The sequence below is a fragment of the Melospiza georgiana genome, chromosome W (assembly GCF_028018845.1).
Source record: "Melospiza georgiana isolate bMelGeo1 chromosome W, bMelGeo1.pri, whole genome shotgun sequence".
NCBI lineage: Eukaryota > Metazoa > Chordata > Aves > Passeriformes > Passerellidae > Melospiza > Melospiza georgiana.
In genome coordinates, this window is record NC_080464.1 from 1005361 (window position 1) to 1077449 (window position 72089).

The following is a 72089-nucleotide window of genomic DNA, read 5'->3' on the forward strand; positions in this document are numbered from 1 at the left end:
CATTTATGATTGCTTTTCCTTGCAATTCATGTGCCTGTGTTCTAGGGTCCAGGTAGAATTTCCATCCCACTTCCTCATGTCCTCTTCATGGTTCTGCAGGTAAAACCACAAGGTACCCTGTGGTGCATACCTTCTATATCCTCCCTCTTGAGCAGAAGTGCACTTACTGTTAATAGCTGAGATGTGGCTGTGGGATCTCAGCACCTCAGGACTGATGTGCAGAGTGACCGAGACCACCCTTGGGGGGCTCGGGAGTCCTGGAATGTTGCCAGAAGTGTCTGGTGGCTAGACTTTGATCCTACACGAGAGGCGACACCTGTATGAGGATGGGAGGATTTCACTGGGGTGAATGGTGAAGGGATAAGTTAGAGTGAAACACAGGGTTTAAGATTTCTGTACAGGGGGGTCTAAAGAAGTAAGACGGAGGAATTGGGGCATGTCCTGTCCTTCTTCTTCTTCTTCTTCTTGGCCTCCATCTTCCGTGGTGATGTTGGCACTTTGGGATTGGTTATTACTAAAAGTGCACTGGTTAATAAGGGTAAAAGGTATTGGGGAAAAATGATAAATATTGTATATGTAATTTCAAGTATAAAGATAGGTGACCGCCCTGGGGGTTCTCAGTGTGCTCATGGCTGGCTGCTGTGCAGACCTCTGTCGGGCCAAGAGAAAATCTTTTAGATAAACAATTAATAAACACCGAGACCGAGAAAAGATCTGAAGCCTCTTCTCGTCCTTTGAAGCGCGGGCTGTCCAAGGCCACCCCGGGCCTTTCCAGGTCACCTAAACAGCCGAGAAACCAGCAAGTGGCGTTCGCTGCGTGGGCTACCCCCCCACCAACCTTTCGGGGGGGGATCAGCCCTGAAGAGCTGAAGAGCTGAAGAGCCGAGAGGGCAGCTCCGATCTGGGACGAGTTCCCAGGAGAGCACTGATAGCTCCTGAGGAGAGAAGCCTGAAGAAAAAAGGAAAAAAAACAAAACGGCCAGAAGAGTCTGCAAAAAACAGCAGTCACTGAGAATTACATCTCTCAGCTTCTGCCGAAGAAAGTTCGTAGCAGAGCATCCCGGACCAGAACCAGAAAGGCGCCTCTGGATCCTTCTCTCATGACCTGCTGGACGGAGACCGGGAGCCTTCGGACTACTCTGACGACAGATTCGGTGAGAAGGTCAAAAATAAGAACATGGGGGGCACACTCTCCCACGAACAGCGGGAAATTTTGTCCACCTTACAAGGCGTGGATCAAGCATACACGGAAGGGATCCCAAAGAAGGAATTAAAACAGTTATTGTTGTGGGCAAGGCTCAATTATCCACTTGCAGAAACATGCCTGCTATTCGAAGTGGGGTTTTGGCAAGAAATTAACAGACATTTATATCTCTTAGCAACAAAAAAAGATGAGACAGCGTTAAAGCTGCTCTCGCCGGCAAGAACGATGCTAGAAGGCATTTCGGTGGAGTCGAAAAGACTGGAAAAGCAACGAAAAGTTGTGGCACCCTCAGAAGGAGGTGGGGAGCAAAGCTCTGAGAAAAAATTAGTTCTGGCCTCAAGAAGCCAGGGGGAAAGGGCTCTCGAGGAAAGAGAGCAGGAAATAGTATCAAAGCCCCCGGTCCCAAAACCCAGAAACCCCAGGAAACTCCTAAAGCGTCCTGAAACCCCAGAGAGTACAGGGGAGGCAGGATCGGAAGGGGGGAAGCAGGGAGGAGAGAACGGATCGGGGGGGGGGGCGCTTACTCGCGGCGGCGCGGCGGCGGAGCAGGGCGGCCAGGCTGCGGCGGTGCCAGCAGGGGACGCGAGTGAAGAGATAAGGGGAGACACGAGTTCCGGGGCGGCTTTTGTCAGCGCAGCGCCAGGGGTGGGGGCCGCCCCAGCCGGCAGGGTAGCAGAGACGCGCGCGGTGGGCAAAACTCGCAAAAACCCGGGGGGGGGAGTCACAAACCAGCGCGAGGGCGTTAGGCACGGGCGGCGAATTGGGGGAAACTGCGCAGCCCCAAAGGGCCTTCGTAGTGAGATGCAGGAGGCGCGCGGTGGTGACGTCAGACCCGGTGCGGAGGTCGGCCCGAATCGCGGAGCGGACCCGGGGGCCGGCGGGAGGCGGGCTGTACACACCGGTGGGAGGAATGGACACAGCGTCATAGGAGGAGGAGACAGAGTCAGGGACAGACCGAAGGGAGGAGACTTCGGAGGTGGAACAAGGGGGAGAGAGTGACGTCAGCTCGGGAGAGACAGGGAGCGGATCAGAGAGCACGCATGTGCAGAGAGCAGAACGCGGGTGGGGGCGGGCCAGGTCCCCTGTGACGTCTCGGGCGAGGAGGGGCCGTGCTCGGGATTCTATGTCCCGGGGCTCCACACCTTCTTCAGACTTGGTACCTTTAGTTGAAACCCTCGGGGTCCAAGGCTCATCCCTTCAAGGGAGACGTTCTGGTGTTCGAACTCCATTTTCAGCTGAATTAAAAGCCAGGCAGAGCGGTCGAGCTCATTCCGTCATCCGAGCTGGGGAGGCCGGTGACAGCGCCACCTAGTGGGGGGCAAGGGTTTCGCTTGTATTTCCACAGATCAAGGTCTGAAGTGGGTGTCAGCGCGGCACGTGAAGCCATTCCGAACGCGAGAACACGAGAACGCTGATCCAAGAAACAAAGAGAAGAGTACTCAGACAGAAGTCGAGACTCAGACTGCTAAGAGCGATTCAGAAGAGAAATAAAAGGAAACTAAGGACTTTGGGGAATTTTCCGCTAGGGTCTTAAATGAAAAGCAAAACAATGATTTCACGTGAAAGCGAAGTAATGAGCTGCATGATGCTTATGTGCATCATTCTTTCATTCACTGCAGTAAGCAATGGAGGAAATTTACCTGTTGGTCAACCAAAGCAAAATGTATGGGAGAATTTAGCTCAGGCAGCGAATTTAGATAGTATTTGCCTGACACATTCGAGGCCAGGGAAACCATTTTCAGCATGGATGGTTGGATTGCCAGTGGACGAATGGCCAGTTCCAGGGCACTCCGCAGTTAACATTTCGCAGGTCATTAAAGATCCTGTGAAAGAGTGGTGTGCTTGGACACATCTACTTCCTGTGGCTTCTACAGAACCTCAGGAATTGGAGATTTTTGGGTCCATGACAATGGAACTCTGCATGCAGTTTGAAACTCCGAAGGTCACAAAGGCAAAAACTATCGACTTGACTCCCAATCATGAATTCTATAAGAATGCATCAGCATGGTGTAAATATACAGAGAAAACTGCCAGAGGATCGGTCCAAGTCCCAGTGCAATTGCCACGGGGTTTGTTCTTAATTTGCGGGGACAGAATTTGGCACGGCATTCCTGCTAATGCCACGGGAGGTCCATGCAGCATTGGGGAAATTTCAATGTTTTCGCCTGATTTGAACATGTTAAGGGAGAGAAAATGCAAAGAGAAAAGATCAATACAACATTATGCGGCAGATTGCAATGACGAAATATTTTCTTGGGACAAGGCAGCAAGAATTGCTACAGCAATCTTCTCACCTCAAACAGCATGAGGGGTAGCCTTGACTCAAGTCGACCGCATGGGTTGTTGGTTGAGCAAACATGCGCGGTCTGTGTCTGTCGCATTGGATGACATGTTAAAAGACATCAGTGGTGTAAGACAGGCTACTCTTCAAAACAGAGCGGCAATCGATTATCTATTGCTCGCTCATGGACATGGGTGTGAAGAGTTTGAAGGGATGTGCTGCATGAATCTCTCAGATCATTCAAGGTCAATTCATGAAAGTATTTAAAATATAAAGGACAGCATAAATAAGCTTGGCGAGATCACAGGATCATGGATTGATCAGCTGGTAGAATTCTTTGACATCTCTCCCATTTGGAGAGGAATTTTAGGGGTAGGGTTCTATGTCTTAATAGTTCTCCTAGTCCTCATACTTGTTATCCCATGCATATTTGCATGTTTAAAACGTGCCATGAATCGGATAGCAAAAGAGGTCTTCTTGGTGCAAACAGAAGGGGGAGATGTGGGATCTCAGCACCTCAGGACTGAGTGACCGAGACCACCCTTGGGGGGCTCGGGAGTCCTGGAATGTTGCCAGAAGTGTCTGGTGGCTGGACTTTGATCCTACACAGGAGACGACACCTGTATGAGGATGGGAGGATTTCACTGGGGTGAATGGTGAAGGGATAAGTTAGAGTGAAGCACAGGGTTTAAGATTTCTGTACAGGGGGGTCTAAAGAAGTAAGACGGAGGAATTGGGGCGTGTCCTGTCCTTCTTCTTCTTCTTCTTCTTGGCCTCCGTCTTCCGTGGTGATGTTGGCACTTTGGGATTGGTTATTACTAAAAGTGCACTGGTTAATAAGGGTAAAAGGTATTGGGGGAAAATGATAAATATTGTATACGTAATTTCGAGTATAAAGATAGGTGACCACCCTGGGGGCTCTCAGTGTGCTCATGGCTGGCTGCTGTGCAGACCTCTGTCGGGCCAAGAGAAAATCTTTTAGATAAACAATTAATAAACACCGAGACCGAGAAAAGATCTGAAGCCTCTTCTCGTCCTTTGAAGCGCGGGCTGTCCAAGGCCACCCCGGGCCTTTCCAGGTCACCTAAACAGCCGAGAAACCGACATGTGGCTTCATACAGGCAGGGAGAAGGATGTACCCTTCTTGAATTGCTGGAACTACCAGGACAGTTTTTCCAAGACTGAGATGGGGAAGAGAGATTGTATTCCCTGACTTGGTGAGCCACTTCATCCTCTGTTGGTGGTGTATTGTCTTTTCAGATTATTGTTGCCAATGGGTTAGTCTGCAATGATGTGACGCTGTGTACAAACATGGGTCATGTGCATTGGACTTTGGATCTGTGGGCAACTACATGTTGTTCAGGTCAAAATAAATAATCTCTAGCATGGCTAATTGTCGAGGTTTGACACTGACACAAGGCCAAATGCCCCCATGAAAATACACCTTCTCTGGTGTCTGCTGTGAGATTTTGACCAGAAATAAACAAAGCAGGCTCTCACTTGAAAAAAAGAAAAGTTTATTAACTAAACTACAAAAACAATTACTAAGCTACACACAAAAGAAAAAAAGAAAACACAAGGAAAATGAAAACCTCACAAAAACACTCTCCTCCTCCTCCCCGTCCCTAAATTCCCAATACAATACGTCTTCCAAAATCACCAGTTCTGGGTCCAGCACCACCCTTTAGAATGCTCAACTTTCAATTCCTCAAGAGGAGAGGGAGTCCTTCCATGTGTCGTGGTGGCCTTTTCCGTCCTTGTTCTGGTGCTCTCACCACCGAACCAGAATCAGGGCTGCTTCCAGGGTTGTCTTTTTAAGGATGCTTTGTCCAGTTCCAGAAAAGCACAGTATCCCACCTTTGGGACATCTGTCCCCCCCATATTTTATATACGCCCTGGGGCCGAGGGGTACCCACACTGAATCTTCTTTGGCTCTGGGACATTTCTCCCCCTGGACTCAGTCTCTGTATCACACGGAAACATGGCTCTGTCCATGGCTACACAAAAGAGTCCAGCATGAAATGCCACTCCCTCTTCTCCATCTTTCCAACATCTCTCACTCTCTCTCTCTCTGGTCCAGACCTTCATCACTCGTCTAGGAAGGGTTAATGTTCTGTAAGGTTTTCATTGTCCAAGAAGGGTTAAAACTCCTCCGAGCGGCTGGACTCCTGGCTGCACCCCCCCCATCTCCTCAGCCGGGCTGCCTGCTGCCAGCACATGTTTACTAAATTTCCAGATAACGACCACAAACACAGGCTGCACTCTCTCTCTCTGTCTGTCTCCAAGGGGGGGGGGGAACAGGCTGCCCATTGCTTCCCGTCATTTCTTTACTTCTTCCTTCCACCCTTGGGGGGGGGCAGGCCTACCTCTCCCGGGCCGGGCCGCATGGCTTTTCCCCTCCCCCCGCCCAGCCAGCAACTGGGCCGGGGGAGAGACCCAACTCCTTCCCGCCGGAAATCCAAAGAGAGACTGCCAGGGGGAGAGCCCTGCTTTTACCCTGTGTTCTCGGAGGTGGATTCAATGCCCAGTGGTTGGGCCAGATGGCAATATTCAAATCTGAGCACTCATTGGCCCCATCCACAGCATCCCAGAAATCCTGTTTCCGGGTCAAACCATGACACTAATTCTCTCAGGTACAGGATACTTCTCTGTACTGCAATTCATTTACCTGGGTGACATATAGCATCTTCCTTGAAGTGTTAGCTTTCCTTCATACTTGACAAGAGTTGCCTCCAGAGGCCTGGGACTTGTGTCCCTCTTCCAATTGCCTTGTCAATGCCTACTTCCCTAGAAAGCCATCCCAGGTGCCTGGCTTCCCTACCTTCTAATTCCCCAACTGCTAGCCCCATTATACCAACATTAGCGCAGCCAGGTGATAATGTGCTCAACTAGATGATGGCTGAAATCTTTCCATATCTCCCACAGCTCATTCAGGGATAGGGATTGAGTGATTATCTCTTGGTTTTGTTGTGACTCTTGCTCCTGTTCTTTATTAAATGAGCTGATTTGCATGTTCATTTTTTCTTGTGTGTGAGTGATTGATACTGGCACAGATTGGTTGTCTTGTTCTGCTGCTGTGCCTGTCACCAGCATTGGAGTGGACACAGTGCCTGTTGCTGGGGTTGGAGTAGCCACAGTGTCTTGTTGTAAAGGTTGATATATTGATAGCACCTGTCATTTTGTCATCAGATCTAGAGACCTTCTTCCTGAGAGACCTGAGAAATTGTGGTAGAGTATTGTAGAGAAGATTCTTGGTCAGGCATGAGAAGTATGACCCTGATTATGTGTATGATTAGATTTATTGCTAATACAGTATCTAAATATTGTCAATGCAGTATATAAGCAAGCCTAAAGGGTTATAATATAAGCAGGCATGTTTTCAAACATACAGGTTTACAGTCTTTGGCCTTTCAGAATGCACAATTACAAAGCAAAAAAGTACCTGTTAAAAATAGGTTAGAAACTGTTGTAAAATAGTTGATAATTGTTAAGCATGTACTGTTAGTTTGGTTATTGTAAAAGGGGTTAAAAGGGTAGCTATAAGAAATATGGTACCATAATACACCTAAGTAAAGTGCACCACCTCACCAAGCGAAACGAGCCAACCTGGACAGAACTGTAATGAGCCAATCAAGCGCCTTAAACCTTCATGCAAATGAAGGATCCAAAAAGAAACCAATTCAGAAGGACAAAATACAGGATAAAAAGGGGCTTCTGACCCACTGAATCTGTGCCGCTCCACCTGGAACATTGGGGACATCGCTGCTGATGAAGACCCAGCACCGGCACTGCAACATCCTTGATGGGAACACTCCTGCTTGGCCCACATGCCCCCATGCTTTAGGTCTTTGCTTTTTATTATAATAAATGATGAAATCACTTTAGTACCGTGAGTGAGGTCCCATTTCTAACAGCTTGGGTAATCATCTGGGATATGACCTCGCCCAATCGGTCCTCCACGGAGGGACCTTGTGTCGGTATCCGGGTAAAAAGGCCTGAGGCACATGTGAGACACAGCAGAGCTGGTAAGTATCACCCATCCACGGGCAGAGGGAGGGCTCGAGGGGACAAGGGGGGGCGAGTGTGTGTGTGCAGAGTGTTTGAGAGGGGGCTGTCACAGACATCTTTTGTGAAAAATCCTTTCTTTAGGATTTGTCCCTCTTCTGGGAAGCTGAGGCCGCAGAGAAAGAATGTAAACAATGGTTATCTGCTGCAGTGGAATGCAACAGGTGCACCTGTGATTGGCCCATGTTGCATGTTTACAATTAAGGGCCAATCAAAGACCAAGCTCTCTCTGAGAGAATCAGAGAGAGCTCCTTTGTTGATCCATTCCTTTTCTATTCTTAGCATAGCAAGCTTCTGAACTTCTCTCTCTATTCCTATTAGCATAGTCATAATGTAACATGTATATCATAAAATAATAAAACCAGCCTTCTGATCATGAAGTCAAGATTCTCGTCTATCTCTTCACCCCTGAGGAACCCTTGCAAGCCCAGCAACAGGGGGCCAGCAGCTCAAGCGGCTCAGAGCCCTGAAGTGAGAGTGGGCCTTCTAGTAGCACAGTTCTGGCTTTCTGCGAGGAGACCGTCTGGGAACGGAGGGAAGCGAAAGAGGGAAGACTGCGTGAGGCACCCATCCAATCCTCCTTCTTCCGGCACCCAGGGGTAGGCCCCGTTAAAGCCTGATAAGCCATTGCTCTCTGGGTGTGTGGAGAGCTGTGGTGAAAGAGCGTGAGTGACACACAAATCAGCCTCAGCTTCTCGGGCATGTGGGGAGCTGTGGCAAAGGTTTGAGTGACATGCAGACAGCCTCAGATGTGAACTGACACTAGAGGTGACCAGATTTAGGGTGCTTCCCAGAGACTCGGTGGTACTGAAGCCCAGAGGCCGACCTCAAGGTGAGGGGGGCTACAGTATCATAGGACTTTTATGGCACAGTGGCTGCGAGGTGTGATGGTGTTCACAGGGGTTTTCAGATGAGGGAAGAGACGAGGATTTGACTCCATGTTTCAGAAGGCTTGATTTATTATTTTATTATATATATATTACATTAAAAGGATACTAAAATAATAGAAGAAAAGGCTTCATCTCAGAAGGCTAGCTAAGCTAAGAATAGAAAGGAATGAATAACAAAGGTTTGTGGCTCGGACCCTGTGTGCAAGCCAGCTGACTGTGATTGGCCATTAATTCCAAACATCCACATGAGACCAATCACAGATGCACCTGTTGCATTTCACAGCAACAGACAATCATTGTTTACATTTTGTCCCTGAGGCCTCTCAGTTTCTCAAGAGGAAAAATTCTAAGGGAAGGATTTTTCATTAAAAGATGTCTGCGACAGTGAGGGGTAGTCATGTGGCCCATCCTTCAGGGTATGGGGGGTGGGAAGTCCAGCTTGGGCAAGGTGTGGAGGTCCAAACCCCTGACTCTGAGGCTACCTCTAGGGAAGAAGGATAGCCAAGCCTCGAAGGAGGTGGAATGGCCTGCTGGGCCGTTTGCTGCCCCCTCACCCCCCTGTGGGCTGGCTGCTCCCCCCTCACTCTTCCGTCGATCAGCTGCTCCTCCCCCGCCCTCCCGTGGTTCAGTTGCTCCCCCCATCCCTGCTTCCCCTTGAGCTGTGTGCCCCTCCTTTGTCCCCCTTCGAGCCGTCTGCCTCCACTCCAGGGCCTGCTGAGCCGTCTGCCCCTCCCCCCCTCCTGAACTGGCTAAACAAATGCAATCTTTAACACTGGGTCCTTCTTTGCCTAGTGATAGTTCTGACGATGAACTGCCAGTGATAAGCACATCTAAAATGATGCAGGGATCTATTTCTGTTAGACCTCATAGCAGATCCCCAGGCCTGCTGTTTCTTGGACTTTGCCTCCCTGTCAGGTGGCTGTGACTCCTCAACACCCTTTGCAATTTTTGGAGCATGTGAGAAATAAAGCAGCTGAAGTGAGGGATTTGAATTTATTAGACAAAATAGGTCCACTTAAAAGGAGGGAGATGGCTACTGCTGCTTCTGGTGGACCTGTAGCTTTTCCTGTTTTCAAAGCTGCTCCTAATTCAGGACAACAAGATAGCCATCAGGTTTTTGCATGGAGGGTTGTACAGGATCTCCAGTCAAAAGTAGATCAGTATGGTGTTAACTCTTTGCAGGTGATGCAAGTGATTCGTGTCCTAAATGCTGATGTACTTGCACCTTATGATATTGTTCACCTTGCTACGATTCTGTTTCAACCAGTGCAGTATGGTGTGTTTCAAGCTACCTGGAAACAAATGGTTGAAAGAGTAGCGTTGGACAATATGCAGTTACCTCAGCACGATCCACGTCATGCTGTGGGAGTTGATGCCTTGCTGGACAATGGACCATTCTCTAACCCGGATATGCAGGCAAGATGGGACCCCCTGGTTCTGGCATAGGCCCAGCAGCTGGGTATGAGTGCTTTACTTAAAACAATGGAAATGGCAGCTCCTAAACCAAGGAGCAAGGGGTGAAGGAACCTGGTTACCATCCAGCAAGGGGTGAAGGAACCTTTTCTGTAGTTTGTGGAGAGGGTTGCTGCAGCCCTTGAGAAGCAAGTAGAAGATGATAAGTTGAGGCAAATTTTATGCAGACAGTTAGCCCAGGACAATGCCAATGAAGATTGCAGGGGAATTATTGGTTCTTTCTGGGGAGATCCCCTGCTGTCTGATATTGTAGTTGCTTGCTCAAAAGTTGGTTCAGTTGAGCATAAAATGGCTGCTCTGGCAACAGTCATGAAGTCTTCACACAGATGTTCTGCTTGTGAAGAATCAGGACATGTGAAAACACAATGCCCTCAAACTGCTGGACGATGTGTACACTCCAGGGTAATTTAGACCAATTAAGTGCCTTGTTATTGCTTGTTATTGTTGTAACTTTGGCCAAATTGCTGAATTTTGTAAGTTAAGATCTTTTTCAGGTGGTTGACAAGTGCAGGGTAACTGGAAGAGGAATGTGAAGGGGTGCATGTAGACACAAGTACCCTGACGACAATCATGAGCCCTGCCAGAACTCCAGAGCTCTCCATTTGTGAATGATACACAGGGGCCATGAGAGGCTTTTCAGGGACTGATAGCTGACACAGTAGCTATTTTGACAAGAGGTATATGTAAAGTGCCTCTTTATGCTCATGGTCCCATAGGCCAAGGTTTGAGTGCTTTTCTAATGGGAAGATCTAGCAGCACTATTCAAGGTAATAATGTCCATTTAGGCCTTATTGATTCTGATTATGTGAGACAAATTCATGCTATGATGTCTGTTAGTGAACCTCCTGTTGTTACTCAAAAAGGCACTTGTATTGATCAACTTGTTCCTTTTATGAGTTCTGTTCCAACTGTAGTGGACTGGAGTTGTGGCACTAGAGGTTTTGGATCTACAGGACCACCTCAGGTTTTTTGGACTCAAAAGGTAACAGATTAGCATGTGGAAATACAATGTTTGGTAACTGCTAAGGGATGTCACCCAGAAACTACAACAATATCAGGTTTACTTGACATAGGCACAGATGGAACTATAATTTCACAGTTTGTTTGGCCTCCAACATGGCCCCTCACTCAATGAACCTTTGGAGTTTTTGGGTTAGGTGGGTCAACTGCTGGTGCTTTATCTGCTATTGCGATCACTGTGATACATCCTGAAGGCCAACAAGCTAACATCAGACCATATGTTACTAATACTCAGCCTAATTTATGGGGACATGATTGCTTAACCCAGTGAGGTGTTAAAATTACAATGGATTTTTAGTAGGGGCCACTGGGATGCAGGGCCTTAAACATGCAGTTGTATCTTTGACATGGCTAACAGATAACCCTGTCTGGATTGATCAGTGGCCCCTGTCTATTGAAAAGCTTCTTGCCCTGCGAGGCTTAGTGGCAGAACAATTGAGAGCTGGACATATTGAAAAATCATTTAGCCCTTGGAATACTCCTGTGTTTGTAACAAAAAAGAAATCTGGTAAATGGAGACTTTTGCACGATTTGCGGCAGATAAATGCTGTGATGGCCGCAGTGGGTGCTTTACAATCAGGTCTCCCAACACCTACAATGATTACACAAGGATGGGAAATAATTATCATTGATCTGAAAGATTGCTTTTTTACAATTCCATTGGCTGATCAGGATAAGGAAAAATTTGCCTTTACTGTGCCTCCTTTAAATCACAAGGAACTGGACCAAAGATTTCAGTGGACCATTTTGCCTCAAGGAATGAGAAATTCTCCAAGTATTTGTCAGTGGTTTGTGGCACAGGCTTTATCTAAGGCCTGAGAGCAATTTAGAAACTGTTATTGCTATCATTATATGGATGAGATCTTGTTGGCATCTGAAAATAACCAACAATTATTAGCTCTTGAACAATGTGCTGTGACAAATTTAGAAGCCTTTGGTTTGGTTATCACTGCAAAGAAAGTTCCAAGACAGATGCCTTGGAAATATTTGGGGTTGATAAGCACCAATATGCAAATTGTGCCTCAACCTGTAAAATTGGACATTGAAATTAAAACTGTTGCTGATGTACAGAAATTGGTTGGTGCAATAGGTTGGCTTAGGCCATACTTGGGGATAACTAATCATCAACTGCAACCTTTGCATGACCTATTGTCGGGGATTACTTTCTCTACCGATGAGAGACATTTCACCACTGCAGCAAAAAAGGCTGTAGAAGAAGTTGAATTGGCCTTGATATCTAAATTTGTTACCAGGATAGATGTTTCTGTTGGTGTCAATTATTTATTTTGAGAGATGCTGAAATACCATGCAGATTGTTGTGTAAATGGAATGATAAATGGGAAGATAAATTGCATATTTTGGACTAGGTATTTCTATCTTTCAGGTCCTGAAAAACAGCTCCAGGTCTTTATACGCTTTTTGAAGACATCATTATCAAAGGTTGCAGACACTGCCATGAAATCTTAGGCCGTGATCCTGTAACTATTGTCATACTGGTACAACAATGGTATTTTGAGTGGTGTTTTCAAAAAAGTCATGAGCTGCAATCTGCCTTATCTTCTTTTACAGGTCAAATAGCATATAATTTACCTTCTCATCCTATTTTGAATTTCACTAAGAAGATTCCCTTTCAGGGGAAACAACTTTGTTCTTCAGTACCAGTGGAAGGCACAACAGTTTTTACAGATGGATCAGGAAGAACTGGAAAAGGTGCTGTAGCCTGGAAGAAGGATGATCACTGGGAATATGAAGTAATGGTTCATCAAGGGTCTCCTCAGTGAATTGAACTTTGTGCCATACTTTTGGCCTTTACCTTATTTCCTAGTTCCGTAAATATAGTTACCGATTCTGTTTATGTTGCTAATTTAGTGAAACAGTTGGATCAAGCTGTGTTGTATAATGTAAAGGAGAAAACATTATTTGTTCTGTTGTTGAAATTGTGGACTGTTATTCGTAATTGAAAGCATTCTTATTTTATTATGCATATTTGTAGCCATACATCGCTACCTGGATATTTTGTTGAAGGTAACACCTATGTGGATTCCCTTGTGGCTGCCTCAGCAGTAAAAACTGTGCCTAATGTGTTACAGCAAGCTGTTCTATCTCATCAATTTTTTCATCAAGGTGCTCAGGCACTATGGCAGCAATTTAAATTATCACACAGTGAAGCAAAGTCAAGTATTTCTTCTTGCCCTGATTGTCATATGGCTCATGTTTTGCAATATTACGGCACTAATCCTAGAGGCTTACTCCCTTTGCAAGAATACCAAACAGATGTTACGAAAATGCCCAAATTTGGCTGTTTAAAGTATGTTCATGTTACGATTGACACCTTTTCTCATGTCATGGTTGCCTCAGAGTTGGCAGGTAAAACAGCTCGGGATGTTATTTGTCACTTTTGCCACGCCTTCTCCATCTTAGGTGTTCCATCACTTGTAAAGACGGATAGCAACCTGGTGTATGTTTCAAAGAAATTGCAAGTGTTTTTTCATGCCTGGGGGTTCCTTCGCCCATTCAGGGAGACACAGCGAAGGCTGTGTGGTTGTGTAATTTAACTTTGTAGTTCCTTGTTGTGGTTTTGTTTTTGTTTTTTTTTACAAAATGACTGAAGACCTTAGTGCAAAGGTTACAGATGAATTTTATGCTCTGCTCACTAAATATGATGCTAAACCTTCTCCAGGGGGAGAAATTTGGGCAGAAAATAACTGGTTTGATTTGGAAAATGTTATTGGGAGAATATGTTCTTTACAACATGAAACAAAATTTAAACTGGGCAAAAATAAAACCATTCTCTGCTCAGTTTTGGGAGCTTGTCTCACAGCAGCCATAGAAATTCGCTTTAAGCGAAGAAGTGAGGAAAAAACAATATTAGACTCCCTTCAAAATTTAGTTGAAATTTTGCAAAAACAATTAAATGAAGAATGGAATGAGGACCATTTGTTACGGAATGCACTTAGAGAGGAACATGTTAGAAATTCAAAGCATATTGACACACCAAAAGAAACAGAGGAAAAGGAAATACCCCACATTAATCAAATTTACCCCCACAAAGAATTAGCTTTGGTGAAAAATTGTGGGGAACACTGTTGTCCCAATTTAAGACCTTTAATTAAAACAGAATATAACTATATTAATGATGAGGATTTTGACCCACACATAACTACTAAAGAAATCCCATACACAGCTACTGAATTAGCTAAATTGAAAAAGAGTATGGGCATCTCCCTCATGAAATTGAGACAGAATATGTATTTTGAGTGTCTCTTACTGGGGGAGATCAAATTCATTTGTCAAAACAGGAAGCCAGTGAGTACCGGGGACATGGGGTGTTTCTAACAATGAGGGATAGGCGTAGCCCTTGGTCCCTAACTCAACGTGCAGCTTACTGGGCAGGGGGGCTTAACCCCTTAAAGAGGGGGAACCCCTTGGCAATTGTTGGCAGCCCCGATCAACTCCTGGAAAATATTCACAAAGCTGCCTGCTTACAAATGATACATGACAGAAAATTAACTACAGACTATGTCACCTATGCAACTGCCTGTAAAGCCTGAAATTATGATCCCTTTAATTTGAGGCCTCCCAGAATCACTTAAACCCACAGCAATTTTTCTCCAAAAAACTGTAGCAACTATATCTCCTATAGAAAGATTGGATAGATTTCTTAACCAGAACGACCCCTCTGTTTCTATTGATCCTGAGTTTACTCCCCCTGCTACCCCTTCTCAGCCACCAAGTTCACAATCACATTCTTCTGCCAGTAACTGTAAAATTTGGACATGGAGTGAATTGGCAGAGGAGCTGCTTAATTACAGTAGAAAATATGGACCTGTAAAGCTCCCAGAAGAGAAATCAGAAAAAACAAAGGATGTTAGATACATTGCTTCTCGTAACGTAAAACCAGAAAGGGATAAGCAAATTTCTAACCGCCAGTTTTGGTGGTCATTGGGGATAAAAAAGGGTGTCCCTAGAGATGTTATGGATGGCTTACCTCTTGAAAAATTGAGTAAAATAGTTTCTAATTGGCACTGTCCCAAATCCATCACACCAAATTCCCCCACTGCACAACCCAGCACACCCCTTCTTCCACAGGTTCTGGGCAGTGAGCCAAAACATTCACCCGCACAAGTGCTTGACATTGAACCAAAACCCTCTCCAGCACAGGTTTTGGGCATTGAGCCAAAACAGTCCCTTTCCCCAATTTCAGGAATTGCACCAAAACAGCTTCCGCGTCAGGGAAACTGAAAACTCTGTCTCTCAAGGGTGAGCAGAGAGGTGGGGACTGGTTATTTTTAAGAATGCTCACTAGAAATCACAAAACCGGAGATATATTAATTGCAGCAATAGTTGGTCCTAAAAGGGCACTTATTACTTTTGTGGCAGATACCGGAGCCCAAACTTCAGCATTAACATATACAGCTGCTCAGAAATGTGGAGTTTTTCCAATTAAAAACCAGTATTTTGTTCTTAATGCTTTAGGAACCACAGAAACTATGAATGTAGCTTTAGTAAAACTTATGCTTCCAGGAGAAGAGAATCAATTAGTTGTCAAAATGGTAATTGGGGACATTCCAAACAATTTATTAGGGATGGATGTTCTTGTTGGAAGACAGTGGGAAGATTCTGAGGGATTTTTGTGGTCTTTTGGCACACCACACCTTGACATTAGACTGCCTCAAACCGCACCTTCCTTACCATTCAGTAAAACTACTAATGTAAAACAACACCCTCTTCCTTCTGGTGCCATAGAGGGTATCAAACCAGTTATACAGGACTTGCGAGACCAAGGAGTAATAGTTAATACTTGTCGCAGACATTTTTTCATAGAAATCCTTTCTTTGGGATTTGTTCATCTTCTGGGAAGCTGAGGCCCCAGAAGAAGAATGTAAACAATTGTTATCGGCTGGTGTGGAATGTAACAGGTGCAGCGGTGATTTGGCTTCTGTGAGTGTTTGGATTTGCTGACCACTTACAGGAGAGTTTGTCCTTGTTTTCTGCTGGACACAGAACTTTGTTATTCATTCTTTTCTATGCTATTCTTAGGTTAGCAGCCTCCGCAACTTCTCTCCTTATTCTTTTTAGTATAGTTATAATGTATTATATATCACATATCAATAAATCCAGCCTTCTGATCATCAAACAAGATTCTCGTCCTTCTCTCACCCTGGAGACCTTCATCAGGTCACTGTAATAACCAGTATTACTGGAGAAGTGCACACTGACCTTCCCTCACATATTTTTCTTGCAGCAAAAAACAAATATAGGGAATTAAATTTTGTGGGGATATTTTATTTTATATATTTGTACAGGTGATTATTTTTAATAAAATATTGCCAAACAATACAGTGGTTAGAGGTCATATTTTAGATTTCTTGGTGCTGCTGTGGAGACTGAGATAAGGGGTGTATGTTCATTTAGTAATAATCAAAGCACATTTTTAAAAGGGGAAGAGGACTGCAGGAATTTCAATCACAATTCCGTCAGACTGCTTGAATGTCCCTTCAGAACTCCTCGGATCCATCTCTCCATGTATTTCTCCTGTAAGAACCTGATACAGGCCAACGCAGTGTCTTCGACTGAGCTTGATGTGTCAGTAACCTTATCTGCAGTTAGGTAGGGCGTAATTCCTGATGGTAACCGAAGGAAGTAACAGACCTGTTTGTACAAAAGTAAATGAAACAAAAAAGCCTATGGATTGCAAGCTAGCCATTTTTTTGCAGAGCCTGGATGAGTACCATAGCTTTCATGGATGTGAATAGAAGCACACAGTGCTTGTGAACCTGAAGGCAATAATTTGCAAAAAGCATGCCTTTTTACAGCACCCCAGTGATCTCGTTTCCTCTCTGCTCCCAGACCCTCCAGCATCTGCAGGTAAATGTACAGAGCAGTGCAGCAAGAAACACTTGTGTATAACATACCAAATATGTGTGCTTTGTGAGCAAACTTGTTGCCCCAAAAAAGGAACTGCAGCCACCAAGCGCTGCTGAAAGTTTTCAGAAATGTGTTTTCTTAAATGGAAAAGTTTTAGCCTTCACATGGCAAAGAAGATTGGCCATGGGTCCAGAGATGGGAATCAGATTGTGTGATTCCTGGCATATGAAAGTTCAAGCGATGAATTTAATTTGAACTAATTCCTTGGCCTCTGTAGTCAGTGGAAAGACAGACACACCGCCAGAGACCAGTGCAATGCACATCCTCTAGGGATGTGTTTTAGAAGCCTGGAGGGGTAGGGGTTCAGGGCTCATTTCTAACAGTCAGATTGGCCAAAGCTGGGCAAGACAGACTCCACACACACCCAGACTGAACTTTTTTGGAGGTATTTGGCTGCTCCCTCTGCAGTCTCAGCTCAGGCGAGGTGACAGCCCCAGGGCAGGGGGACAGGGCAGGGGGCACAGCTGGGCCCTTCAGGGTTACTCACAGTGCAGGAGCTGGTGCTGGTGCTGTGAATCTGGAATCCAGAACAGAGGACTTGAGTCCTGGAGTACTCTGGGCGTGGGGGCATCGCCCTGTGGATCACTGACCTCACCACCACCGTGTAGGGCTCCCTGCAGGGCGGGGACAAGCATCACTGTCACCGTGATATTTTCTGAAAAATCCCTTCACCAGGATTTCTTCTCCTGGGAAGATGAGAAGCCTGAGTTTCTCCATGTTTTGCTCCTCTGGAATGTAGCTGGAGATTGTTTATCCAAACATGTGAATTGTTTTTAATTAATGACCAGTCACCATCAGCTGTGTCAGACTCTCTGAGTCAATCATGAGCTTTCATTATCATTCTTGTCTAGCCTTCTGATGTATCCTTTCTCTTTTTTAGTATAGTTTTAGTATAGCATTTCCTTTAATATTATATTAATATTATATTAATAATAATATTAATTATTATTATATTAATAATATAATATAATATAATAATAAATCAGCCTTCTGAGAACATGGAGTCAATTCTCATCTCTCACCTCATCCTGGGGAGACCTCACAACACCACACATCACACCCTTCCTCTTGTTGAAAACGTTCATGGGAGTGACAACAACACATCTTTTTCACAGGAGGGCAGAGGAGCTCGGGTGTTTTGCACAATCCTGGTTCCAAGCTGGGCCCCTGCTGAGCCTCAGTGAGGCTTCACACAGAGCCCAGTGCAGGAGACCTCTGTGGCAGCCAGAGAACAATTCCCCACCTTTTCTTTTTAATTTACCCTGCTCTCCTCAGCTCGTGTTTACTGCATCAGGGAACAACCCTTACCCAGAGGCTTCACAGTGTGGCCACAGTAAAGGTATCCCAACTCATTCAATCCCCTCATGGAGGGGGAAGGCAAGCACAATACAGAGTGCTGCCTTTTAGGGCTAACTGGAAGAATCACTGAATGTGAAAAAGAAACAGAATAGAGAAAGGTAAGATAGACCAAAACGTTCCATTTGCCCATGTTTCACTATGTAAGAACAAAAGGAGATCTAATAAAAATAATAAAACTTTAAAAAGCAGGATATGTTAAACTGAGCAAGGGACTTGGCAGAATTTACAGACACAATAAATGTGTGAGGTTTCAAGAAGTTCCTTGACTAAATAAAAACTCTGTAATTACGTGGAATGGGAGTACAAAGTCACTTCAAACAAAGAACAAATAAACTCCCAGCTAGGTGCTTCAGCATACTGACATGCTCTCTGGGACATGAGTTTTTTTCTCCATTTGCCCTTTGAAATTCTGGCCTATTTGCCCTCCTGGTAGACCACTCCCAAAGAGTCACTGTCAGGGAATCAATACTGGACTATGCTAAAAATTTGTGATGATCTGTATTTATTTCATTGCACTTTAACATTGCAAAGCAAATCTGGCTGTACAAACTCAGGCATCAACCAAGGAATCTCACTCCTTAGAAAGTAAAATGCCCTTTTGTCACCCAGTGACAGATCAAGGTGACAGCACCCCAGACAGCATCCCCAAAGTGCTCAGAGTTAAAATCAGAGCCATACTCACTGTGGCTGGAAGGGCTCCCTTTGGGATACCAGAATCACAAAGTCCTTGGGCTGGCGGCCTGCCGTGGGGCCAGAGATGAGGTGGTAAATCTTTTCCCTCTCATTCACATCCTGCAGGACCTCACATGACCTGTGAAGACATTTAGCACACACCTCAGGCCCTGTGTGTGCAACTGCAGCTCCTCCAACAAACTCAGTGCAAACAGGCTCATCCTGACACTGGACCGTTCATTTTCATGTTCCAGCAGCAAGGCGGAGAGAGTGAAACATTTAGGTTTTCTGCAACACCTCATCAGCAGGATTTCTTTGGGTTTTGTTTGTTACAAGCTGTAAATTCAGTAGAGTTTGTAGATTTTCAAATATCCCTGAAGTTCCACCCTCAGGTAAAAATCTTTCAGGATGGAATAACTAACTGAAAATGTTTCACCATATCAAATCAGTACAATTTCAATGCAACTGTCTCTAATCACTATTCTACACCATAAAAGGTAAATAAAAAACCCCAAACACCTTTTAGAGCCATTCCAAAACTTGTTTCAAATCATACAAACTTTCAAACATGTTATTTTTTGAAAATATGCATTTTGAAGGACCCCATTTCTTGATTTCTCACTTTGACTGTGAAATTGAGCATCAATGTCTCCAACAGCACAAACATGAAGGAGTCCAGCTTTTCCCTTATTTTTAAAGCTAGCACACACAATATATCCACCTCAGTTCTTACTTTAAACTTTTTCTTTTTTTTACTAGTTTTGGGTTTTTGTACAAAAACTTTTAACATACATCTGCCTAGGACTGGAGCCGTGCTTATTTAAGAAAAAGATGACCTCTGTCCTATCCCTTCCTTTGAATGATACAGAGCATTCAATTCTTTTGAAACATACAGTGCACTCTGTATTTTGGAACCAGACTAAGCACAAATCAAATTTTACTTCTACACTAAAAAAACCCAAACCCCATATTTTGATTAATAAATGTTTGATGTCAAACTCTTACAACACTTTGTTCCTAACGGGGCAGGGTCTCACAGGAAGTGCCTGCGACAGAGGAGAGGAGAGGTCAGGGGGCTCAGAGCCCCAGACAAGGACAGGGTCTCACAGGAAGTGCTTGTCCCAGCTCGGGCAGAGCTTGAAATCAGACAGTAGAGAGGCGGCTGTGTGGGATGGGACCTTCACCTCCATCTCCACCTTAACTGGCAGAGTATCACCCTCCTCGTGGGTAAAGACTTTTATCTGGGAAAAAAAAAAGGCAGCATGTATTAAAAACAAAGAATTATTACTGTAAATGTTTAGATACATAAATGTTACATAGTTAGGACTTCAGGCAGATTTTCTCAGGAGTTCCTGGGAAATGCCACACCCTTTTGTCCAGGCAAATCAGCCACACCTTGGCTTAGCCCTCTTGCCCCTAGAGCAACCCCGCACTTCCCTTTCCAAAATATCCTTCTTTTTCTCCTTTGCTCTCTTCTGTGAAGCAGAGCACCCAGAACTAATGATACTCTGAATAACTACTTAAAATCACAGTTTTGCATCTCTCGTTCCCCACCTGTACTATCTTGCCTTGATTATTTTGGGTCTATTTCTATTCATAGGCCTAAACCCCAAAACAGAGAATTCAAAGGGAATAACCTGTACATCACAATGCACACACAAGAAGGGTTTGTCACCTCCCACAAACCTCATAAAATGGAAGAGGATGGGTACAACAGACTGTTTAGAATTAGCGAATTTTACTCCCAAATTAATGTGCTTTATTGCCTCTCAAATCCTGAGAAGTTTAACAGATTTGCATTTCCAAGTGATGCAAAATTCATAAGGTTCATCATCACTTTTGAGGTTTTGTTGTTTTGGTTTTCTTTTTCTGCATCAAAAATGAGCAATGTTTTGTTTCTTCTGCATTTCTGCAACAACACAGATTTTGTATTTCTCTGGATTGTCCTATCTTGGAAGAGGAAATAAACCCCAACTTTTAATCCAGCAAGCACCTTTCTGAAGTAAAGTTTGGTGTAAAATTAAATGCTTAAGAGCTTTAAAAACCATCTACAGGAGGTCTGCATCAATATTCCTCTATGGCACAGAACAGAAATCATGTTTTTCTAGGAGTCTTCTAGACTTGAGAAATCTCAAAAAAAAGCAGGAGGTGCAGCTGTCTGTAGGGGCCTGAGTTAACTTATGTATTGTAAATATATGAATGGCAGTAAAAGATCTTTGTATTGTATTAGTGACCCTGCCCTGATTCTAGTTATTGTAAATGGGCTGCAGCTGTGATGTCCTTGATTGGGCAGCAGCTGTAGCCCATGGAGGTAGCTGAGATAAAAGGGGGCGGGGTGGTCAGGGAGAGCCTGGGAGAGGAGCCCTGACCGAGAAGCAACAACACCACTGCTATGAAGATCTGCCATGAGAAAACCACAAAGAAGGTATGAGACTCAGGAAATATAATTATGCAACAATATGAATACAACAGCTGTCAAAACACCTCTCTGCTAAGTGAACATTGGCAAGGCTGGATTATCTCTGCACCCTTACAAGCCTTGTGGCTTTATGTCAAAGACATGAAGAATGCCATTTTTTACCTTCAAAAACTGTCAAGTCAGCTTGGGGTCATTCCAGTTGCAGGGAAAAGGGAACAGATCTGCACTTTAGGATCATTCCCCCTTGTGCAGTCCCTCTCCAGACTTCTTGTACCTCCCCCTTTAGGTACTGGGAGGTGCTTCAAGGTCTCCCCAAAGCCTCCTCTTCCCCAGGAGGAACAACCCCAGTTGTTGTCTCTGCCTGTCTCCAGGAGCTATTTCAAGCTTGCTTTTCCTAGCTCTAAATACAAATACAGAGTTGCTTGCTGTTTATTTGGCACAGCAGTGTTTACTGAAATGTTTAACCACTGGAACAACCTACACACAGCACTGGCAGCTTTGCCATCACTCGAATTCCTTATGATTTGTATCTGCCCTTACTTAAGTATCCTATTGTCTACGTGCAAGAGTCACTAAGCAATGTTCCATAGCCTGCAATGCACAGGAGGTCAGACTAAAATACTGAAAAAGTCATTTATTGTCCCAAAACACCTCTGGATTGACATGATCTGGAAGTAAACTGCCAGTCACTAACCACATTTCAGAAACTCAGCCCTGGCAGATGCCAGATGTCTCTCCATTTTCTGGGAAACATGCACTGCAACAGGGTTAACACCCTGTTTTCCCTTGCCTTTCTCTTGCTTTTCCTAGCAGCGTCCTCCTCTGCTAGAACTGGTTTACACAGGTGTCCTCACTGATTTTGGGTTTATAACACCCCTTCACAAACAGGGAGGTGCTTTGCTTTCAGATTTCTGTAATTTCTTTTCGGCACTTACATTATCCTCAGTCTTGTCCAAGGCTATGTTCCACCTTGTTTTTTCTGTCATAGGCGTCAGCGCAGCAATGTTTTTGTAATTCAAATACGCCTGAAACACAAGACACGTGTCTGTAAATGGAGGGGTAAGGGTACATTTCACTGAACATTGCAGAAATGAGGTGCTCTTTTTCCCCATCATTATGCTTCAACTGCAAACAAATGTTTATTCTCCTTGTAAGTGAAAACACACTTCAGTAGTTTCTGAATTAAAACACTTCCAGTGGCTTCCTGATGCACTCACATGGCTGTTGGCAAAGCAATCTTAATTAAAGGACAACAAAACACTATTTTCAGCTTCTCCAGTTATAAAGCTGTGAAGAACAACTTTGACCACCAGGGAGACAATACAGATAACCTCGCAGACCACTGAATTAATGGTTTTGTCCATCTTCCTCTTAAGCAATTAGAATCTACTCAAAAATTAACCTCTTCTTTGCTACCAAGCTGGGTCCATCTCGGTAATTGTTTTTCACAGCAGGCTCACAAGCAAAGAAAATGCAAATATAGCCATTCTTTGTGCTTGGCTACAGTGGATGGAGTTCTCATTTAACCACTCCATAAAGAGAATACAGCCTCAGAGTGTTTATGACAGGTTTTGATTTCACAGGAAACAAATCTTAACCAAGCGATTTTTATCATTGTGTGCATATTTACATTTGTTGCTCTGCAGAAAAAAAAAAAAAAGGGAAAAGAAGCTGCTTTAGCTACAAAAACTGGACACTGAAACAACATTTACTTTATTTATAAATCCACCTAAATTCTAAATTCATCATTCACTACAGGACATGGACACAGTCAGTGGCCCATCATGTCCAAACCAGAGACACTTGGTGCAGGGAATCTGGGAATGAAAATTATTTCCCCTATCTTTCCATTAAGCTATTCCAATGTTAATCTCTCTGGTGCTATCTCTCCCCCCACTTTTAGCACTTACTAAATGGTTTCCTCACCGCAATTTTTCAGACATTCTGTGGCTGGATAAAGACAAAAACCAAAACCTCAAACTACTTCCTCTACAGGAGAATTCAGCCTTTATAACATCTGGGGATACTGAGGGATAAATCTGCAGGAGACCTTAAGGGACCACTTGTATGCACGTGTTTTAAAGACTATTTTATATCCTTCTATTGAACTCACTCTTAGATCAGTAGTGAACCATCTACTCCCTCTTTTTAAAAGAGACATTTCACTGTGTTACACATCCATCCATTCCTCACGACTACCACAAAACTTCAGAGGGGTCCACCTGTACTGCCACAGCCTGAACAGCTGCTTCACACACCCCAAAAGGTACACAAATACAGCTTTTTATGCACCTACAGATTACCTGGTTTCTCGTCTCCCAGGCATCAGAGGGCTTGTCTCCTCTGGCAGCTAGGATGCATTTACTAAAACATAATTAAAAAGAGACACAGTAGCATAAACTGGTTCTTTACACGTCTGTGTATGCTAGGAAAAATCACTTTCTATAGGTTTAAGTGTCTTCTAAATACAGGTATTTTATCAAGTTTTGGTTTGCAATAACTGCTTTTTCTTTCCAAGAAAGACAGTGAAACACAATAACCTCCAGAGCAAAGTAGTTTTGAGACAAGAAGCCTCTAACAATTTCAGTGCCATTGAAACAAAATTATTTGCAAATGTATGCCATATAACAGTCATATATATGTTAAGGGGAGTTCAATAACTTTATTTAGAGAATTATGAAATTGTTTTCAAAATCAAGACCTGCCAGTGACCCAGCTATACCTGTTGAATAGAACTCTCCTCCTGGCAACAGCTCCATAGAATCTTCTCACATCATCCTGCAGGAAAAGTGAACCAGAGAGCAACAAATCTCATTATTTTAGAACAAAGCCTGAAAAAAGACAACTAAAAATTATTTATTCCAGATGGGCAAATGCCAGAGCAAAAATACAAGCAAATAAAGAGCAATTGTGCAATGGCCTTTCCACAAGCTAACCCAGAAAACTAGTGGTTTACTTTTTGCCTAAGCAATATTCTCTGAAATTTGAAAAAAACCAATGTGATAGAAGAGTTGTATTATTGCAGCATCCTCCAGGTGCTCTTTGGTCCTAAAGCAGTTGCAGCTGGGCAGTGCACCACACACATTCTGCTCTTTCTAAATGTGCCACCCACCAAATAAACTATTAACCTAATTTATCATCATCTGGTGTTCAAAGCACAAAGGGAAATTGTATTTTTCAAAGTCAGTTTCTCCTCTTGGACAGCCTGCAGTGGGCAGTAGTAAACTTACTGCCCCAGTGAGTACATAAGACACCTTCATTCATTTGTCTAGTTCCCATCCTATAAAAAATAAGGTCTCTGATGTTAAAAAACAATTTCATTTCTGCCTACACTGGCTCTCTAAAATTCTTGTAACTGGAGCAGGAAGATTAGTGACAGGTGTTAACACAGCAAATAATTCAACAATAGCAGTCAAACTGCTTCAAGTGCTTCATGAACCACTTTCAGGGAAACATGAACTGAGATCTCCATGTCAAAGCAACTGGAAAGCCCACCCACATCATGGGATTTGATTCCCACAGACTTCTTTATTCACTCTATTTCTCACCTTTGTTAAGGGTTTATAAAAATAACTATTCACTGAATACTTATAAATTTCATCTACAGTCAGTGGAACTTGCACGAGACACAGACAAGTGGAAAAATCTCCAAACACATCAGATTCTTCTTCTCTGTGGTTCTCTCCATCAACCACAGAATCTCTAGTCATGAGGATTCTCCACGGAGCCTCTCACTTTTGGAAGACTAAAGCTGACAATAACAAAGCTCGCACTCGAGGGCAAGCACTTAATTTGGAGCTTTTCTCTCCAGCAAGAAGATGCACTGCAGTGCCCTGCTTGGTCCTTGCTTCCCCAGCAAGGCTGTGGTGCCCACCCCACTGCTGAGAGCTCACCTGAGTAGTGGGCCTGACCCTGGGGAAGGTGAATGGCTCCCCTTTGTCATCCAAAGCAGAGAAAATGAGGAATGCACTGCAGATGTGCCGCGGGTGCGGGCAGTCCTGGGCCCACTCCTCACCGCTGAAAGCCTCCACACGGACACCAACCTCCACACTGCAAGGACAGTTTAAATAAATCATTGAGCTGCTGCCAGTGGTGCAGAATCAGCCCTGAGACATTCTGGAGAGGACTGCAGTACCTGCAGGTGTGCAGGAAGCCTGACTCAAATACCTTCTGTAGCATAGCAAATCAATTACTCAATCTGGACAGGCACACCTTTGAAATAAAATAAACGATGGCAGTAGATAAATAGTGTTACCAAAAATAAGCATTAAATAGAATGCAATCTGTCAATAAATGCCAAGATGGGAAGATCCTTGCAAGAAGCTGGAATCTTCTGAGGAGTCAGATCTCTGGGAGCAACTCAGCCCTTGAAAATCCCTGATTTTCAGAGGAATATTTATTGTCTGAATTTGCAGGAGTGGGATTTGGTGACAAATGATCTTTAAACTGAAAGTCAGAGAATAATTTCTTTAAAAAAACTTCCACTGATAAAAGTGAAACCAAAAAAAGGGCACATATAGGAAGTTACAGATACAGATACATGCCTCCAAGTCCCACCTGAAAAATAATTAATTGACTAATGAAAATCCTACTGATGAAACGTGAAACACACAGTGTAGGCTGGTGCTGGAGATGCCCAGGGAGACGAGAGATGAGGAGCCTTACCTGCTCTGGAAAGTGTTGTTGACACTGGCCTTGAACAGCAGGCGGTCATACTCAATGGACTGCCGCCAGAATGCGAACCTGTTAATTTCCTTTAGGAATGGCTGTGACCAACAGAGGCGGCTGAAACAGAAACACAGAGAGACAGACCAAAACACAGCTGTGCTAAAATCACAGCCAGCGTGACTGACCACAGAAACAGGACTTGCAGGACCTGGAAGGTCACTAAATTACACTGATCTACTCCATGCTAGCATGGTCAGCTCCAAGAGCATGTAACTCGAGCTTCAACCATCATGATACCACTTGTGTCACGCTGTTACATTTCCAGCACGTTTTAGAAACACCAATTAATTCTCACTGCTTGAGACTGCCCTCTCTCAAAGGCAGACCATGAATCCCTTACCTACAGCGTAACCGCTTACCTCACAGTTTCATTACTTTCTGCAGGACTGCATGGGGAGCAGGCCCCTGAGCAGTGTAAAAATGCCAGACCTCAAGGCCTTTAAACAATTAAAGAAAACCTGAACAGAAGGCTGAGCACCAGGGACAGTGTCCAAGCAATGCCATGTCAAGTTATCTAGTCTTAATATTAGTACTTTTTGCTTGGTTTTAGATGCTTTCTGCTAGTATGATATGAAATGAGAATTAAAAAACCCTCACATGGCTACCAGATGCAGTCTGAGTGAAAAGAATATTGTTTCCAAGCTCTCTGGAGCAGGCAAAAATCAGGTTTCTTCATCAGTTCTGCATGTATTCAAAGCCCCTCACTTTCTACTGGGAAGTCTGCGCATCACAGGAAGAGGGGACAATTTACAATATATTACATTTATTTTTAGCAACACACTGCTCTCAGTAAGGTGCCCACATGCACATCTAGGATAGACTGTTCCATGGTGAGGTTTCCTAAATTTCAAAGTACAGTTTTGTAGCACTTCTAGCTTTTAACTCAACTGCACTTTGAAAACTAATGTACCGGTATTTTTAAATGCACACAATTATCTGCAGCTAATTAACTGACTGGTACATCTCTTCAATAGTCTAATACATTGGAATTACTTTGTAATTAAATTAATTTGCTCCTCTGATTTAAAATGCTAAGCGTTGATTTTATTTACAATGTTCACTCTAAAGATGCAAACACAATAATGATGAGGAGAGGAACAAGCCAGAAATCAGGCTTAAATATTAATTTCTTTCCTGGAAAAGTACACCCTGAATGCTTTTATTGAAAATGTAAGGAATAAGAAAGTATCCATCAAGTTCAAGCTAATATTACTAATATTCAAATGGTTTTATTGCTATCTGCACAATTTTATGTATTGACCAAAAAAAGGTGGTGGGGAAGTGAGAAGGAGAGTGATTAACCTTTAAAATGCCCTTAGAATTTTATTTTTTCAGGCTTATCCCTCCTCTCCTGTTCCTCCATCACAGTTTGTGGCCATAGAAACTCTTACCTGGCGCCTTCAGAGGTAGGGTCTGAGTGGCCTCACAAAAGGTTCATAGTGAGAGTAGTTACTTCTCAAGAAAAAACTACAACATCTCTGCTTTCAACCAGCCTCTGACACCAGCTATTATTCCTGAAATTCTCAACATGAGTAATCATGTTTGACATTAATTAATTCAAAGAAAATTTGTCCAGTACTCCATTTGCTGATGTCTCCCTTCCTTTTTTAAATCTAAATGTGACTCCCACAAGGTAAAACTTATCAGATGAAAACAGGTAAATATTCTGAGTCATATTATGGCAAAAATCTGCAGCAGTCCCTTCAAGCCACTGGAATTGCACACGGGGGTAGGGTCAGTGCACTCTGTTGTTACTAAAACAAGTTGTTTATCCAACCACTACAGAAAATCTGTTGTTATCAGTAAAACCACTGGATACAAACCAAAACCACAGGAATAATGAATGGAGAAGTCATTTAATTATTAAAGATAAAAAGGGAAAACATATCTAACGTCCCTGCAGTGAATTAGGTCACTCAGTATGCAAGGAGAATTCAGACTGAAACTTGAGTGCTGCTTACAAAGAAGTTTTGTGCAGTGTCCAGGAACAGGAAGGGAGACAAACAAGGGTTTGACTCCAGGGAAGAGGAATTAAGTGATTATGTGCCTGGGTCACACTGGCAGGCAGCGTCACAAAATATATTTTGTTCTCTTTACCTGAAGATGCTCGAGCTCTTTAAACTGGTAAAATTGTTGCGAGCCATAGGATGTGCAACTCAGAGGGACAGAAAGGTCAAGTGACTTGTTGAGGGTTATGCATCCATTCTGTGCACACACCAACAAAACAGAGCCTGTTTATGTGGATCCTTTTTCTCTGACTTATTTTTCTTCTGGCATCACGAGGATCTGCAGACTAAGTTCTGGCAGGCTGTCCATTTTTGGATGCCACTTGATGCAGGATGAGCATTGGTTTGATCCTGGTTAAACAACTAACTTTGTTTCTAAAGCACTGCACCAAGCACAAGGAGAGCAGGTTTCTGTTCCTGTATCCAATGTTAGCTTTCTGCAAAGATTCCCAGAAAGGTAACACAGCCTCTTTTGCCTTAGGCTCTGTATGTGTGACAGAATAATGCCTGAGTCTCAGTGGCATGGCATGCTGTGGGAGATGGACCACTTAAATAGTTCAAAGGCCTCCTGTAATGTGAGGAGGAAGACAAGTCACAGAGGCCTGGGTCTGTATTCTTCATAAAATAAATCCCTGTGAAACCTTTAATGTTAAAAGCACATCCACTTAGAACCACATGCAGAGACAATACTGTAGGAAAGTACCTTGCTGAGATGCTTGCCACCATCTGTATCCAATACATTATCTGTCCAGCAGAGGTGTTCCCTTGATGGCTTGTGTGCGAAGGCAGGACAAGCTCCATGCTCTGGACATAGGTGTGCTCGGTTGAAATGGTCTGTTCATCTTCAGAAGGATCTGAAACAGATCAGCAATGAATCAATGAATGCTTTCAGAAGAAAGCACACCCAGTGAAGAGAGCAGCTTGTTCAGACTCAGCAAAAAGACGACAAACAGAAAGGCACAGAAGAGCCTTGTGGTTTGCAAGGGAAGCAATAAGAAGCTGAACGTTTTCTCCGTTCTCCCAGGAGCTGCTACTGCCAACCCTCAGTGCATGCCCACATCCCTGTATCAGGGGCAGTTCTGTGTCATTTTTGTCAGGGGCAGTTCTGAGTCCCTGTGTCAGGGGCAGGTCCTGCAGGGGAGCAGCAGCTGAAGCCCCAGCGTGTGCTGGCTTTCAGGGGCTGTCAGAGCAGTTCAGCACCAACTCAAATGTCTGTCAAAGACTCTGCACTGTGTTTGATGGGCACCTCTACAGGTGTGTTGAATTAAGACTAGAGCAGGACTTGATTATTTCACCTTCTTACAAATTTTTAATTGCCTGAGACAACACCTGCGTGAAATGACTGAAATGAGGATCTGAACCACCTTGTATTACCCGAACAACTCTGATGTCACTTTCAAGTGTTTAGCCTTGCAGCCTCACGCTAATCTCAATTCTTTTCGGTGGTGTTTCACAGGAAAAGATTTAGGCATGAGATTACATCAAGTAATTTTAAAAGTGCCTATCTGTGCTAGGAGCTGCTTGACCTGAATTGTACTTTTGACTTGTGGCATAATTAGCTAACTTTGTGATTATGTAAGTGTGTGGACACATATGACTAACTTGTACTTTGGACCTACTCAAGGTGTTCCCTAAGATCCACTCGTCAAACAAACCTCACTTTCAGGGTATGATTTGTACATATGCTGCTCCCTAGCAGCCTTTACACACAATGTTCTCTCCTCTCTTCTCCCACTCTGCTTGTTCTGTCTCCTTAAGGAGGTGAATTAGTGCTACAATAATATCCTTCAAAGAAATTTCCAGGAAAGGCAGTGGAGACAAAACCCATCAACCTCTGATTTGTCACTCAGGTTATTAAACTGCAACCCTGTGAGACAGTTACCATGAAGACAAATAGCTTGTTTTCTTGTACCAAACATGACTCTTCAGTTCTACAAAGTCTTACTGAATTGTTAAGGTTAGATCTTTGTTTATAACAGGTTTAATCTCTCCTCAGTAAAACCACACAATGCCTGTTATTTATACATGGAGCTACAGCTCAGATTTTCCAAATACCAGCATATTTTCCTAACTGCTCTGAGTAATTTCTTTTGTGAGGGAACACAACAACTTACAAGCACAACTTTCTTTAAGAACAGAAATTACTGCCATAAATAACGAGGAACCTGTTTCTTTGTTCAGCTCTTCTAACTTTTTTACCTGTTTTGACCTCCACATAATAAAACTTCTGCTTGTTGGGAATCATCTCAGGGCATAAACATAGTTCTTACTTTCCTTTCTGGCAAAGACATGGCCATAAGCCTGAATGAATGTCATGCTTCTGTCTACATCACAACTAGTGTCACAGAAGTTTATTTACTGCTGTAAACCGGTGAAACCTCACACACAGAACCACATGAAGATCTGCATTTCACATCTATTTAATGCACACCTGGCCTTCAACCCTGTGTTTTTACATCTGGACTTTCTGAGAGACAAAGAAATACCACTCTGTTAGAGTAACTGCCTAACACACCTCTGGCACCTCTACCCACAAATCTGGCACAGACTTTTCTACCTGACACCACAACCCCAAGGAGATGTTTTGCCTGCTTTTTTCCTTCCTTCCAGCTGCTCATAAGTGTTTGTTCCACCTTCTGTGCTGAGTAGAAAACTCACCTTCCTTACTGCTCTCCTGCATCACCTTCTGAAAGACCTCCAAATAGCCCATATGGATTATGCTCCTCTCCAGAGCCAGGAAGTACTCCAGGTGGTCTTCTGGAGACTGAAGCTCTATGGGTTTTTACTCAATCTGTGCAAATGGAGAGGAAAAAAATACAACAATTCTGAATGTCACAATCGTAACAAAGTGCACTTTGAACTTTAAATGGCATCAGCATTTTCTACAGCTTTTTCCTATCAGCTGTCCAAGATGACAAGTTTAATAATACAACTAACACGGGGTATAAAGTTCAAGAGATTCTGCATTATCCTTTCAGAATCATTCATTAAAACTCAATGACAAAGTGCTTTTAGCTTCTAAATACAAACATCCATGACAGCACACAGTGTTGAAGACAGTTCTCATTTAAGAAAAAAACAAGAAATAAAAAAGACAGGAAAAGATGAACTTAATATGAAGGTTTGAGGATAGAATTTTTGAACCAGAAAATAAATACAGTTGCACTGGTCAGTGGTGTCAGTGCTAATTCCTGTGTATTTCAGTTCAATGACAAACTGCATCCAAAGCAAATGTAGTAATTTAAAGAAAATTACTCCATGTGGATAATTACACCACAGGTGACACTGAACAATCACTTGTGAGATTTGTCTAGAAGGCCTAGCCTCAGAAGCATTAAAATAATGCACAAAGCAGTGCACCACAGACAAATTCAACATTTTGTGTCTTGCAGTGCAGCCACTAATGTTTCTCAGCCTTCGACTCTTCCCTCTAACCCTCTTCCAGATTCATTGCCTCCTTTCCAGCCCTTTTCAAGAGCTTCCTAGATTTTCCCATGTGGCCCAGTTAAAATATTAAGATGGTGGTTATATTGACATTCTCTCTGTTCAACCTTAGAAACAGTTGTTTAGAAAAGTGGATTTGAAAAAAATATTCTTCAATGTCTCTGAGATTTTAGTTTGTCATGGAATTTGAACTGAACTCTCAAACTCCCTCTGGGACATTCCTGTCTTAAGCCTAATCTTAGTTAATCATCACCAATTTAATCCTGAATTAATGTCCCCAGAAATTTGGGCAAAAGGTGAACAGGTTTATGTTATGAGTATGATATCAAAGTAGGAACAAACAATTCTTACTTGATAATATTTTAGTGCTATCAGAAATTTAGCCATTAGCCTTTCAGAGACAAGAGCTGGGCTTTAGTTTTAGCAAAACTGCTCCAGTCTGTTTCTTTTCCAAACTGTGGCACATCCTCACAGAAGAGAGAGCAGTAGTGATTGGATGTATTAATTGCTCATGGGATGACTCTGCCAATCTCCAGTGGATGTTTATGACAGCCAGATGTGCTGTCATAACACATGCAGTCAGACAGGAAAGTCAGATCCATGATGTCACATTCAAGAAAGCAGAATTTTAAATGCAAAGGTGTCGCAGACATTTCTCCACAGAAATCCTTTCTTTCGGATTTCTGCGTCTTCTGGAGGCCAGAGGCCTCAGAAGACAAGGTAAACAATTATTATCAGCTGCTGGGGAATGCAACAGGGGCACCTATTTTGATTGGTGATTGGCTCATGCTTCTTGTTTATAATTAAGGGCCAATCACAAAGTGTAAGCCAGGGACTCAGTCCTTGGCCACAGCTTTGTTGTAGATTCTTTCTATTGATTCTTAGCCTAGCCTAGCTGCTCTGCAAACCTCTCTCTTTATTCCTATTAGTATAGTCTTAATGTATTATATATAATATCTTAATAAATCAAGCCTTCTGATTCAAGAAACAAGATTCACCGTCTCTCTCTCACCAGCTGCGACCCACTCAGGCGCAGTAATACAAAGGGAGTGTTTTTTTAGGAGAGTCTGAGGAGTGTCTGGCCTTCCCTACAAGAAAATTCTAAAAAGATTGTGCCTGTCTGACACAGTGATGTGAAGGCCATTGGTACCATAACTGATTTCCAAACACTGGGGAGAAGAAACAACCCTGGTGTGAAAACCAATCAACATAAATGGCAAAGAACAAATTTAGATTGGAAGTGAGCTTAAAAATAATGTCTTCTGTCTGAACAACCTCCCCAAGAGGGGAAGTAAAAGATAAAAGAGCCCACTCTGCAATCAACTTCTGAAAAGGAGAGAGACTCACAAGGATCTCCCTTTCACGGCTTGTCTCCGTCAATACTGCAGGCCTCAAAGACCTCACTTCTATAATGAACAAATGTGCAAAAGGAGATGGAAATAGAAATGGAAACAATAACAATAAAACAACAACAATAACAATAACAATAACAATAACAATAATAATAATAATAATAATAATAATAATAATAGTAATGACAGCAGCAACAACAACCTAACCATTTCAGAGAAACAAATTAGAAATAAACCCCCAGACTCTATCTCAAAAAGTCTGAACTTAATGCTTTTTTCCTATCACTGATCAGAATAAACAGTGCTTCTGCTGTGTTACATGACCAGAAAAGGTGGGTTATTTCACAGAAACTCAGTCACTCCAAGCTTAGGAGAAAGCAGGAAAAATACCTTTTCAGCACCAACTGGTTTAGCCTCATATGTTGCATATGTCACACTCACAATCTTTTCATCATTCGTTACAACATCCTCTACTGTCTCCTCTATGCCAACCTATGAGGAAGAAGGTGGTGGAAGAAGGAGACAAAAGAAGTATTTACATCATAGTCAACTGATTTGAGACAGTACGGTGCAGTTTTTATCAGTCCCTTACACCTAAAGCATAAAGGTAAAAAACCTGCTCTAATCACTAATACATATCTGGTGATCACAATATTCAGTCAACTCTGAAAGGTTTTTTAGTACCACAACTTTTATGTTTGTTTAGCATCACTTGTAGGGTAAAATTACAAAACCAGGAAAGACACTTAAAGGTAGTTTTATGGATATTATCTTCCATTTTCTTCTGTGGCATTCAGAGCCCCCATCTGAATGAGTTTCTAAGGTCTGTACGTGCAAAAAAAGTGTGTTTAGGGGTGCAAAGCAAAATGAAACACATGTGAAACACTGGATTCGAACCTGTGGCATAGGCCTGACACACACCAAAATTCTGATTTGTTTCTAATTTTTAGAAACTTTTGGAATACATTACCTGTGAGATGCATCACTCCCATTAATAACGATGGGATTTGGACACAGGCACAATGCACAAAAAGCACCCCCAAAGTTCAGTTCTGATTTGAAGTGATCAGGCAAGGCATTGCATACTGCCTGCAGTATGAAGATTAAGATCATGTGTACACCTGAGATATGTACATTTGTATCAAAAGTTTCAAAAATGCTTTGAACTTCACCTATTCTGTGGATCTGGCCTGGACCAACACCACCTCTCCCATCCTACCCACTACACCTGCCAAAGGCTTCAATTCTTTGGGGCCCAGCTGCTACTCTGACATGGATTATTTCACAGGAAACACACAACTGTAGCACTCTGAAAGCAGTGCCATTAGGCAGTGTTATTGTTCAGATATCTGCAGATATCTGGAGCAAATAAACCTGAAGCCACGCTGTGCTCCTCTGCTGCTCCCACCTCTGCTCTATTCCTTCAATATCTTTAGAAAAAAGAGTGCTGATCTCTTACCTCCATGCAGGCTTCGACTTGTATGTTCACCTTTGCTCTGATGGCAAGAATTTCTCCAACCCTGTTAAGAAGCGTAAGACCTTATAGCAGGCAAACAAGCAGCTTTATAAGGGCTTGAGTTTGCCTCTCTGTGTACTCCTAAAAGTGGTGAAGAACATCTCATTAATCAGTCTGTGTCTTCCACGCTGCACTGAGAATTCACTGAAAAAAGTGAATTTTTCACTGTTCAATTCAACACTGTTATTCTCCAGTCAGACTTGGTCAATAAAATTAGAGCCACTGCACAACCTTAATGGTGACAATGCTTCTCTCTGCTGGTGTCTGAATGGCAGCAGGTGTGCTCAGGTACACCCAGGAGTTCTGGCTTTTGCTCACAAGCACATCCTGCAGAAATCACGGAGTACATACAGCTGCAGGAGCACTCAGATACACTCCACAAGCACCTCTGGCACACAGGGGTGTGCACATGAGTAGATAACTCCAGGGAAAAAGTGCTCTTGGATGGGGAAAGAATTCATGTTCCAAGTCTTGGCCAAGAACAGGACTGCTTGTCCCTTCTGTGCTAACCTCATCCCTCTGAAAACCACTCTTCCCCATTTACCTACACAAACAACTAAACAGAATTTTTACTTTATTATCTAGTAAAAATTCTTGAGATTATGGAGTACTAGACAATTATCTAATGTGATTTCATTATACTATATATTATTTTACTATGTTTTAATTTTTTATTATATTATTTATTTTATTATTTGTTACCTTTTAAATTCTCCTTATTATGTCATCAAAATAAATTTAAATGAGGAGGTATTTTCTTTCCTTCTGGAATTCCTAAAGCACCTGCTCCATGTTGCAAAGAGGAGCAAACCTTTTTTCGAAATTAGTAATAATAATAATAATAGTAGTAGTAGTAGTAGTAGTCGTTGCTTACTAATTTAAATGAATCAAGCTGGGACATTTAAAGGTAAAGGCTTACTTAAATTGCTTATTCCACTGCAGAAGTAGGATGGGAAATGGGAAATGGGAAACAGGAAACCTGCTCTTCCAGAGGACCTGACAGGAACAACAAACTAGACAGCAATTTTCTTTTTCTTGTTCTCACCCAAGAAACCCAAGGTGGAATCCTTTGGGTGCATAGGGCAGGGGAAATGGTCAGTGCAAAGAACCAAGGCCAGCTGCAGGTGCACAGCCCTCATTAGCTTCTGCAGAATATGTTCAGAAGCAGTTTTTGCATTATTTATTGCAAAGAAAAAGCACAACTCTTAAGGCAATTGTTCCCAACTGCACAGCTAAGGGAGCCACCAGCTCCCTCCCAGATAGGAGAGTGGTCAAAGCTACAGATTTGCAGGGGCAGAAGTCACACAACACCACACTTCCACTTAAAACTATCAGAAATTTGCCAGAATGAAGTGACTATCATTCACAGACAGAAGACTAACAACATTTAAATAAATGCAATTTAAAATCAGATGTATCAATTTAAAATCAGCAGTTCAGTAATACACTGAACTGCTGTGTATTACAGGAGAAGATAAGTTTTGAACTATATAGATGTGTGACAATTTCTCTTTACATAATAAACACAGAAGACTTAATCCCTGCAGAAGATTTAGTCACCTGGCTTAGGTAAATAAACCTTCCAGTAAGCCACTTACTTAAACTATTTTATTAATTTACCAGAGAGAGAAGCAAGAGCTCTTTTATTTATGCAAGATGTTTGTATAATGAACTAGATGTGGCAAAATTTAGGAAATTGCACACTAAACTACATGAAGGATGTTAGGGATGACTATTGAAGTGAAGGGAGACGACCATCCTTTGATGCATCGAACTCGGATTTATTCATTGATCAGCCACTTTATATAATAGTGTTAATTAACTTCATGCATATTACAAAATCCAAGCTCACGATAGGCTAACAGAGAAAAATCTAACCACTCCTTTTGTTTTACAATACCTATAATTGTTTATTAAAAACAAAACCAGTGTTCCCACTGTGATATGAAAGGTTCCCAAAACTTCCATATCTGTTCCCAGGGTGCCATCTTTTCCCAGAGAGGGTGTTTCGCTTGTTATGGGAAGACTGTCTGAGAACCTTATTGTTTATAAAGTGATGCATGAGAGAGCCTAATTGTTTATAGAAATCAGCCTGGGAACTGCTTTTGGAACTGCTTTGCAACTACCTTTTACTGTTCTCTCAACTGTATGCCTTCATGGCCCTTTTCCCTAAGCCATGCTTGAACTAAACTCTCCACAGATGACCTAGCAGAGAAAAATAATTTCTTAAATAATTTCTTTCACAGTTACAAGATTGGTACCTGAAATTCTTATTACAAATGGAGCATTGGTATTACAAGTGAGAGAAGAAATAGAAATATTCAGAAACAAATTTGGAAGGAAAAGTATTTTCATCATATTCCAGAAGCTCTGTTCTGCTGTCATGGAAACAAGACAGAAAAGTGCTCTGAAACTACTAACTTTGAACTATTACACCTGAAAGGGAAACATTACCCTAACTTTAATTAGTTTTCACAAACAGGATTTTCTCCTAAGGACAAAATTAAAAACACAGAGCAAATCAAGACAAGACAAACACTTCAATATTGTGAAACAGACCAAGAAATTCTCTTTTGAGTTCCAGATTTGGTATGATCACGTTCTCTTCTTTGTCACTGGCTTTAGTTCTTACTCTAATGGGCACTGCCCTAACACTCTCAAGTCTGAGTGGATGCTTATTTTACACTTATGAACAGTTTTTAACTGCCATCAGCCAGCGTTGCTGTTTTCACAGCCACAAAAACTGCATGTGCACTGTCCCCTGCAACCAAGCCTATCCTATCTAACCTCTCCTTAATTCCTAGATTGCCCTGTGTGAAACCACACTAAACCCAGAAAGTAATGGCTTTAGCTTTCTGTAATGGTATGGGTTAGGAATAAAGGGCCTGTTTCCTCTTACAGTGTCTTTTATCCCATGAAAACCATGAGAAATGGTAAAACAAGTTCAGTCCTCTGTTATTTGTAGACTCAGTTAATTCAGTGCTCAGTGAATGTAAAACATTTATCATTTTTATAAAATAGCTGAAAGAGACAGATGTTAAGAAGTGAACCGAAAGAGACCTTGCAGCAATAAAAACACTGATAACAGTAAGTTTTATAGGTAGTATTGCTTATTTAACAGAGATAAGCAGAACTGATAAGCCGGAGCCAGATGCTATCAGTTTCTCACCAGGCATCCCAACTGCCAAGTGACGTTAACAAGAGTTTATTTCTGCCCTGTGAGATGGATCTGCTCTCTGCATGGGTCAGGTTACAGGTAGAAAAGAGCAGTTTTGAGACTCAGCCCTGTGGTTGTGTAAGTCCACGGGTCTGCTGTCTCCCATTTTATAATGCCTCAGTTTATCTCTGCCAAATAAGAGCCCGCAGAAGGGAAACATCTGAGTGTTGTCAGCTGGTTTGTACCTGGCAGTCTCTCCGAACACAATTTCATCCATGGACTGTGTCCTGCAGGGCACACCAGCATATTTCTCAGCTTCAAAAGAGACACAAGGACATAGTTACCACCCTGCAGGCAGCCACTCACCCCTGCGCTGGTGCCTGACAGGCAGGCACCAGGTCCCTCTTCTTCCTGTGAGGGACCAATGCAACTCTGCAATGAGACCCTTAGGAAAAAACAGAAGCTAAGTAAGATTAAAGTTTACATTTTTTGTAATGATTCTGTTGTAAACACAGAAATCACTCTTAAATCACTGAAAATGAGCCCAAACCATCTGAAATATCAATATCACCCCTCAAAATTCCCAAATCCCCCAAAATCCCCCTCAAATCCCCCCCCCCCCGCAAAATCCTCCAAGGACCCCTTGGGATTCTCCAGTCTTCCCTGGGACCCCCCAAAATTGCCCCCACATCCCCCAAAGCCCCCCTAAATCCCCCAATGACCCTAAAAATCCCCAACATTTCTCCTAAATCATTCAAAATCCCCCAAATGTCTTCAGGACCCCCCAGAACTGCCTAAAATTCCCCCCAGGACCCTCATGGTGTCCTAAAAAATCCCCAAAATCTTCCTGGGACCCCCCAAAATCTCCCAAATACCCCCAGGACTCCCCTAAATTTCCCCAGGGTCCCCTTAGGACCCCCCAAACTCCTTTGGGAGCCCCCAAAATTCCCTTAAAATCCCCCTAAATCCACCTAAAATTCCCCAATCCCCCCAAAAATCCTTCCAAAACCCCCCAGGACCCCTCAAAATGCCCCAAAATCACCTCTAGACCTCTTTGAGACCCCTCAAAATCCCCTCAAATCCCCGCAGGACCCCCCAAAAATTCCCCAGGATACCCCTAGGATACCCCAAATTTTCCCAACCCCCCCCACCAAATCCTACCAGGACGCCCCAAAAATCCCCAAACCACCCCCCTCCCCAAAATCCCCCCTAATTTCCCTCAGGACCCCCCAAACTGCTTTGGGAACCTCCAGTCTCCTTTGGGACTGCCCAAAATTCCCAAACTCCCTCCAAAATCCCCCAAAATCCCCCCTAAAATCCCCTCAAATCCCCCAAATCCTCCCCAAAATCCCCCCAAAATCCACGGAGGAGCCCCCAAAAGTCCCCCAGGACCTCTCAGGGATTCCCTAAAATCCCCAAATCCCCCCAAAAATTCCCCAAATGCCTCCCAGATCTCCCCAGAATCTCCCCCAAAATCCTCAAATGCCCCTAAATCCCCCCAAAAATCCCTGGAGGACCCCCCTAAATCCACCTAGGATCCCCCAAAAATCCCCAGGACCTCCCTGAGCCCCCCCAAAATTCTCCAAATCCCCCCAAAATGACCCCCGTGAGCTCTTGGGACCCCCCCAGATCCCTGAGACCCCCAAAATCTTCCCTAAATGTCTCAAACCCCCCCTAGAATGACCCCAGGACCCCCAAAATCTCCCAAATAACCCAAAATCCCCCCAAAATTCCCACTGCCACCTGTAGGAATCTTTTTTCAGCAGAAGCTGGGGAATATTCTTCCCCGTCGCTGGTCCTCTTCCAGACTGTGCTGGCTGCTGTCCCGTCTCGGCTGTTGAAATGGCCTGGTAAGGCTCTGGATGGCCTTGGGGCAGCCCGCGCTCCAAAGGACGAAAGGAGTCTTCAGGTTTTTCAGTTCTTCAGTGTTGTTTATTAATTATTATCTACAATATTTTCTCCCGGCCCGACAGAGGTCCACACAGCAAGCCAGCCATGAGCACACTCTGACTCCCTCGGGGCGGCCGCTTATTTTTATACCAAAAACTACGTGTAAGATATTTACCTTTTCCTCCCAATACCTTTCACCCTTATTGACAAGTGCACATTCAGTCAGAACCAATCTCAAAGTGCCACCATCACCATCGAAGATGGATGACAAGAAGAAGAAGAAGGACAGGACATGCCCTAATTCCTCCATCTTATCTCCTAGAAGCCCCCTGTACCGAGATCCCAAAACCTGTGTTTCACACTATAATTAACCTATCCCTTCACCATTTATCCCCGTGTGATCCTCCCATCCTCATACAGGTGTTGCGTCCTGTGCAGGATCAAAGTCCAGCCACCAGACACTTCTGGCAACATTCCAGGACTTCTGAGCCCCCCAAGGGTTGTCTCGGTGACTCTGCACATCAGTCCTGATGTGCTGAGTTCCCACAGGCTGCTTGCCCAGGGAAGTTACCAGTGCTCTCCTGGGCACAGCTCAGGAGCTGCTCGGGATCTTAAAGGGCTGTGGGGGCCCCCCCCTTTGGTGGCAGAGGCCTGGCAGGATGCCCTTCAGACAGGCTGCGCTCCAAAGCAGAAATGAAGAATTTTCACTCTTCAGTATTGTTTGTTATTTCTTATCTATAAAATTTTCTTTCAGCCCGACAGAGGTCTGTAACGCCAATGACTTGTTTTTAAAATTTTTAAAAGTTTAAAAGGAATAAAATAGTTAAAAAGAATAGTAACACAATTAGAGTAATAACAATTTGGACAAATTGAATTAAGACAATATGAGACAATAAAAACAAAGAGTTATGGACGTCCGGGTACCTTTTCTGGGCAGCACGAGCCCAAAAAAGGACACCCATTAACAAAGGATTAACCCTTAAAAACAATAGCCCGTTGCATATTCATACACTTCATACATGATGCATAAATGCCATTCAAACACAGGATTCTGTCTGGTCAGTGTCAACTTCTTCCTTCTAACCTTAACAGCACCTTCAAGCCGGGAAGAAGTTCGTTTCTTCCGATAAGAAGGCAATAAATTCCCTTTCTCTGAAAGATTCAGGTGTCCTGTGGCTGCTATCTCTCTGTGAGCCCTTTCTGTTAAGCAAAGCATCTTACATAGCATCGTTTCTATTTTAACAATTTTTATAACCTAAAACTATATTTAACACAGTACTTAAGAGAATTAATGCAGCATTGGTTTCTAACACAACACATATAATATTCATTTTAATATTTGCGAAAAGCCAATCATAAAAGACGTGCATTTTTCACAATCCTGACTCTTGTTCTTTGCAAATCATTTGGCTTGAGCAATATTTTTTTTATCTACTTGCATCTTCTGGACTATGCTGGCAAAATAAAACAGGGGATTACACAAGTAAGAAATATAAAAACAGTTGTAACACAAATGAAAGATCCTAATTTCTTCTAATACATTACCCCACCAGTTAGATTTTAACACTGTTTTCTAATTTTTGGACTGGTACCTGGGTTATTATATGCATATATATTTTTCTTTTTTGATTTCTTTTGCTAGAGTGACTTTTCTGTGGTCATCAATTTTCAATGATCTGATATATTGAATTTTCCACAAACATCCCCTTGTTTGGCCAATAAATAGTCTAAAGCCAACCTATTCTAATACCCTAAAGTTTTCGTTTGGCTTAGCTGGCTTTTACTATTCGCTTTCCTTCTAAACTTCTTCTTCAGGAAAAAAACCTTCTCGTTAACAGCAGACAAAACACACAAAAGAAAAAAACTAAAAAAACCTTCTTACTTAAGAAAAACAAACAGCTTTGTGAGGTTTGGAGAGTCATCAAATCTCTGCTTTGATTTTATCTTTTAGTGCTCGCCCGCTCCCCCTCTCTTCACGGCCTTGCTGTCAGTGCTGTTTTTGGCCCTTGGCTGCAGGCCCGGAGCAGGGGAGAGCAGCCCCGGGCATGGGGACCCTGGGGGCTGCCCTGGGTCCCTTCTGCCCTCTCTCTCTCTTCTCTCTCTTTCTCTTTTTCAGTAGGATTTGTGTTGTGCTTACATGTTCATCCCAGGCATCCCCGGGCCACCTAAAGCGTTCAGAGGGGGTCTCATGGCACCTCCACAGTTCTGCACGACAACCACGGGTCAGACTACCACAAAACAAAGAAACAAAACCAAAGGGGAGGGGGAAAGAAAGGACAGCAGGTTAATGACATCCCTGTTCAATGACAACTGCTGCTGCTACGACAGGCCATGCCATTCATGCTTTCAGGATTCCCTGACTGTTGACTAAAAATTGGGATCATTAACCCCAGGGAGAAACAACACAAACAACAGAAACCGGCTAAGAATGGTTAACGTGGTTTCAGGGGGAATTATACTATTTACACATATTGAGTTCAAGTTAATGGCCAGCAAGGGTCAACTTCTAAACCAAGGCAATTCAAAATCAGAACCCCCTACTAAGATTATGAGATATTAAATGGTATTCTTTCTACCTAGATTTCATTATGTTTGTATAAAATTAAAACACATGATATAACTTTTCTAATGCACTATTACATTTCTCTTTCCATTATTCAATTCCAATAAATCACAGAATCCCAAGATGGGACCTTAAAGCCCATCCAGTGTCACCCCTGGCCTGGGCAGGGACACTTTCCACTACCCCAGGTCTTTGATAATCGAAATGAAGAGTATTTAATATGGTCAATAATGTCCTAGCAATGCTAAAAAATTAAATACCCAACACCCATAAAATCTGAGTTTATGTCCTGATACCATGACCAAAGCTTGACTGCACTACTTACAAAAAAAAATTCATTTTTCATTAAAAAAATAGAAAATTTATTTTATTTTATATTTATATATGTTTTGCTGGTCGCTCAGCAGAGATTGTGAAGAACTGCACAACTGGTTTGTAGCAAAAATACCCAAAACTGTACAGACAGTTGTGAACAGACTTGAAAGACAAAGCTATTCAATAATTTAGAGTCTAGTTGTTATTCAAACAAGAAGCCACCAGGGAGATTATCTGAAATGGGGAAGCAAAAATGCAGTGTGGACACAACAAACTGTTCCTGTGGGGGACACCACCACCCATATGCTGCTGACTGGAGTGCAGACAAAACACAGAGGAAACTCCTGGATTTGTGTTCCAGGGGTGCACTAGGCCTGTCCTTGTCCCCCCCGGGACAGAGCCAGAGATGCTCAGGGGGACAAACGGTTGCCTGGACATCTCACTTTACACTAAAATCTCTGCTGCCTGTGCCAAAATTTAGATCAACACTGGATGAAAGAAAAAGTTTACAGAATTTGGAGAGGTATTTTGGGCAAAGTTAGAAGGTATTAGTATCTTCCTCCTAAACAGCGTAATCAGCAAGGAGGAGGAGGAGGAGGAAACGCCGACTCCACTCCAGGTCTGCCTTGCCAGTGTCAGTCCTTGATTACAAAAACCACTTTTCTTAAGAAAGCAAGTGACAGGGTTATTCTTTAAATCGCAGATATTTATGAAAATGACAGATTTTTCATTTCAATTTTGTACAGCTGCAAGTCATAACAGATTTTTTTTGTTTGTTTTAAAAAGGGATTATGAAAACAAGTCCTGGGAATCTCCAAGCTAAGCAAAGACAGAGAATATAGACTAAGTATAGGCCTGTCACTAAGGATAGAAAGTACCTGTGGTCCTAATGGCACTGTTCCCCTTGGAGGTGTCATCCTCTGCATCGGCCCACCCATGTTTGGATGACCTGTGAACAAAATATAAAATACATTATATATGCAATACACAACTGGTTCAGTTATGCAAGACACAATCACCTTCTACAGCTACTTTTAATGAATTATCCTTTTCCAAGTAACAGAGAAGCCTAAGGATCAGCACTGTGGAGATGTCACACTGACCCTGCTGCTGTGTGGGGTCCATCCCGCTGGGCAGGAGGGGCTGATTCCCCGGACACCTCCGAGGGCCTGAGTCAGGGAAAACACAGCGGAGAAACACAGAATGCCTTGAAATTCATGTTAAAGACACAGCACACACATTTCATTCCTAATTCCTGGATGTTTCCTCTGAGTCAGGTGTTAATGTGCTTTTAAATTCCCACATTAATCTGCCCTCTGGATTTACTGAATTAGGTTTAAAGCTCATTTTACAGGATTTTACCTGCAGCTGGGTCAAGTGGAAAAATGCTTTTATGAATGGATCTTTGTAGCTGATCCATGAGGTGCTATTTAGCATTTCAAAGCACCATCACATTTTCAGTTAAAATGTATCCTGAGTGAGCAGAATGTCAGAATGGTTTGGGTTGGAAGGGACCTTAAAGCTCATCTCCTTCCAGCCCCTCTGCCATGGGCAGGGACCCTTTCCACAATCCCAGCACCAAACTACCACCTAATCAAAATTTGGGCCTTAAAGCTGCACAACAGTTTATTGCTTCCACACCCTGCCCATCCACGTTGTACCTTGAGTAATATCAGTGCTGCTAAAGCAGCAATTAATGAATTTGGCATAATGTGAATGTAGCAAGAGCTGCAGTTCACTGGGATTATGGGTTACCTTCCACTCTGCACTGCAAATACCACAGTGTGCAGACAAAAACACTTCTGAAACCAAACCTGCAGGCTGGCAGCACTTCAGCCACCACATCCCACCTGCCAGGATTCACTGAGCTCAGGCACAGAGGGTGTGAAACCCAAACCCTTGGCTCAGGGGCTCAGACACCTCTGGCTCAGATAGTATTGGGAAGTGCAAAAATCAGGAGTGAACTGAGCTACAGCAGTAAAATGTTATCAGATATTAAGTGCAGTACTAATGGCACTGCACAGATGATCACCTCATCAAGGTTAATGAAGTCCCTCAGGGCCTTGGTGAGGAAGTAGCCCTGGTACAGGCAGCTTTACCTGATCCCAAACATCACCTGGACAAGTCTTGCCACCTGATACACCCAGCTCACTGAAATTTAGATTTCATAAGTTCTGGTGATAGTGTATCAAAAGTAATGACAAATTTGTTGAAACTGTGTTACACAAATATAAAAAAATAGCCAGAAATGAGGCTGGGATATAGTGTGACAATCAAAAGGCAGTCCTGGAAACCAAAGTTGAACCAAACTACCTGTTCCATTTATTCTTTCTACTTTTCCCAATATTGTAAATTACCTAGTTTTCCTCTCAGAGTTCCACTGATGTTTTTCTGTCTGCTTGTCTTTAACTTTTCATCTGCTGACAACTCTTTCACCTCCTCTTTCTGCACTATGGAGAACTTGAAAACACAAATGTTCTCTACTTCCAGAACCCTCTTCTCACAGATGGGCCAGAAAAGGTCCCTGCTGACGAACAGCAGGTCATTACTCATCCTTGTCTCGCTGGCATTGCACATCCTTAGATGGCAATGAGAGAAAATTGGGAATTCAGAGCTTTTAGAAAGTTGCCAGAGTGTCTTTGGGAGCCACAGAGCACTTCATGAGACCTGTTTCTCACCAATAATCCCCATATTTACTGTGGAATAAATATAATTTGTACATCTAGCAGGGATGGGCAGGGACTGAAGCATTTGACACAGAAGTGAGTAGCAGAGGGACAGAACCCTCACCCTGGGCCAGCAGAGCAGCAGCGACCAGCCTTACCTGGTTGGGTATTCTGAGAGGTGGCCTTGGGCCTCCAGGGTACCGGGGGGACATGAAAGGCTGCAGGGAGAGAAGGAAACACTGCTGAATAATCCCATTCCTCCTGTAAATCCATCCATCCATCCATCCATCCATCCATCCATCCATCCATCCATCCATCCATCCCACCCTGTGCCACTGCCACGCTCACACCCATCCAGCCTCAACATCCCCACAGAGAGCTCTGGACATTGTTCCACAATGTTTAGCAGTATGACATCAATTCAGAGATTCTCAGCCAACCCATCTAGCACGATACATTATTTAACAATTTGTTTCAGCACTTTTGAGTGCAGAATATGAGAAACTTAATGCATTAATAGTGAAGAATAAACAAAAATGAAACATCTATACTTTCCACTAGAGAAGGGGGAAAGATGGAACTTTGGAAGAGAAAACAAAAGTGTTCTTGGGAGAGTTCAGAGGTAAGGAAGATCAAAACAATTCAGAAATACTTTTCATTCGCTTCTTCATAATAGAGTGAAAAGCACCACAAAATTTAACCTGTGGGGGCACAGATTCCCAGCTTATGCTGCAAATATTTAGAATTTTGCTGCTTTCAGCTGCCATGTCACTTCAGTGCTGTGCTCCTGCCATGCCTCCCTGCTCACACACACTGGATCTCCTCTCTCACACCTCCCTTTATACCCAAATCTGGCACACCATCCACACCTTGAGATCTTGGCTATCCCTGAGCTACCTCACAGCCCACAGACAAGGCCAGGCCTCCAGATAATCAAGTGGTACTGGCAGCAAAAGCATTTAACTTCTCAGCTCGTTCCACCCCAAAGTGTGGCAATAGCCTAGAAATATAAAGAGATGAGTGGCAAATCTACAGGAAAAAGGCACAAATATCTGACTAAACAGAAGATGAAGAGGATGGCTTTGGCAAGCAGGAGTACCTACAGCTCCAGAAGAAAATGAAGAGATAAAAGCATGCTGTGTTCTGAGCACAGGGACAAAAAGACTGATTTAGACTACCAACAGCTAGCAGAGAAACTGCAATTATTTTACCAATAATTACTACTGGAATTTTTCCTATGATCTTACATCAATAAATTAATGAAACCTTTCACATCCTGGAATCAGATGAAAGCTGAAATAATGTAACCTGCATAAACATGCACTCAAATTAGTGCTAGAAAGCAATTTAAAATAGAGGGTTTATAAACTGGAGAAGAAAGTTCAATAACAATTGTGAATAGATTAATAAAAAGATACTTGAAATTATGTGCTGTAGAAGAGGGAGGCTCCTTTGTGCCTTCTCTGATGGTGAGAACCTCTGATAAGAAAGAGAAAGGGCTGTGCATGCGACGAGGCCCTCATGAAACAGTAGAAGCGTCAGGAAATTAGAATTTCAGCCATTTCCACAGAGGTCAACCGAGTGCAGCCACTCCAGTGAGGACCCTGGGTTTGACTTGTCTCCTCCAGCAAATGAAACTCAACTTTATTTACAGCTGTGCAGCTCAAAAAGAGGGAAATTTGAATTGTCTCTGAATTCAGCCATGTCTAAAGAGCAGAACCAGCCTACTAATATGCAATAGTAAGAAAAAACCTACTCCTTCCAAGCTTACAAGGATTATTACTGTAAATATTCATGTATCTATGTATTCCACTTAGGTGGAGCTGCAATCAGTGACAAGCAGATTCCAAGTAGTTCCTATGGTCTGGCTTTCCAAAAAAAATGTTACCATTACAAACTTAAATATTCTCATTTTTGTGTCAGTGACTGAACTTATCCCTGTACACTACCAATATATTGTATATATTGCATTGCGTATTCTATATATCGTTTGTCCACAAAAAGGTCCCACCAAGTTGTTTCAAGACAACAAAGAAAATCTGTCCAACATTTTAATGAAAACGTATTAAATACTCTCAGCTGTTCATGACAGCAGGAGTGGTTTTAAAGTCCCCACACACATTATTGAGCAATGGATTCTGAGACACAAACTCAAGCAGCAGAAACTTTGTGCCATGTGTTTATTCACCATTTCCCTTGTCATTTCCAGAACACCTGGCATTAGTCTCTACATTAATTTCCTACTCTTTTTTTTTATTAGGAGTTGCTGGAATGTCCATTAGGGAGGAACCACTCTGGGCTTCCATTTCTTACAGCAGGCATCCTTCTCTCCTCAATTCTTGGCAACTTCTTCCCCTTCTCCTGCAGCGCAAACACGCCTGAACTTACTGGGCTCAGAATACTGGGACTAAATTAAAGCAGTGCCCACAGACGTTCAACTGGTCACTCAGATCTTGTTTATGAAGGTGAAAATAAAATGTTTGCAACTTTGTGAAAGGCTGCCCTGCTGCCGCAGGGCCCAGAGGCCAAAGGCCTGTCCCGAAGCACTGGGGCAGCTGAAGCGGGAGGCAGGAGAGCTGGGAGCAGCTGCCCCAGCGCCCAAAGCCCAGGCAAGGCCAAGCGACTGCGTTGCCCAACCCCACGCTGCCTGCACGACTTCAGCCACTGCCCCTTCTCACCATCAAGGGATTCTTGCCCAGCACTACGAGGCCTCGGAGTGCCAAGTAACGCCTGGCCATGTGCTCGCTCTGCAGGTTCTGTGCCAGGATCTCCAGAACGCTGTCACTGCATTCCCTCAAGTCCAGGCACTCGAGGACCTGAAAGGCACAGGGCAATGACAGGGGAGCCGGCTGGCAGGAGCCCGGAGCCGCACAGGGCTGGGCCCAGGCAGCAGCACAGGGCACGGGCACTGTCCTGGCAGCTGTGCCTACGAGAGGCCAGAGGGCTGGGAGGCAGCTCAGCCAGGCAGCGCTGGCCTTGAGGCTCACCTCCACAAGGAATGTCAGGGCAGGGAAATCCCAGTATGGCATCTCTTTGCCGAGCAGGGCGAGCAGGTAGAATGCAATCCCAGAACAATAGTGTATGGCTGAATGGCAAAGTATCCTGACGAGAGGAAAAGGAAACAAGACCCTGAGCCAGTGGGGCAAACCTCTCCCAGGAGTGACTTCACAGAGTTCCCATCTTTCCCCAGCACCCTTCCAGCAAGGGGCCTGGGCCATTTGGGAGTTGGTTGCTCATGGGCACCCTCCTCTCCCAGCCGTTTCCAGTGTGCTTGGCCGTCCCTCAGTGACAAGGCCCTCTGGCCCATGAGCACGGGGACTGTGTGGGACACCTGGGCACAGAGCACAAATGTCAGAGGCAGTGGGGAGAAGGGGCTCTCACCTGGCCAGCAGAGCCATGGCAAAGTGGTGGGTGTCAACAGAGAGCAGCGTGTCCCAGCCACACCTGCGTTCCATTGCCACCACTGAGGCAAAGTGAAAATTTTCCAGGATAGAAATCCATTTTAATTTAGGTGAAATGTACATTTTTTGAGTTGAGTCTGTGGTTAGAAATCGTAGTTATTTAGCCAGGCTGCAAGGCCTAAGCTCTGTGAAGTTACTTCAGAGAAGGACAGAGATAAAGGGGGGGAGACAGAAGAGGATAGAGAGAGACAGGGACTGCTCCAAGGGCAAGTCAGCCTGACCTCGGAATTTTTTCTGATAAAAAGGAACTGGTGGTAAAAGTCACAGAAACCAATAAAAATGAATATGTATGAACCTATTGTGAAACTGCATGCACATGTATTAGAGAGAGAGATAAAAAGAGACCTGAAGTTCCCTGAGGCACACATGCCTTTGCACTGTCATAAACATTCCGGCTTTACAACTTTCACAAAGCTGTGAGGTTTCTTCTTTTCTCCGCAAAACACCACGCCCTCCTTGACCACCAAAGCTCCCACAGGTGCCACCACCGGTCCCTGAGGAGGATCCCAGATGGTGGCGGTCCAGTTTCCCTTTAGTCAAAACCATAAATCCTTGAGGCGATGTTCATCTTCCTTTCTCAAGCTGTTTTTCTCTGCTTCAATAAGGCATGAGATAAGCATATTTCCTTTTTATATTTTCCAAAGCTATAGTTTCAAGGATACAAGTAATATTCTAAAATTATACTTCAAAAGGTTATTATTGCAGAACTCTTTATGGATTAAATGCAGGCAAAAAGCAACATCTTTAACATTTTAATTCCAAAGCTCCTAAATCAACTAGGGTTAATTTGCAAACAAAAGATAGGTTCAAAGGCCTTTTTCCATGCTTTATTCTCCTCAGTTATTATTAGAATTCACAGCTCTCCCATTGTCGGGGTCCACACATTTCGCATTCACAAGTACAACGCGTTGCCTGTTTGTACCTGATACGAAACACAGCTTTGCATCTTACCCAACCAACACAGCCCCGTGTGCTCAGCACAGGGCCCTGGGCACAGGAGGCAGCTCAAGCCAAGGGGCAGCAGCCAACAGCCCCTGATGGGCTCTGGGCACAGGGCAGGCAGGAGAAGCCTCCAGGTTGCTGGGGGTCCCATGAAGGACGCTGAACAAACACCCAGACATGGCTCCGTGCCTCAGTTTCCCCATCTGCAATGGCATGGACATCAAGGTGTCCCCACAAACTTCTGTAAGCAGCCCTTCCAGCCACAGCTTCCCTGCTCTGCTCCTCCTGAGCTAGAACTGCTGTTCCCATGGAGGAGCTTTCTCAAGAGAGTTTGACCCACACAATCATTACAGACACAGTTCTGAGATACGAATCCAGGGCATTCCCAAACATCCTCTGAAAAGGGCAGCAACAGTTCTACCCAGGGCACAGAAGAATCCTAGAGGAAAGGACCAGCTTGTCAGCAGTGCACCAGCTGGCACAGCCAAGAGCAAGAGCTTCAACAACCAAACTTGGCTGTCCTGAATCTAGCACAGCACCTCACCTGTCCTTCAACTCAGCAGACACACTCCAAAAGCCACCAACATCCACTGAAATCAGCACTTGAAGCTGCACAACACTCACCAGTTGATTTCATGGCTGATGCCAATCAGTGCCCACTCTGCCTTTTGGTTCAAAATCAAGAAGCAGTGAACTGTGTCCTCTATTGCATTCACAGGACTGCCCCTGGCTCTGTTCTGCACATCTCAACAAGAGACACCTGCCCTTGCTCAAGGAGAAAGCTGCTTATGCAGAAACAGCCCATGACCACTTTGGGGGAGGGACAGAGGAGAATCACCTTTGATGGTGAAAGGTTCCCTCCTGATTTCCAAACTAAAAAAGCAGCACTTTTCCTCCAAACACAAAGCCAGCATCCTTGTTTCTCCACTTTGGGCACACCTGCTCACCACTTTTCTCTTGCTAAGGAATAACTTCCTTGTTCTTCTTTATCCATCTCCCTTATCTCATTGGTATCATCCAGTGCAGATTGCTTTCATTCCTTCATTCTGGCCTTGAGCCAGAGCCTCCCACCAGCAGCAGCCCAGCTCCAAAGCTGCAGAGCAGCCAGCATCAGCTCTCCTGCTTCCACTCCATTATCCTGCAGCACATGGCTCAGGCTGGCAGGGACAAGGCCTCACGCTGCTGTGGTGCTGAGCACTGAGCTCTGCCTCCCCTATGATCCACCCTTCTCCCTTTGGCTGGGCCAGGATTGTCTCTTGCCATGGCACCAGCCCACGGGATGGTGCCCAAGTCCTTGGCACAGTTCCTGCTGCACAGTTCCTGACTCCCACATCAGCCCTTTGCTGGCTGTGCAAAGGAGGCTCCAGAGCCCTCTGTGCACAGGAGCTGGGGGCACAGCTTGTGTCCCACAGCATGGCCATGAGAGGTGAGCTGAGGCTGCTGCTGCCCATCTGGCACGGATTATTCACACAAGGTTATACAAACACTGCTGCTGCTGCAGAATCAGCCAGGCTGGCCCATCTGCAAAGCCCGGGGGGCCTTGCTGGGTGTTCAGGTGGGACATCCCAGAGCAGCTGCTGACCAAAGCTGATCCATCCCACTGCCTGCCATGGCCCAAGGCACAGGGAGATCCCTGCAGGGAGGAGTCATTCCAGCTCCCGGCTACCACACAGGGCAGGAGGCAGCCTCACGCTAAAGCAATGCCAGCATCAGAACAGAGACTAAGACTTCAGGAAACACCTTTTTTCTCTGCTCCACCCCAAAAGGAGGTGGGTGGGGGATGTCCCAGAGACAGCCACAGATGTGCCCACCCAGCTCCCAGGGTCCTTACTTGATGGTCAGGATGGCAGGCGTAGGAGATCCAGCCACACTGAACTGGAACTCCTCCTCAAAGCTCCCCAGCACGGTGGCACTGAAGGAGATCTGCACAGCCTGGCTCCCACCTGCTGCAATGATGCCCTCCTCGGGGGCAAACTTGAAACACAAACCCAGGTTGGTGGCTGAAGGGAGACAGGTGAAGGGAGCATCAACAGCTCCTTGGTTCATCAGTTTCACCTGCAGCAGCAAGAAAGCAAAATGGAAATACGTGTGGAATCTTCCCTTCTTGTGAGTTATTGTCTAATGATGCAATGAACACCCAGAAAAGGCAGAAGATGCTTTGTGCTGCTGAATGGCAGAAGTCAAAAGATTCAACAGGACAAGTTCTGCCTTTGGGTTTTCATGCAGAGCAGTGGTAACTCCACAGAACTGCAGTCACCCTGGGCTTATCCCATGGACACAGAGCAGTGCCCCTCTGCTCAGCAGCACCAAGCGCATTGAGAGCTGGCGCTGAGAGCAACGTGGGCTGATTGCAGCTGCGTAGGGAATCACCCCAGAGCTGCTGCTGCCCCAGTGAGCACAGCTCCAACAGCACCATCTACTCCTTCACCTTTTCCCAGACCATGAAAACAATACATTGAGAATGAGGCATCAGCATCAAAATGTACAGACAGCATCATCTTTTGGTGAGAAAACTCAGCGTGTCTTTGCCTCCTACAGTCAAGCTTTTGGAAGTGTCGGGCATAATGCAATGCCTCATTTTCTACCTCTTTCAGTTGCTGTCTCATGAAGTTTTTGCAAGCTTGACACTACTTGGGGGGAGGGAAATAGGTAGAAAAATCCTTTGCTTTATTCCCAGGAACACTTTTCTCTTTCTAGAGCCAGAGATGCACCGAGGCTGAAGTGTGTTGAGGGACTGGTCAGCAAGGGAGAGAACTCCCAAGGATTTCCTGTGATTGCAGCAATAAGCAGGAGACACTTGACTTGGAGCTGTTGGCAGTGGGCTGAAGCTCAAAGGCAGCCAGTTTGTTGCAGCTGCTTCTGCAGAGCCCAGTCCAAAGGTGCCGTGTGTCTGGCACTGCCACAAAAGCCTCTGAACATGCATCTTTTGGAGCCAGTGCTGGTTTCATGTGCCAAGGGGTTGTTTTGCAGGAAGCCTCCCAGCTGATCCCTAAGGAAGGCTGCCCAAAAGCAGGGACTGGGGCTTCAGGAACAACAGACACACCTTCGTGACCCCCCAGATTTGAGCAGTCCATCAAATATTCCCTGCTCACAGCTGCCCAGGTTGGCAGCAAGTCCACAGCTGCACCAGGCTTGCTGCTGCCTCAGGAGCCATCAGGATCCATCCCAAGCCCTGCTGCTCACCTCACAGACATGGGGGATGTTGACAAAAACATTCCCAAGGTTCAGAGTAGGAGAGCTGAGTTCAACCAAGGGTCCTTGGCCTTCCCCTCTGAGCTGCAGGGGCAGCCTGCTCTCACAGCCTGGGGACAGACGTCCATTGCAGTACAATCATTCCCTCTGCCCCACTGGATTTTCCAGGCTGCCTCAGTGCTAGTCCCCGACTCTGAGCTGGATGCAACCAGCTCCTGATGCTGCAGGAGAAGATATGCACCCTTCTCTGCCCTCAGGACATATCCCCTGAGGCTGACTTCTAATTTCTAACCCATTCCTTGGGCTGCTTTCCAATTTGAGCCACCAGTTTGCTGAGTTTAAAACATCTCTGGTGCCTGTAATGATAGGTCAGGGAGTAATGGTAGAAATGGAAAGAAAGGAGATTTAGAATAGATATTAGGGAAGAAATGTTTCCTGTGAGGGTGGTGAGGCACTAGAGCAGGTTCCCCAGGGAAGTTGTGGAGGTTCCAGCCCTGAAAGTGTTCCAAGCCAGGCTGGATGGGGCTTGGAGCTCCCTGCTCTAGAGGGAGGTGTCCCTGCCCATGGCAGGGGCCTTGTGACTGGATGATCTTTAAGGTCCATTCCATCCTTACCATACTGTGATTCTGTGGTTTCCTTCCCATGCACCTAGAGGAGCTTTGAAATCCATTCAGTGCAGGCACAAAGCTCCTACAGAGTTTGGCAATTCCCAAACTCCCTGGCCCAGGAGCACAGGACTTTGCTGCCCAAGTGCTCCCCTTGTGACACTCAGCACTGTGTTCCATTTCCACAGACTGAGAGCTGCAAGGTGACAACTGCCACACAGGGAGAGAAAGCAGCTGCTGGCCAAGGCTGCTGCCTCTACCAACAGCCCGGGCTCAGTGGGGCTCAGCCCCCTCTGCTCTGCTGCTGTCTGGGCACTGGGAGGTGGTCCAGGCTCAGGGAGCCCATTTCTAACTCAGCTCCTGCTGCCTGATGATGGATCCATGGCAAATGGAGCCATCCTGGAGGCCAGGGGCCTGCAGGGGCTGAGTGCTTGTTCACTAAAGCTGTTCTGCTCTGGAGCTCTCTGGCCTTTGAGGGAATGCTGGCAAAGCCATGGCATGAAAACCTCTCCCTGCACTGCCAGAGAGGAGGGAAGCGGGGGGGGGGGGGGGGGGGAAGATGGCTGGGTTTCTCTCTCTGCTAGAGACATTTCAGCTAACTGGCGTAGCGGTGTAGTATATACAGGCACCATCTGGAGCTGCTGTGCAGGTGTGAGATAAGGAGGCTTAGGGGTCTCATAAGAAGAGGCTAGGGCAGGTTGCCCAGAAGTTTTGGCAGCTTTCCCAGAAGTTCTGGCAGCGTGCCGGGTAACTCCCATGGCATCCGAACTTTCTTCACCAAGTTCCCAATCAGAGCCCCCTTCTACCTCAGAGGCCCCCTCTGCCTCAGCCCCCCCGTCAGGTTCTGTTATCAGCCCCGACTCTTCGTCCGCATCTTGCTCCGTTTCTCTCTCTACTTTCCATTCCTTTAAAGCCTCAAAGAGCGAGTTCCAGGTTACTGCTAAATCAACAGCTGTTTTATCTCCCGCTTGAATGACTTGCCATAGTCTGTCCCCGACTTTCTTCCATGCCTTAACACTAAATGCTGTGTCAGGATCAGTGCCAAAATTCTGTGATTTAGCCCACAGCAATATATTACGAAGCTCATAGTCTGACGTATTAATTCCCTTATTTCTTAACAAAATTTTCCATGAAGACAGAACACTTTCTTCCTCTTTAGATAAATTTTGTCCCATTATTACTAGTTGGTGGCTCACCTACTTCCAGGTGTCTTGATTGGAGTGAATCAGGTCCGGACCTCCCTGTGGCTTCCACCTGCCACTCTGAGCTGCACCAACGCCGCCTCCCCCACTACATCCCAGTGGGTCACGGTTGCCAATTGCTAGGACCCCGTATGGGCCCCCACTGACTATGCTCTTATCACGTCGGGGATCACCAAAATGTCGCAGTCGAGGCGGTCACGACATAAAGCAGAGACCACAAGCAGTCTCAGTTGGTAACACTTGGCAACAGTTTATTAATGAAAATGGCTGATCTTTTATACACTTTCCAGTTGTTTACCCTTCTTCTACCTTAGCTATTGGCCACAATAATTCAATACCATGCCATTGGTGAAAAGTTACTCTGACTCCACCTAACTTTCTAAAAATGCTTCATCCAGCTGCAGAATGCTCTTATCTTCCTTCTCTCGATCTCCTTGGTTACGGCCTTGGAGAAAGCTCCTTATCAGCTTCTTCTTCTTACTTCTTGCTCCTTTAGCTAACAGGCCCGCTGCTAGCCCCTTCCACAGTTATGTGAATGGCACAGGAGAGCAGGAAGAAGAAATATTAAGACCAAGTTTTTAGAAACCCTGGTATTTTTGATTTGTAGGATGTGAAATTAAACTAAATATATTGGTAACATTATGAGAGGGAAAAAAGTCCACATCTACTGCCTATTTAGATCTTTGAATATATCAGTGAGTTAAAACAGTTTCAACAGTTACACGCAGTTAACCCAATTTTTGCGCATTTTCTAATTTAAAATGATTTGAATTGCATTTAACAGAAAAATTCAAAATACCAGTAGTACAGTGCTTATATGTTTATAAGGAAATAAAGCTTATATATAAAGCTTTTTTCCCTGAAAAAGTATCAATGCATATTAAAAACATGAAACCTTCTACATATTTGAAGCAACATTTGCTTCTAATATGCAGTTCCTTTATGTTAATGTAGAAGTCACGGTCCTATTTTAACCTGGGGACAATACTCTACCTACGAATCATTGATGAAACAACGGTTTTCAAACATCCGTGATGTGATTTCAGTTATAATATTAAAAATCTTAATTAAAAATTATTATTAAAAAATAAAACCTGAAAATACTTTAGTTCCAGTCAAAGAAACTCTTAGCTTCTACTCTACTTTTCCATGCTTTCATAGCTGTTGCTGCAGTTTTGGTCGAGGCAGCACGGATGAGATGCCGTGTGTTAACCTTAAATCACCAAAGTGAGACTGCGCTTCAGGCACCTCAAAGCAGAGACACTGCAGGAAGTGCCCAGCTTTCAAAGCCGTGGGAACAAGGTCACCACACGCCTCAGACCTTCAAAAAGATGGCCCCTTTGGGTGCCTAACCCCAGGCAGACCAGATCCCTTAGAGGCTGCTCATTCCTTTTCCCCCATGGAGTGGGTATGACACTGAAGCACTGCCAAGAAGGTCCTGCCCAGAAACCTCCTTTAGGATTCATTCAGCCTCTTGGGCTCACTGAACTACAGCCCGCACGTGATTGTAAGTGGGTTAACAACAGTTCAATGTGATATTTGGTGATATAGCTTTCATTAAGGCTAGGTGTAAGCAAAGTCTCTTCACAAACAAAAAGTGATGGTTTAGTGGACTTTTTTTTTTTCATTAATATTGAAAAAAAAAGCATTGTAACTTGTTCCTCTTGTATATTCTTTAACTAACCACAGGAAAATAAAAGCTTTTAAAAACCCCTACAGATTTGATTCTCATAATAAATCAGTAAATACCATCTTTAATCTAGTTTCAAAATAAAAACCTTAACGAAAAAGCTGTTAATCTGGTTTTCTTGCATGATGTTGCCCATAAACAGCTAGCTATTTTGCACTTACTATAAACCAGCAAACTTAAATTCTGTCAGGTTAGCAGCATGTAATTGTTGAAGGAAGGGGACCAGGACACCAGCTGGTTCATCACACGTCCAGTTTATTGAAGAAAGCATCAAACACTTATACAGCAAATAATAAGCTTATGAATATTCTGTAAGCCAAGCAATCTATTGGTTAAACTATACCATTAACTCTTCCTCATTCCTTAGGGGTTACATCTCTCTTTTCTCATGTCTCTTTCACTATTTGTTATCATACCCAGCTAGGCCCAAGGACACGCTATCTTACAGGTGCAGGACTTGGAATTAGCCACGGCTTTGTACTTTTCCAGTCTCTAGTCAGCTAAATTTCCCAACATGTAATAATTAGCAGGTGTATAGACTAAAATGAAGCTAGTTTTCACTTAATATCTAAATTAATTGCATCAAGTTTCTAGTACAGGAAAATGTACTGCACCTAACAATGCTTCTAACACGGACAGTCCTCTTTATGCTTGTGCACTCCCACAAATACTCTTGTTAAGTTAACAGGAACAATCTTACACAAGCAGGCTGGAAAAAATTTACTCCTACATCAGGTTATAAAACACTAACATTTATTTATTTAAACTGATTAAAACACAAATATGATGATTTTACTTCTGAGCCCGATAAATAATTATTTTTGGAAGTGTAGTAATAGAATTACCATTGGCAACAATGAATTCAGGTGTGACTACTGAATAGTAAATTCTACACCCCCAAGAAGGACTGCAAGGAGTGTAACCAAAAGGCTTGGAATCACACAATTTAGGTTGGAAAAGACTTCTGGAGGCCATCTTGTCCAAAACCATACTTAAAGCCTGTATAATTAAATCAGGTCTGTGCTAGTAACAAGTCTTACCCTCTAAATTAGGAAGCTGGAAGCCAAGTGCTCAATGAGAATGGTCCCCAGAGTAAATACATCTCTGATCTTAACTGCTAAACCATGTTTGGGAGTCCCACGAATGAGTACAGATCAAAATGCCACGAGGGAGCTCTTTAAGAATAAAAACCACAGATGATGGTGTCCCAGCACGTGGGAAAGCGATAGCGCTGTGTTTAACAGGGCAGCACAGGCGCAACCTCACTGTGCCCTCTTTCGGACAAGCGCGCTCCTTTGTGTGTCTCAGCAAATAAACAGTTATTGGATTTGCTTGTTCCAAATGCTGGGAATGGGATGGAAATCATCCTAAACACATTTAACAATAAGGTTTGACTGAGGACCAAAGTGCAGTCAGTCCATTCTGCTCTTTATGGGCTCTCCATAAAAACTGAGCAGTTCATCAACTCATTTCTAGTCAAGTATTTACCAGAAAAAGAACACAAAGCAAAGGTAGATTTATATCAAAGGTTACAGGCAGAGTGTGTAATCCCGTATCAAGGAAAAAAAGAAGAAAACACATGCTGATTATTCTTAGACTTTCCTCTGAAAGCAATGAGCCTAAGCCTATAGAGCACTGACCACAGGGACAATGCCAATTCACTACACAATCTCACTGAAGTCCCTGAAACTACCAACTGAACACATTATTTAGAGGTTTTCAAAACTGGACTCAATACCACCCAATTTCCTATTTCTATCCTAAACTCACATTTAAGAATTCAGAAGATGAGTTCAAGAAAATCTGTAGGCCCTATGGCTCACGTGATAAAAATCTAATTTACAAGAGGAAAAATCTAAAGTACTCACAGGTTATTAAAAAATTAAATCGCCTTTTCTTCTGCACTTTCTTTGCAAAGTAAGGCTTTCAAATGAAAAATCAAGATTATTCTACTGGCATTTTAACTCTACCCAAATTAAAAAAAAAACCAAAACTGATATAACAATAATTACAGCTAAGCAACCAGCAGTAAATTTTGTATCAAATAAGCAAATACAAAATATTCTGCCCTAGATCCTTGGATGAATTTTAATGAATGCCGCCATTTTGATTGAATGAATATTTTATTTTGGACCTCAGGAATTCTACCTCCTGATGACAATAAATTATGGGGAAGAACACAGGAAACATTTCTACTCATGTGCCTTTTTTTAATTACAATATTTAAAATCTCAAACAATGTTAAAACATCTTATTTAAAGAGAAAAGCTTATGTAAAAGCCCATATGTTACATTTCTATTACTGATCTGCACTGATTAAGTAAGGGGTGACTTATGCAGCTAATATTAAATTTAGAAATTAAATACATGCCCATATTATATGCAGCCTAGCTGGAATTGACTAGATTAAACATACTAATTAATTTGGTCATGGTGTGCTTTGTATTATAATTCAGCATTTATTTATGAGGCCACATATTCAGTTTACTGAATTTAATGTCTGCACTGTCCTTAAACATATCATTAGAAGTGCTAACATTTTATATCATTAACCCTGTATCAATCCACAATTAACATGAAATTATTGAAAGAATAATAAGAGCAGCTATGTATTTTTAAGCTACTTAAAACATTTCTAAATGTAATTATAACTATTTCATGCTAAGTAAGAGTTGATATTTCATTTTCATGCTAAGATACTCTTCATTTAAGAAAGAAAATAAAACACCAGCTTTTTTAATCACTTGTTACTTCCAGGTTTCCTGTAGAGCACAGTCATTCATAGTTGTATTTCTAAGTTACCATACCTTTAGATAGTTCGGATTACTAGGTGGGTCTTTTTTTCGTACTCTATCAAGACACAAATGACTGGAAAACTTCCTGATAGGTGATGAGCATTTCTGCTCCCAGCACTCACTGAGATGTCACTGTGCACTTCAGACCCTAAGGTTTTTTTACGCCTCCCAACACACCAGGCTGTGTTGAAATCGCAAACTTCAGCAACTGACAGACAAATGAGGGGAAAAGGAGAAATCCTCCTGTAATTTTGTACTGTACATTTACTAAGTCACTACTAAATGGTCAAAGTACATGCACATGCAGATACAAATCTATATTTTAAAAAATCTGCCAGGAAGGCTTTTCATTCATCTGCCATCAATTTACACTAAACCCAAAGTAATAATATTGAAGATTAGACAATCCAAAACATGTGTGCATGCATGCATAATTACCAGCAAAGCAAGATATGAAAAAGAATATTTCCCACCTTACAATATGAAAGGGCTCCTTTCTGCCTAAATTTTTAATTTTCTAACTAGCTAGGGATGAAGGGAGATCAAATTTGAGGATTTCATATGTATCAGTCTGATATACCAAACACAAAGTAGAATTTCTCAGCACTCTCAATTACCTGTTTATTTTCCCGGACTAAGCTCAATCATTTGCAGAGGTCCAGCATTTCTCCAGTTCCTTCATTACTTTAAAAATACAACATTTCTGCCTTCCAGCTTGGGAACAATGACAAACAAATGGTAATTTAGTAACTGCTGCCTCAATGTTAAGACTTCCAGTGACTCTGCCTTTATTGCTAAAGTAATACACAAACGCTCCCAACTTGTAACCAAGATTTCAACCAGCTGATTTGCTGGAATACAGTATCTTTCCTCAGTTCCAGTTGCATAGGTTTGGATGCTGCCACTCAACCTTTTGACACTGAAATTTAGAATCTCTCTTAAAAGGAATAGGGAGACATCAAATACTTGAATAAATTCAGAAGTGTGAATAAAGAATGTCTTTCTTTAAAAAAAAAAAAACTGATTTAATAAAATGAATTATTTTCTGCTTTGCCAACTTTACTAAGAGAATAAGAGGTTTTTTCTTTTAATGGAAAAAACCCATCTGAGCCATGATGCTTTTGAGAGGCACCAAAGCCTATTCAAATAAGCCATGTATTTTACAAAAGGAAAGAAGTAAACTGCTTATTAAAAAAAAAAAAAAAAGTAATAATTAAAGCAAAATCTAAATGGAAAGTGTTTCAGGAGCACAGCCCTACATGCCGTGACCCAGAAGGTAAATGGCAACGTCTTCCCTGAGGTGAGTAGAGCTATGCTGGTTTGCGTTAGCTGGTCATGTCCTAGCTGCACAAACCGTCATACACTCAGCCTTGAAAACAAAATTACCCCACCTACCCCAGCTTTCTATAGGTACAAACCATAACAAAGCTGAGAGGAAAAATATTAGCAATACAATTTGGTTTTAGATTTTTGTTAGAGAACTGTGATATTATTTGCTTTTAATAAGCTGCTTTACACTCATTAGTCTCAAGTATTACATTGTGATATTTGAAAATATATTAACAATTTGCTGTGGCAAGCAACATTTGATATATTTTTTTAAAGACGTATTATTGCTCCTGTCATTAGAGTACAAACTTCTTGAGACAAGTGCTGGTCAGTTTATTTATGTGGAATCCTAAGCATAAAGTTTCTGTAAAATTTCTTTAGAAAGGTCAGACAAATGTTCAAAGGATTATAATGAGAATGGATGAGGCCTTTGAAGGACTACGCAGTCTTTCATTTGCTAATCTAAAGTAACACTTATTAGCAATGATGATTTCTTCAACCACTACATAGTCACCTCCCTCCATGAACCAGTCAAAGTGTATCAAGGACTTCCATGATTTAGGAATCTATTGCTGTATTGTAATAAATCATGGAGGTGATTAATTTCTTTCCCCCTCCTCTAAAAATTCTCACATGCAACTTTCTATTCAACTCTTGCCAAGAAAAATGTTTTAAATCTGTATTTTACCAATTTTACCCTTGACAGTTTTCTTAAGACACTAAAAATAGTCAAGACTCAAATAAGGAAATAAGACACATTAGTTCCTTTGTACATTGGCTCAACTGCTGTCAAGAACACTATTAGAAATTCAATACAATGTCGAAAAATAACACCACCAGCACAACTGATTTCAACACAACACATTCTAAGTTCCACACCAAGACAGCTTTTACAATAATAACTGCTGCTTTTCTGAATGTTTCTCATACTGTTACAGGAAAAACTGAAGTCATAATATCTTAAGATTTTTGCAATTTTACACTTCTGTAATTCAGATGCAAAAGACACGTGTAGATCTTAACTCATGAAATGTAAAGGTTTATAGAATACAAACTTTAGACCATCATTACAAAAGATATCCTCCTTTCTTTCAAAATAAATTACTTGAAAGAGTAAACCAAATTGGCAAACCTGTTCTGCAGTAAAAATTTCTGCAATCATTCCAGGATTTTGCTGCGGATGGAATGGAGGTATATTGGGGGAGAATAGAAAAAGAGGCATAGAGACTCTATTATCACATAATTATAATCCATAGCTAGTTCATGTTAAGATTTTAATGTTAAAGATTTACTAGCAGTGTGATAAAAAATATAAAAATCAGGAAAGTAACCAGAAATAATTTAAAACATCTTTTCTCAAGTTGAGAAGTTTTCCTTTATACACAAAGATTGAATTTGCATTCACGAACTCCTAATGTAAAAGTGAACCAAAGTTACTATAACTTTTAATGCATATTTCAGTTATTAAGATACTTTAACACAAACTTCTACAACAGCTTCCCAGTTCACGAGTACATGACAATCCAGGTAATTTGATGATTTCAGTGGATTTGCAGAGTACGTTAATCAGTGCTGAATTCAGTACAGCACTTTGCAGTTTCTAGTTTACTGTTTTGCTTTCAATACATCTAGGCACTAATGTTTGCAATTAACTTTTTTTGTAGACACAAACATACACATCAAGTATCAACAACCTCAATCTGTTACAGACTTAAATTGCAAAATTTAAAATAATTAGGTCACCTAGATTTGAACTTATATGTTGAATTTCAGCCTAAACTATAAAAGCACGCCCACTTCTTTGCAAGACTCACATTTGCAAGCATGTATCAGCACAAAACAGTTCCAGACTTAACTTTTCAATCTTGTGTCATCCAAGTATCAGCTTTGCACAAAATGTATTTTAACATAAGAGCAAATTGTCCATAAGTTGGAAGTATGGAACATGAAGACAGACTTGCATCTAAGATGTCCATCAGAGATACAGTTTGTGTTGTACTCTCCATTTTATTATGTTGAAGATACTATTATCATTTGTTCAGTAGCAGCTATTTCAGTTGTAATATTAAAATGAACCTGTACAAATAATGTTTATTCCATAAAGCCAGAGTGAACTAAAAGGCGAGGAGCACTTAGAGCCTGTTATTCATAAACATTTTGTAATTTTATTACTTCTGATCTGCATAAGACCAGAAATACTTTTGTGCAATGCTTAAGTTGCAATGTTGTTGTAGTGTGTTCATTAAGTTCATTTAATTCCTCCCCCATTTTATGTATCTGCTCCTCCCCATTTTGTGTAAAATGGTTCTGCTGTCCTCAGTTTTCCCGCCACAGCCCTGCCAGTTCTATTGTCAATCTGTTAGGTTATATAATTCCTCCTCCCCTTTTTCCCTTATATGTATGCTTTTTCTCCTCCCTGGGCCAAGTCAATCACCCCCCACTCCGCCTAGTATTCCAGAAGCTTCTCCTCTTTGAGGGTTGTGGTTGGCTGTGGTCCCGGGGCCCCTCCCATACCTGGTACCTATTGGGCTCTCCACTATGTCATTTGTATTAAGTTCATCCCCTCTTCTCCCCCCATTGGTCTTCTGTAAACCCCTCCCGGGTCCACTCCTTCCCTTTATAACCCTGAAGCACCCTTTGTTCTGGGTCATTCGCTGGGACATCGTGGGCTTTCCAATAAACCTGTTTAGCCCCCCCGGCAAGTGTCCAGCTCCTTCCTTCTCGTCATTTAGCAGCGATGCAGTCCGCAACCAGCACAGCCCGAGGCCTTACGACGCCGAGGGGTGCTGGCAGGTTATGCAGCGAGGTGTCAGCCTTAACCTCAGCTAGCCGGACTCTGACCTTCTCTGCTCTAGAAGGCTAGATACACGCCGCTGCACAACATTCTGTTACTGTTAACATGCACACTTGAACTAAAAGACAAATGTAATTGGTCCAATCTGCAAACTTAAAAAATTGACTGAACGCAATTACTACATCTTGCAAGAAACACATAAATAACTGTAATTTAGATTTAAATTACTATCCTCATAACAGATGCATACACCTATATTTTCTTAGAATTGTTACAATTGTTTACAATTTTCAGAGGTTTCTCATATATATGTTTTTTAAATTTGGCCTTTTTAAACTTATTTTTCTCTCAATATTGAGGAAGCATTTTTTTTCCTGGACTTTAAATGTTTATGCATCACACTCAGCAGTAGTGTGTGACCATAGCCTAGTGGTTAAGAATTAAACAGTGGTGAAGCTGAGACCAAAAGGTGCACAGACAGGATGTGCAAATATTTCACTAGCTATTGAAACAAGCACAACTCTTGCTCCTTTTAAAAGGGAAAAAACAGCATTGACGTCTATTTCAATAACTATGCAAGCAATATCCAGTAGGTGTGCACCTTGTCATCTGAAACGAGCCTTCTGAGTTTTGATTTCAAATGCTAAAGCTTTTCCTCCAAACAATCCAGGAGACATGCATTGTAACAGAACCTAGTGATGCACAAAGACACTGTCTATGCCTCATACCTGTCCCTTCAGACTGTCTGTGAAGCCCAATACCACAGTAAGGAACACCATTTAATATAAGTGGTTTTAGGATTTTTGGAGTGTGTTGCGTTTTTTAGTTAAAAAAAAAAAACAAAAAAAAAACAGCATTTTTTTTTCTAACTTCTCTGTCAAGCATCAGTCAGGCCACAGAATGGGTACCAGAGTCGCCTGACCCTGTACTCAAACTCCTGGAACCTGTAACCCTTGTTTTTTAACAAATCACCTCTGGAGATGGAGCAGGCTTCCTATCAATCACTAACAAGTTAATTCCACATAATAAGGCAGGTTCGCATGCAGACTGATGCATTGTGAAATACTGTATCTAAAATTGGTTAGAATAGCACTCAAAATGAATGCAGCCCTCCAAACCACTTCTTTGCTCTGAAACATTAATCTCACTTATAAGGAGAGCTTCATAATGGTAATGCCTGGTATGAAAAAAGTATTAAATAAATCTGGTTTTATAAGACACAGCAATTAATCAGTTTTAGAACTAAGAAAAGACTGTTAAAGCAGCACATTTTTACAATGGCAACTTCTTTAAAGCCTCTGTTACTTCTAAAAAATTAAATGCTTAGGGCTCTCTTTTAATTGTTCATCTGACAGTGTGAATCCCAACCCTAACTCTGGGTCCCTGAAACGTTTTCTACAAGCTAAAACTCTGCAAATAATACTACTCTGTTAGAAAGATAAAGGCTTCATTTTAAGACACTCTTCAGTCTAAGAAGAATCGCATGCAGGTATCCTGAAAGGACTTATTTAACTAGTTAGCCTGGGGTAAAAACTTTATTTAATCAAACCAAGGATTTTTTAATAAACACTCTAAAATTATTTCTGATAATATTTTCTGCCCTTGATACTGCACAAACTTCCAGGTGACAGTCATCTTATCACTACATTTACTAAAACAGTAAACCTAACATGTATGCATTTAATAAAATGTATTTTCTATAGTAAAGTTATTCTTGAGACAATAATATTATATAGATATAATAATCTTATTAACAATCTCTAATTTGTAGTACTAGTATAGCTCAAATCAGCCTCTAAATCTTACACAAGCGCAACTTACTCGCATAACATTTTGGGGAAAAAAATTAAAAATCAAGATTTCTCTATAATAATTTTGCTCTATAAGAATTTTATAGTTTCTCTTGCACACTGACAGAGATGAGTTTTCTATAACAGAAACAGAGCATTAAGTACAGTATCACTATAAACATAAGAGCAGTTCTGACCTGAAGCCTTAGCATCTCTGGTCTTTTATGTCTGTACTGCACAATGCCCCTTCACAAACAGCACCTGATCCTCCGAGTTGGTGGGCACTCTCAGCTTTTATTTGGCCTAATCCAAAACTGATGCAAGTTAGTGGGAGTTTTTGCATCAATCTTCAGGAGTGTCAGTCTGCACAATGTTCACTGATTTTAACTGAAGTTAAAGGTTCTGAGGATCTCACTGAGCCAAGACTGTTAATTGTTAAGGCTAGGAAATGACAAAAAAAACTTCCAGGTTATTATTTCATTTTCTAATATTTTATGGGGCTTCTATAAGACAGATGTTTACTACAGCAGCTATTATGTGCTCATCTGCAACTTTAAATCTAGTTTCTATTAATATATCCTTTTCTTCTCTTTTTTCATTTAAACAGAGAACAATTACTCCCAGCTCTAAGAGATTTGACTGAAGTACCAGTCTTAACCTGCTAACTGGATTATGAATGTTATTTGGGATTGTTTTTCTTCAAAACATATTAAACAAAAGAATCTCAGTGGGGTCAAGTATTTCTCATACTAAACAGAATCTTTTATCTCAGTGTTCACTCCACTGAATGCCTTTCCATTTTTCATCAGATGTATGCATCTAATATTTCTGTACTATTGGCTTTTTTTTTCCTCCCCTAATTTACTAGACCATTGAAAGTAACCCAGCAAATTCATAGTAGCAAAGCTTCAGAATTGTAAGTTAATATTTTTCCAAAATTTAAGTGATACAATTTTCATGTATATTCACATAGGGGCCCTTCTTCCAAACAACTCTTGTATTATATAAAAGTACATTTTGTGAAAATTTTTCCCTGCATACAATATTAAACTAATCTCATAAATGAATGCAGTAACAATTCTGAATAGCACTTGGATTATTTTAGAAGGGAAGAGCAGTGGTGTTTTTCAGAGTGCATCTTCAAGTGTTTTACAATTAACTTTTCCTCTAAGACCATAGATGAACAACATTTATACTTCAATGTATTCTTTACTAGACAGAATTTTAGGATCCACACAGCCACAGAATATCACTACAACTCTTCAGTGGTATAAAGCAAAAATACTTTGCCTCAGAAAGTAAATATAAAATGCAGGGTAACAGTCAAATAAAACCAAACAAGCATTGAACTAAGGCTTAGCTTAAGAGACACATGATATTTAAAAAGTAGAAAAATAAAACTGGCAAAGTTTTCCTACAAAAATAGTTTAAATCTAACTATTTAAAGGTGGCTACACCTACATGATACCTTATGGAAACTGCTCCTATTAAAAAACGTTTAACAGTCTGTGAGCACATCAAGATGGGAGTTTGGGTATGTTCTCTTTTTACATTACTTTGTTTAAAAGTATCTCTAGAACATAAAAGTTTTAAGTCCACAGAACAGTGGATGTGCTTCCTACATACACATGAAGAAAAACCCCACCAGACACCAGCAATGTTTGGAATTTCGCGGGGGAGACCACCCCTTTCTCTCCCCAAACCACAGTGACACACAATTTCTTTGGTCGCCATGTGTTTTCGCTGCACGGTAACACGATTTTCACTACAGTTTACTGACTAGACCATTACAGATGCGAGGCTCAGAACCGCCGTCCTTTGGCAGGAGAGCAGGTAGAGCCCCGGTGGCAGCCCTGGAGCACAGACCACCCGGCAGCCGTCACCGCCCGCCGCCGCTCGACCAACGCGCCGGGAGCGCCCCGCGACCGCACAGCCGAGCGAACAAACACCAAGTTCCGAACCCACCATAAACTTGCTCGGACGAGCTTCCGCGCCTCCGCCCGCGCCGCTACGCTCACCGCACAGGAGTGCGGTCACTTCCGTTTATCTTCCAAAAGTGAGGATGCCGACTTGGAAAAGCACCGCAACTGCTGCGGTGTCCAGTCCCACCGCCGCCGGGAGCGCGCTCAGCCTCCCCGGGAGCGCGCATAGCAGCAGACCCCGCTCCGAGGCCGCCGAAGCCGCGCAGCACTGCTGCCAGACCCACACCCCTCCCAACCCCCCGCTCAGTTTTCCACTCGGCACCGCGGAGTTTCCACGTTAAGTTGCGTCCCCGGCCCCATCCTCCTGCTTCCCCGCGTAGCCCTACCTGGGGCCGCGCTCCGGCCGCAGCCGCGCGTCCGGGGACGCCCCGCGACTGCCGCCCACCGCCCGGCGAAAGTCCCGCCGTCAACGGTGCCACCGTGGGGGAGGTGGGGAAGGGAGGGACGGAGGGCCGCAGAAACCTCCGCCGGCCCCCGCGAACCGGCCCCAGCCCGCCCTGGTGCGGGCGGAGGGCAGCGGCCCCGGCTCCCCGATGCCGGCCGGACAGCCGCGGAGCGCAGCGCGCCACTTACCGCGGGCACGCCGCGAGCCTCGCCGCCTTCGCGCCCCGGCAGCAGCGCGGGGGAGAGCGGCGCACGCCGGCACTTTGTCAGGCCGGGCGGGCAGGAGCGAGGGGAGGGTCGGGGGCCGGGCGGGGGGAGAGCCACGAGCTGCTGCCCGCGCCCCGCGCCGCGGGAGCTTACGCGTCTCGCGGAGCTTACTTTCCCCGCCTCTTCCCCCGCCGGGCGGGCAGGGAGTTTGGCCCCTCACCTTACGGGAGGGGAGGGCGAAGGTACGCGCTCAGCGACGTGCCGGGGGGGAGGAGCGCGGGGAGGAGCCGCCGCCGCCGCCAGCGCCTACTTTCGCCGTAACGCGGGGGACCCGGCCGAGGGCTCTGGTGCTTCCCTGCGCCGCCTCAGGCCGGGACATGACCCACTGGGCTGCGGACCCTCAGCCTACTGTCCCCCCGTCCCCGCCGCTCGCATGGAGTGCCGCGGCGCGGCTCCCACGCTGAGCCTAATCTGCGGTGATTTAGGGGTCATCCGCGAGCGGCACTTCAGGCTGATGAATGGCTCTTGGCCGCTCTCTGCCCTGATGAGGGTGTCAGCGTGCTCCTGATTGCAAACACTAATGAACTTACACGGCTCCGCTGCGCGTTCCCTCCACCCGGCAGTGTACGAAGCATCCCTCCGCTGCATTTTGTTTTCCGCGGGGACCTGTTTATTTTTATCAGGGGAGGGAAAGAATTTGGGGAAATAATCCGCAGCTCCCCCGCAGCACCGCACCGCACCGCGCCCGGCCGAGCAGAGCCGGCGCCGCGGGCAGCCCGCCCGCCGAGGCTCCTGGGCGCTGCCGGCAGCCCGGGCGCGGCGAGGCCGCCCGGCAAGGCCGGAGGGTGCCGGCGGCGCTCCCCGGCCCGGCAGCCCGCCCCTCGCACGGGTACCCGCAGCCCCCTCGCCCGGCCTTCCCGCCGCAGCCCGGCAATTTTCGGGTTTGGGCGGGAGCCGGGTGCCGAGTGACCTGATTACAGCTTAAACATCTGCTTTTAAAGCCATTTCTCCGTGGTGTACAAAGGCGCTTCTGCTTATTTTTCTTCCTGACTCCTCAGCAACCTCTCGGCTCAAAGTAGTGTTATGAATAAGAAGCTTGACTAGGCCAATATTCAAGCAGCAATCAATTTATTATTTAATATGGTAAAGTATGAGCAATACAGCACTGGGTACAGTGGGGGAAGTTTTGCCTGCAACTGCACACCGATAGTTGATGGTTGCAGGTATTTATAGGGGTACTCATCAGCTTTTTCAGCAGTTTCTATTTCCAATTTTTTTACTCATCAGAAATTTTTATTCCAAATTATTACATCATGATTCTATACACTATTGTGATCTTAGTTTCTCAGGATGTATCTCAAAAGGAGAATCCCAGATGGTGACGGTCCAGTTTCCCTTTAGTCAAAACCATAAATCCTTGAGGTGATGTTCATCTTCCTTTCTCAAGCTGATTTTCTCTGCTTCAATAAGGCATGAGATAAGCATATTTCCTTTATATATATTCCAAAGCTATAGTTTCAAGGATACAAGTAATATTCTAAAATTATACTTCAAAAGGTTATTATTGCAGAACTCTTTATGGATTAAATGCAGGCAAAAAGCAACATCTTTAACACTTTAATTCCAATGTTCCTAAATCAACTAGGGTTAATTTGCAAACAAAAGATAGGTTCAAAGGCCTTTTTCCATGCTTTATTCTCCTCAGTTATTATTAGAATTCACAGCTCTCCCATTGTCGGGATCCACACATTTCGCATTCACAAATACACACGTCGCCTGTTTGTACCTGACACGAAACACAGCTTTGTATTTCACAGTAGTAGCTGCAACTTTTCGCACACTGAGATGTTACCTACCTACCTATCTAGGACCGCTCTCTTTTTACGCCTTTATCCTTCCCTTTTAAACTCAAAGGCATTTCACACACGAGATGCGAAACACCCGGAGAAGTTAGACGATGAGCAGCTTTGAACGTTTATCTGGCTACCCGCTGCAGTACTTTGATTTTCCTAACTTTATCCACCACATCTCTGACTCTGTAATGAAAGATGCACGACTTTGTTATCTTAAACGTTCCCAAGGAAAATCCCCGTATTCCTCTGTCCTGAAATAACTGGAAATACCTCCTAACCATGGAAACGTTACTGCAGATGTAACCAGCAGGCATTGCGAGGGAGCCAGCTGGACTGTAATCAGTCCAGCAGCTTTCTCTCACATGCCCATGTTTTACTCCAGTGTTTTTCTTTGCATTTGTACTTTGCTGGGCTCGACCCGAGAGACAAGGTGCCTGGGTATATAAACTGATCCGACAGTGCTGAAGTCAGCATGTGGGAATTACAGCAGGTACCACACACACAGAGCCAGCATCACACAGCACCGTTATCAGCAAGTGCAATACAAAACCACAAATGTTTCAAGCCTTTTTAAGTCAACAGTCAATGTGTAATTCATTATATGAGCACACAGAAAGGAAGAGAAAAAAAAGTGTTTTAAAATGGCAATGATGCGTCTTCGTCCCCAGAAAAGTTTTAATAAAAGTAACTACTTTTAAATATAGGTTTGCCAAAGTATTTTAAAAATACAACAACTAAGCCAATGGATTTAAATGAATACTATCTACTGACTTTATGGGTGGCTCTGAAGTGATGGCATTTCATTTCGGAAAGTAGGTGCCACAGAGACCTCGAGAGAGAGAGTTCTGTGCAGGTAAGTGCACAGACAATACAGGCAGGATTGGAATCATCATGACCTCGTCTTTCAAATAAAATATACTACAAAGAGTTTAGCTCTTACAAGAAAGCACTCAAAGTGTGAAAATGTGAATTGCACAAAATTCATTGTTACAAAATGCCTATAGCTAGGCCCACAGGAACAATCAACCCTGAACTTACACCAAATACTGCAATTGTTGTTGCATGTTATACGAAATAGCATTTCTGCTAAACTACAAGCCAATCTTGTAGACTCAGGGTGTTACTTTAGTTTTTTTCTTTTGGCTTACAGTGCTAACACAATATTTAAAGTTATGTTTTGCAAATGCAAATTTAAAGCCCTGTATTTTGCACTACTACTTCATCCATTTGCAAAACCTTTGATAAATCCACTAATATAGAACTTATAGAACTATTTTGAACTTTTTACTGCCCTCAAATACATTGAGTTAAGATGCTGCTTTATTATAAATAGAAAGGTAACATCATACCTTCCTTGTGCAAAGCCTACTGGATAGACAACAAGTCAACTACTTACTGATACACATTTGAAGTTCTTGAGCAAGAACAAGTTATTTTGGCACTCTTAACTTGGACATCATTGAAGCAGCATTACCAGGCTTACCAAAATTTAATTAAATTTTAGCCCTTGAGAGTTTAAGTTAATTTGAAAAGTGTGCAGGCACATCTGAGTTAGAGCTTTTTAGGAAACTATCTTCTTAATGTCAACTATTAAATGTGACTAAACTCTCTAAAATCACACAGCAGCTATTCCTTACTCATTTGGGTTTTTTGGATTTCCAATAAGTTCACTATTCCAGCACTGAAAGAACAAAAGGATATGCGTTCCTCATCGACTTAGAGATTTTTTTTTTCAGATGAGACTATCAGTAAATCTTTTTGGAGGGTAGGTGCTACTGAGAGGAAAGAGCAGGACGTCCTCTGATGCGAGACATGCTGGCTCCTGCACCAATCTACCAGTAACTCCAAAAGACGACACACATTTAAGACATTGTCACGTTCTTTGCAAGCTCCCTAAATTGTTCTTAACGTGTCCTTCCGTACTTGAGCAGTAACTCGGGCTTTGCCAGGCTTTTCGGCACTTTCTGGTTCCAGGGCGCCACGCTCTTTGGGATATTCGCACGTCTGAAAAAAACCCCCAGATCTCAAGGTCTCTGCATTGTTAACGGTCCTGGATCTACAGCTCATGAAGGAAGAAATTGTTTCTAACCATCCATTTTCCTTCGGGGTAAGAGTCAAGATGCGCTTTGCAGCTAGGTAGGGATTGTCTCTACATAACGGAAACAACTGGCAGCATTGTTCTGTGTCAGGATACTTCATAATCACAACTCTAATTAAAAAAAAAAAAAAAAAAAAAAAAAGTTCTCCTTTCGACTCAGTCTTGCTGGCTGGTCATCAAATGGAAACAACTGTCCCCATTAGTTGGCGCGGCCAGCTCCGCTGTTGCCGCTCCTGTGCAAGCCCCGCGAAGGGACGGAGTTGGCAGCCGCTCGAGCGGCCGCTTCCGAGCAGTCGGCGGAGCCGCCTCGCTTCCCCCCCGGCTGCCGGGCGGGACGGCCGAGCCCGCGCAGCCCCCGCGCCGCGCCCAGCGCGGACCGCGGCGGGGCCGGGTCAGAAGGTGACGAACGCGCCGTGACCGCGCTCTGCCCTCAGCCCCGGAGAGAACCGCACCGCTCCTCGCTGGGAACCGGGAAACTTTGGGAAGAAGGGGCCGCCCGTGGCGGCGGGCGCCAGGGGAAGGTGCAGTGCGCGGGGGCGCAGTGACGGAGCGCAGCGGCTGCGGACTCGCGGAGCTGCGCTGCCTCGCCCGCCTCACCGCCAGCAGCAGCCGAGAGGCACTTTTCCCCCGAGTATCGAGTTGCGGTACAATTGTAAAACAAATATTCTAATCTGATCACTGACAAAGCCATAAAATTAAATAGCTGTCTGCAGAGGGAAATATGTCTTAATTACCTTAATTAAAGCAAGATAGGGCCTTACACACGTCCATTTTGAAGCCACTAAATGTACTGATTATCATACAAATCAACCTTTAA

At 43.5% G+C, this 72089-nt stretch overlaps 1 protein-coding gene across 1 annotated transcript; it reads right to left on the minus strand.

Annotated features, from left to right (window-relative positions):
* Window positions 1-16399: 16399 nt before the first annotated feature.
* On the minus strand, window positions 16400-54323 carry LOC131095392 (acetyl-coenzyme A thioesterase-like). Its single transcript, XM_058043086.1, is given in 21 exon segments — window positions 16400-16585; window positions 17349-17475; window positions 18903-19031; window positions 20000-20133; window positions 22247-22336; window positions 23615-23675; window positions 24034-24089; window positions 25205-25361; window positions 25977-26096; window positions 28749-28899; window positions 30704-30836; window positions 33232-33333; window positions 34301-34361; window positions 37760-37841; window positions 43161-43231; window positions 43386-43451; window positions 44038-44050; window positions 44640-44860; window positions 45107-45166; window positions 51183-51406; window positions 53772-54323. Coding segments are annotated over 21 exon segments (2796 nt in total).
* Window positions 54324-72089: the final 17766 nt, after the last annotated feature.